The 72089-nt window shown below is 43.9% G+C and overlaps 1 protein-coding gene across 1 annotated transcript; it reads right to left on the reverse strand.

Annotated features, from left to right (window-relative positions):
• Positions 1-7949: 7949 nt before the first annotated feature.
• SLC28A3 (solute carrier family 28 member 3) lies at positions 7950-58495 on the reverse strand. Its single transcript, XM_077936014.1, has 18 exons — positions 58249-58495; positions 46703-46795; positions 44898-44980; positions 44082-44173; positions 39912-40101; positions 36630-36774; positions 34646-34759; positions 29492-29569; positions 26419-26499; positions 23042-23122; positions 21968-22093; positions 21168-21298; positions 20027-20195; positions 17707-17904; positions 15894-15975; positions 14462-14560; positions 12762-12870; positions 7950-10963 (listed from the first exon to the last, which is right to left on the reverse strand). Exons 1-18 carry the CDS (start codon positions 58306-58308, stop codon positions 10843-10845), a joined length of 2052 nt encoding a protein of 683 aa, XP_077792140.1. The 5' UTR covers positions 58309-58495; the 3' UTR covers positions 7950-10842.
• Between the last annotated feature and the right edge of the window lie 13594 nt (positions 58496-72089).

The following is a 72089-nucleotide window of genomic DNA, read 5'->3' on the forward strand; positions in this document are numbered from 1 at the left end:
CTTACCACTGTATATACAAATTATTTGAAAACAGATAATAATAATAATTATTCAACAGTGGTACCTCGGGTTACAGATGCTTCAGGTTACAGACTCTACTAACCCAGAAATAGTACCTCGGGTTAAGAACTTTGCTTCAGGATGAGAACAGAAGTCATGTTCCGGTGCCGCAGCGGCAGTGGGAAGGCCCCATTAGCTAAAGTGGTACCTCAAGTTAAGAACAATTTCAGGTTAAGAACGGACCTCCGGAACGAATTAAGTACTTAACCCGAGGTACCACTGTATTAAAGGTCAGACTAAGTAGATCCTAAGCACAAAATCTCTCTGCAAGTTATTTAAAAATGCTAATTGGTTTTTTATTAACTAGCCAACACCATATGGTATTTTTGAAACAATTTCAATGGGAAGCCCATTTCATACAACAGATGAGTGCTTCAGATCCTTGAAAAATAGAGGCTATTGAGAGGGTTAAGAACAGCTTCAGGTTAAGAACGGACCTCCGGAATGAATTAAGTTCTTAACCCGAGGTACCACTGTATGTAAAGTAAATTATAGCTGTATGTTTTACAAAACGTTGTACTAAAACACAGGCCTTCCCCAAAAAGGAACAAGATGGGGAACACGGGGAAAAGAGGGTTAAAGAGGAGACTGAGAGAAGATATGATAGCCATCTTCAAATATCTAAAGCAGGGGTCAGCAAACTTTTTCAGCAGGGGGCCAGTCCACTGTCCCTCAGACCTTGGGGGGCGGCGGACTATATTTTGGAAAAAAAACGAACAAATTCCTATGCCCCACAAATAACCCAGAGATGCATTTTAAATAAAAGGACACATTCTACTCATGTAAAAACACGCTGATTCCAGGACTGTCTGTGGGCCGGATTTAGAAGGTGATTGGGCTGGATCCGGCCCCCGGGCCTTAGTTTGCCTACTGATGATCTAAAGGATTGTCCCTTGATGGATAGAGCAAACTGAGTTTCTTCTGCTCTGACTAAACATCAGGCAGAACCTTCTGAAAGGTAAGAGCTGTTTGACGGGGGAACAGACTCCAATGAGAGGTGGTGTGATCTCCTTCCTTTGAGGTTTTTAAGCAGAAGTTGGATGGCCATCTGTCCTGTAAGATCTAGTTGAGATTCCTGCAATGCATGGGGCTGGACTAGATGACCCTCGGGTCCCTTCCAGCTCTACAATTTTATGATTCTATAATTCTATATATGCCCTGTTTAATAAGTGGTATAGATGGTGACAGAAGCCACGAAATTCAAAGACGCCTGCCTCTTGGGAGAAAAGCAATGACAAACCTAGACAGCATCTTCAAAAGCAGAGACATCACCTTGCCAACAAAGGTCTGTATAGTTAAAGCTATGGTTTTCCCAGTAGTGATGTATGGAAGTGAGAGCTGGACCATAAAGAAGGCTGATCGCCGAAGAATGGATGCTTTTGAATTATGGTGCTGGAGGAGACTCTTGAGAGTCCCATGGACTGCAAGAAGATCAAACGTATCCATTCTGAAGGAAATCAGCCCTGAGTGCTCACTGGAAGGACAGATCGTGAAGCTGAGGCTCCAATACTTTGGCCACCTCATGAGAAGAGAAGACTCCCTGGAAAAGACCCTGATGTTGGGAAAGATGGAGGGCACAAGGAGAAGGGGACGACAGAGGACGAGATGGTGGGACAGTGTTCACGAAGCTACCAGCATGAGTTTGAACAAACTGCGGGAGGCAGTGGAAGACAGGAGTGCCTGGCATGCTCTGGTCCATGGGGTCACGAAGAGTCAGACACGACTAAACGAGTAAATAACAACAACAACAACAACATAGATGGGAAATTGAGAAATTTCTAAATAACTTTTCAGTAAACAACTACAATGATAAAATGAAACAGAGCTGTGTACTGAACTAGAGAACTGTTCTCCCCTTCTCATCTTTCATAAGACTTTTATTTTTTTTAAAGAAAAAATCTCATTTGGAATCTTTGTTATTATAAATCTACAGCTCTGAACTGCACTCCTCAATAGCCACCTTGGAGTATGTGCTTTGCATTGATTTTAATAAATGGTGCTGCCATTCACTTCTAAGCTAATATGAAATTGTTTCCACGGGAGATTTGCCTGTAAAACAGCCTTCTTGAATGGGTAGGATTTGCGCAAGTGAAATTAAGGAAGCTTGGTTCTCGGTTACCATAGCGATGAACCTGTCTTAAGAACTGAGGCAGAAGCATGAAAAGTTCACAAAGGGAAATTTAGCATAAGTGTGGTAAGTCAAGTGAAGAGGAAGGTGGCCTGGGCACTTCAGAAAAAGTGAACAGAAAGGTAATTTTTAGATCCTTAGTGTGAAATGTTCCCAGGGAAGAACACAACAGACATTTGCTCCCGTCCTCTTTCCCTGTTATATGTTGCAACTGAGGGGAACCAGGAAGAGAAGGGAGCAGAGCAGCGCAGCCTGTTTGGGCCCACAGGTCTGTGAGTGTCCTTGGGTTTGTCGTTTCTTGCACTGAGGTCTGGGTCGGAGCAATGGAAGGAAGTAACTGTTAAGTCGTGGGTGAACATATCAGACGACACAGCGATTATTCAAACAACTCTTGTTTATTCACAGGCCAGGACAGAACTGAACTGAAGGGTTCTGTCAGCCTGCTTATATAGAGCTCCACTACAATGTAACTGTAACAATTCCAATCACTGAACGTCACTTTCGATCCCTTATTTGCATAACTATCTACAGTATCCCCCTGCTGGCCCAGGGTGAGAACTTCAGTACATAACAGTAACCATCTCCCACGACAACACAGTGATTGGGAAAGGGCAGGGGTCTGCAACCCGCGGCTCCGGAGCCGCATGTGGCTCTTTTACACCTTTGCCGTGGCTCCGGGGCAGATACTAGCGAGGGGAGGAGGCGCATTGTGTGCCCCGACACTCCCCACTGTGGCGGGCGCTGTACTGGCTGTGACGTCGCATGGGGGTGGTGCGTGCGTTAGTCACGCACCGTCCCGACGTCACCTTCCCGCCCGCTGTCAAATCGCGGCTCCGGAGATATATTTGTTTTAAATGTCGCAATGGTTTTGCGGCTCCCAGTTTTTTTTTCCCTTCAAAAACGGGTCCAAGTGGCTCTTTTTGTCTTAAAGGTTGCAGACCCCTGGGAAAGGGGTATTGACACAGAGACAAGCAGTGGTGGTGGGGATTGTTGGACAAGGAGGCATATTTCTGTTTAGGGGATTATAACACCACAGTACCCATGAAAGCAAACCCACCATAAAGAAATGGTCTTCTGCCATGGGTGTATATGTCCAGATCTCATGAATAATAAGGTTTTTGGTTAGAATGCAGTCACCCTCCTTCCCCACTCCCCCTTGTACAGTGCTGGCTCTGAATCCTATCACACAAGTTACTAAGCCCGGGAGTGGATTGCAATGCTACATTTAGCCCTAATATGTAGCTAAGTCTGCGTATAGGATTTTCAGCATCTTCAGGGGATAAGGGTTTTCTTTAGCGTTGTGCACACAATACATAAATAAAAAGAAACGTGACCATTAATTTTATTTGAAATATGATTTTACCATGCTTGCCATCAAATATTTTTTTTCTTTTTTAAGGACTGAGCACAAATGACCTCCTAACAATTCTCCATCCCATTTGTGGTTGGCGAAATATGTCTGCAGGGTGTGTGTGTGGGGAATAGCTGTCAACTTTCCCCTTTTCTTGCAAGGAATCCTATTTGGAATAAGGGAATTTCCCTTTAAAAAAGGGAAACATTGACAGCTATGGGGGGGGGGGGGATCAACTGAGATTGCTTCGGACCTAGACAGATTCTTTGTGTTCGACCCTGAATCCTGCTCTTTTGGAGAAGAGTTTTGATAAAAAGCTTTTATCTTCTGGGACTGAGACCTTCATCCCTGAAAGCACCCCCTGGTAACCTACCTCACAAAGCTTTTGTAAGGATAAAATGGGGGGGGGGGGGAGTGAAGCATGCATGCCACCTCAAGTTCTTTGGATATTGATGCAAGTGAGTAAATAAACAAAATGTCACCCTAGAAGCCCCCATATGATGTTCTAGAAGCCACCAGCATTCAGATAGTGGACAGATTATTTCTTTTGCATCTTACCAGCAAGGATCATTTCTTTTTGGAATGTAAATGGAAAAGTGTTATCATGGATTAAGAAGTACACACTTCAAATTATTTGGGACAAAATCAGCAAGCTGCACTTGTTGCAGGAATGCGAGCGTGAAAAAAATATTTCCCTGATGAAATTCTGCCACCTAGTGCTTCTTTCCTAAAACACAGACAAAGTGTGTCTAGAGAAAATGTAAAGACCAACCAGCTATCATAGAGTATATTACAGTGCAATTTTGTGCATGCCCACTCAGAAGGCAAGTCCATTGAGTTTAAGGAGACTTACCCCCGGGTAAGTGTGTTTAAGATTGCAGTCAGTTACCCATGAGCTTTTATCAACTTAAGTCAGGAACGTCATCTGTGTGGCAAAGTTGCTACAAGGTTCTCTTTAGTGAGATTACAGCAAGTTGAGAATTTAAATAATAATAATAATAATAATAATAATAATAATAATAATAATAATAATAATAATAAATCTTATTTATACCCTGTCCACTCTGGGCAGCTTGCAGCATATATAAAAGCATCAAACATAAAAAACTTCCTGATACAGGGTTGCCTTCATATGTCTTTAAATAATAATAATTTCAGTACGCACAATTAATAATTCTTGGAAAGTTAGCTAGTATAACTGTATTTGTATCTGCTCCCATTAGATGACAATTTTCACAAATGTTCCAAATTTATTTTAAACTTCAGTATCTCAAATAATTTTGAATAGTATGTCAGTTTGGACCCTTAGCTATTTTCCCCATTTTCTTTCCCAAGTAATGAAAATAAAACTGCCAACTTCTACAGTATGCAAGTCAATGCTTGTTCTCTTTTAACAAACTAGAAGGCTGTGGACCTTTTATTTCATATAGCTATTTATATAGCTTTAAATGTCTGCATGAGTTTCCTCTGCCTCCCCACACTGACCAGGAAGGTCTAAAAGGGGCTTCTAAGTGGAGTTGTACAGATGCCCTTAGAAGCCTCTGGCATGACTGAGAACCCTGAAAATATAAAGTTATTGACTGCAGTGCAAGCTTCTCACCAATGTGGTAAGAATCCCACTTATCAAAAGCCTTCCTCTACTGATTACCTGATCAATCCAGCAGATCCCTGTGGCTGCTTTAAAAGTAAACATGAAGTTGTTAGGACTTCCACTCCTGGATCTCCTATGGTCTATGTAGTTTGGCCCTTAGTAAAATTAATATGGAGCAGGAATTTCATAGAAACATAAGGTTTGAAGGGACTGCAAAGGTCATCTATTCCAACCCACTCAGTGCTTTTTTCTGGGGCTACGCAGGTGTACGTATACCCCTAAACATTTTGTGAACCTTTGTACTTCTGTCCATTTACTGTATTTATTGTTCCCTATTTGAACTATAAAATGGTGATTTTCTTGAGTCAAATTGAGAGTACCCCTAAACATTTTTTTAGAAAAAAAGCACTGAACCCACTGCAATCCAGGAATCTTTCACCCAACATGGGGCTCAAACTCACAACCTGAAATAAAGAGTTTCATGTTCCAGTAGCTTTCCAGTTGTTGTTAGAACACAATTCCCACCATCCCTACAACTGGCAACACTGATGAGCCTGCTGGGAATTGGGCTGCAAAATCTGGCAAGTCAGCTATGGAAGAATAAATATTCATGAGAGCCAATGTGGTGTAGTGGTTAAGAGTGGTAGATTCGTAATCTGGTGAACTGGGTTCGCTTCCCCGCTCCTCCACATGCAGCTGCTGGGTGATCTTGGGCTAATCACACTTCTCTGAAGTCTCTCAGCCCCACTCACCTCACAGAGTGTTTGTTGTGGGGGAGGAAGGGAAAGGAGAATGTTAGCTGCTTTGAGACTCCTTAGGTTAGTGATAAAGTGGGATATCAAATCCAAACTCTTCTTCATGGTTTTGGCCTCATGTACCTAGTGACCAACGTCTGTTGGTTGCTATAGTGAATTCCTGTCTCCGGCAATATGGAAAAAATAGCACACAAATGTTGTGGCATTTGCATTTTATTTATTAATGTGTTTCCAAAGGCAGTGTGAAATGGCAAGGCACCCTGCATCTCAACTACTTAGCTGGATGAAAGAAGGTCTAACTTTATTTAAACCTATAGCTCATGGGTAGGCAAACTAAGGCCTGGGGCCCGGATCGGGTCCAATCGCCTTCTAAATCCAGCCCGCAGATGGTCCGGGAATCAGCATGTTTTTACATGAGTACAATGTGTCCTTTTATTTAAAATGCATCTGGGTTATTTGTGGGGCATAGGAATTTGTTCATTTCCCCCCCTGCTGAAAAAGTTTGCTGACCCCTGCTAAGCCCATCCTCTTACTTTGTACACACACACACACACACACACACACACACACACACACACACACGTTATTCTGCATCGAACCAACTGTGCTATTCTTGTAGCATCTCTGGTCAGATCTGTTTCAGTACAGTAATACCTGCGGCGAACGTCCATGGCAAACCCGGAAGTACCAGAATGAGTTACTTCCGGGTTTGCCCCTCGCGCATGCACAGAAGCGCTAAACCGTGCAGAAGCATATGCGCAGAAGCGCATACCACTTTGCCCTGCATCCTTTTTGGCTAGCAGCTGGGGCTCCTGAACGGATCCCAACCGCAAAACAAGGTACGACTGTATTTCCAGACATGAGACATAACAGTTTTGGGCTGAGAAACTTACTGTATAGTACTGTATGCCTCTCTACTCAGTGGGGACTTATTTTTAGGTAACAGGGTACAAGCAAGAACCTCTTTAAGCTGTAACTGTAAAAATAAAAACATTCCCTTGATATTTGACTGGTTATTGTAAGAACTTTTATAGGAGCCAGAGAAAGTAGAAGACAAGTAGACCATTGAGAAATTGAGTGATTTCGTTCGAACATGGAAATACAATATGCTTTATGTCCTAATGCAGTTGTAGGTGTAGTTGATAGTTTAATGAATTGCATTGTTTAGTAAATAAACAATGCAATTCATAAAATTATTTACTGTTTTCGGCTCAAGAGCTACCTTCTTGCATGAGCACCCTTCTGGGTGCCACACACCAATGGTGGGTGCAGCAAAACTAACTGTGACCAAACACACACATTCCCACATTGTCATCATTCAAGGACACATTCCACACAAGCAAAATTAGCAGCAGAGCAAGGCCAGCAATTGGTGTTTACTGGAGAGGGTGTGTGGCCTGGTCAGAGTCCTACAAGCCAGACAGAAACCCGGAGAGCTGCATTTGGCTTGAGGTTTCCCACCCCTGATTTCATAGTTTATATCCAGATCAGTAAATTAATCAGAATTTATTATTTTTGCACACTCCCCCTTTATTCTCCTTTGAATAGTCTTAAATCTATGCAAATTAATGATTATTTTGCAAAAGTGTAATGACTGATAATTTTTCTTCTTCTCAATTATCAAAATAAATAAGGAATTGCAGTCATGACTGCTCAGTTGCTGAAATGCTCCGATTCATAGCACTGCTATGTTGTTTTTCAGTTTATTAGAAGTTCAGATTAGCTTTACACCCCCTAATTCCACTTTTAAAACTCACACATTCCCTCCACAGGAATGTCTTTACCAAGGACGTGACCAAAAAGGCTGTACGTGCAGCCAGAGAAAACATTGTGTTCTCAGACAAAGGCTTCTTTTCATTACTACATTTAAAAACATGCCAGTCAAAATTACCTTTGCCATTAACATGTTTTTCTGGAAGTAGGAAAGGTGTCCTGCGAAAATGTTTGCAAGCATAAGAAAACCATTTCAATATTTTTGTAACAGGGATTTTTTAAAATATATTTTTTGTACGAAGACAGAATTCTATAAGAAACAATGTGGTTTCATTGACTCTAGACAATAAATAGATAACCAGTTCTTAAACTTTATTAACACTTGACATTCTTGCAAGAGTAATATTTTTGTAAAGTATTGTTTGAAGGTTGTTTGACTCTGCAGTGAAAAAAATTCCGAGATGTGAAATGAAATTGACAAAAAGTATTAAGGAGGTCCACACTGCAGTCCTCTGCATAGTTACCCTGAGACAATCTCCATAAAGTGCAATGGATACTCCAAAGTGCAGGATAGCCATCACTGTGCCCTCTAGGAGTTGGTGAACTGCAGCTCCCATTGTCCCTGAACTTTGGCTGAGCTGGCTGGGGCTGATGGGACTTGTAGTACAACATCTGGGGGACACCAGGTTCTCTACCAATGGTTGACTCGTGGCATAACAGAATAATCTTATGGAGATGTCAATGTTGGGGAGAATCCATGGCAGAATGACACCACTTCCTGTGTCCAGCTGGCAAGATGCAGCCATCACAAGAGATGGAATGCTGATGATTTCCTCAATGTTTTTCATTTTCTTTCTCCCTTCCCATTGACCACATTGACCTCAGCAGGAGCTGGCATAGTTTAGGGACCTATTTAGGGGCATTTCAGAAGGTAGGATCCTACAGATCCAAGGCCTTTCCCAATACACCACCACCGTCTCATTTTGTCCCCCACCACCAGTGGGACATCTACACCTGCAGAGCTTTCTGTGGGCATTCTGGAGTGGTATGTGCTGGCAAGCCACCATCTCCACCTCTGGAACGGCAGCTTCCTATGGCCCCTCAGCCAGCCAAATGCTGGTGTTAGGACTGCAGCCTTAACATCTTTTAATATTGTAAAATAGGTACCAGAGGAGTGGTTTCCTTATCTGGCTCCACCAGAAGTGATAACAATGTAGAGTTAATTAACCTCTGGTGAAGTAAATAGCACCAGAGTATTGTTATTGGTCATGTAAAAACGATTGCAGTGAGATCTGTTTTTGTACCTATGTAGTTCTATATTATGAAGCTTTTCTTATATAACACTTGGTGGTCACATTGCTAACAGCAGCTCATGCAGTTGGTTCAGAAGAAAAACCCGGCTGTTTTACAGTAACCAGGCATTAATTTCTAACTATTTATTGACATTTTTAATTTAATTTGCTGCAGATTTCATAAAATCTTGCCCCGCTGGCTGAAATTGAAGAACTGTTGTTGTTTTCTTGGTCATGTGGAATATCATCCCTCGTTTGCCACCTGAATCTAAAGACACATAACTTTCCAGGAATGTTCAATATTGAAAGAAAACCACAGCTAGATTTCCAACAGATCCCAAGTCGTGACTTGTCACCAAAATAAGTCAGTATTTTTTAAAACAAATAACAATAATAACTAGTTTAGTCAAAGTGATGTCCTCCAGATGTTTTTAGGCTACAGCTCCTATCATCCTTGACAGAACATGCTGTCGGGGGTTGGAGGCCAGCAACGTTTGGACAGCAGCATATTGGCTTCCTCAAACGAGGTCATGTTTGGTATGGAGAAATACGAGGGGTGCTTTAATGCAAGGCAAATACAAAGCTAGTTCCAGATCAGATCTCTTAATCCCTATAACCACAATTATATCAATGAAAATCTAAGTGTAAGACAGATGGCAAATATTAGCAGATTTAGTTGGAGAAAGTCCTCTTGAGATATATACTTAAGATCACACTTAGGTAATTTTGAGTTCATAGAGCAAGACCACAGAAGGGGCTGTAACCGAGGAGAAAGGTCATGGGGGGAAATCATCTGCTTTGTATACAGAAGGTCCCAGTTTCAGTCCCCAGCATCACCAGGCAGGACTGGGAAAGTACACTGTCTGAATCTGTAGGATGTGAAACACAAGAGCAGTCAAGTACAACATTCCTAGAGTGAACATGTTTACACATGGGGAGGAATGTTTGTCCAGCCATCAGGTAAACTTCCTGTTTCCTTCTGGGCTAGGACAGACTTCCTCTGCATGTGACTAGAGGTGGGTGTGGTCTCACCTGTGCAGGTAATGACAAAAGCACAGGGCAGGGCAGCCATCTCTCTCTCTCTTTCACCACATGCATCGAAGAAACAACATCTACTAAGCCAAAGATGCCCTCTTGGCTTCCAGCCAAGAGTGGACAAAGGGACTGTCTTCTTATGAGATAGATTCCAAGTGTATGTTACTTCATTAAGCTAAGTCTGCCTTCTGGGATCCGATTGTGAACAGAATGAGAGTAAACTCTTTTTATACTTTTGTAAAAGACCGTGTCGTCTCTTATATTTTATGAGGGAATAAGGGGAAAATACCAGAACAGTTATTATAGAGGCTTTAGCGAGCCTGAGCAAACACAGCCGTTGCAAAGTTTAAAATAAGGGGAATGTTACTCTGCTGAAATTGTGGAACTTGTTAACACAAGTTGGATAAGGATATAATCAGACAATATATCCTCTCCTGCATCCCTGAACATTCCCACAGAATCCCTGTAAGCGTAGACAATATTGTCAGTGTAGACAATATTGAGCAGATAGAGCAACGGCCTGACTTGATATATAAGGCAGTTTTCTATGTTCAGTGTGAGAAAGATCTTTGATTGAAATGTCTCTACCTGATCTTAAAGAGAGTCGGGAGGTGTAGGCAAACATGGCATTTGGAACAGTTTTAAATAAATAGCATTTAAAAAGTTTAAACATGCCCTTCAGCATGACCAGGCACTTATATCAGGACTTAGGAGCTCATCAGAGATATGGAGCAGATACTTACCAGTAGCCCCGATGAAACTGCAGCATTTACATAGCTGCCAACCTACTTAAGCTGGGAAACAAGATTTGTCTTGTCTGCAACAACCACCAGACAAGTCCACTGTCCTTTTGTCTTCCTACCAGTCCATCAGTGAAGTAAATCCCCGTGCTTGTCTCTTTACATAAAGTGCCCAGTTTAAAATTCTGGAGTCGCCCAGGAGCAGTTAAATGTAGACGGGTTCAGAAGTTTGCAGCATCCATTCAAGGACCTCAAGGTGTTGTTTGCTTTTAAAAAAGTCTCTGTGGAACGGTTAGCACTGGTGGAGAAGGGAAAATAAGTTTTATTACTATTGTAACAGTAATTTAAATAAAGGTAAAGGTAAAGGTACCCCTGCCCATACGGGCCAGTCTAGGGTTGTGTGCCCATCTCACTCAAGAGGCCGGGGGCCAGCGCTGTCCGGAGACACTTCCGGGTCACGTGGCCAGCGTGACATCGCTGCTCTGGTGAGCCAGAGCCGCACACGGAAACGCCGTTTACCTTCCCGCTAGTAAGCGGTCCCTATTTATCTACTTGCACCCGGAGGTGCTTTCGAACTGCTAGGTTGGCAGGCGCTGGGACCGAGCAACGGGAGCGCACCCCGCCACGGGGATTCGAACCGCCGACCTTTCGATCGGCAAGCCCTAGGCGCTGAGGCTTTTACCCACAGCGCCACCCGCGTCCCCGTAATTTAAATGCTTGCGTATAAATTCTATGGGTTCCCTAACCTGAGCCACACCACCATATTCCCTGTGTTTGAAGACTGTCAGTTTTAAAATAATTCTAAGAGAGTCACTGCATCCATGAGCTATTATTGTTGATTTCTCCCATCAGTACTCTGAGGCTATAGGGTACATCTCAAATATCTGTTGGACTTCAGGGTGCCTATTCATCACTAGATGCACTTAATGCAGGAGGCTGTTGTGATTTACTGTTGTACTTGTCGCTGAGAGTATGTTTTGTGTTTTGTTTTACTTTTCTTTTAGGTGTTGTATTCTAAAATGGTTATGTGCTCTGCTCTGGGATGAGCAATGAGAGTGGCTCACAAAACATCTGAAGCTAAAGACCTAGCAGGTTCATTAAAATAAATAAATCAGTCTCTGGGTTGGCTTAGGCTGTGTACCAATGCACAGAGATTGAGTGGTGAGCCCAATGTGGATCTGCTACTCTCTGCTTTTGGCCAGATGTACATACTTCCTTAGGGACGCGGGTGGCGCTGTGGTCTAAACCACTGAGCCTATTGCTTGCCAATTGGAAGGTTGGCGGTTCGAATCCCCGCGACGGGGTGAGCTCCCGTTGCTCAGTCCCAGCTCTTACCAACCTAGCAGTTCGAAAGCACACCAGCGCAAGTAGATAAATAGGTACCACTGTGGCAGGAAGGTAAACGGTGTTTCCGTGCGCTGCTCTGGTTTCGCCTGAAGCGGCTTAGTCATGCTGGATAAACATCGGCTCCCTCAGCCAGTAAAGCGAGATGAGCGCCGCAACCCCAGAGTCGTTCGTGACTGGACTTAACTGTCAGTGGTCCTTTACCTTTACCTTTTACACACTTCCTTACAGAATCAAGCTTAGGGCCAACAAGTTCTTTCTGTTTCCAGAAGAAGTTTGCTGTGCACAGTGCTGATTGGCTGGTCCCTGTGACAGCCAAAAAAGCTTAAACCGTGGTTTCTTGCTGTGCTCATGGTTTATCATAGAGGGAAAGCCTTAAATAATGCATTTGGATGTCATGCTATGTGAGCCCTGTTGTGAAGGGAGATGTGAAGTGGGCATTCTTGGGTTGCAACATCGCTTACTAAATGATACCTTATGGAAGTGCTATTTATGAATGTGGCCTTTGTTTGTGTGTAGCTGGTGAGAGGTGATGTGCATAGAAACCAACTTCAAATTCTAAGATTAATAGTTATAAAATGATAGCTCGACAATGTTCATGAAGTCTGAAGCATTAACTTTTGAGCTACCTTTTCATTATCTTTGTATTATCTTTTTGCAGTATTGCATATAGTATTCCTGTATTCTGTAAGAGAAATAATTGAACTTCAGATGTGATTCTCTGAAGTGAGATTCTGCCATTCTATAATTACCTGTTAAAGAGGTTTAAGCAGCAGCTAACTATTTCTGTGCTATTGCTGGTCATATTGAAGTTGTTTTCAAATAAAGCAGTGCATGGATCTCCTGCAACAGATAATATTCCTGAAAATAAAGCAAAAAACCTCCTTTATTAAGTAATAACCATATTTCTTGCTTGCAGTTCCAGTACTATTGAAAATGACTTGTACGGCCCCACCTACAGTGTGAACCCAATTTCTTCCACTTTTCCAGTTTACAATGGGAGACAAATTCTGTATCAGTTTTGCCTCTTTCCTCATGTGTTTTAAAAAGTGCCACAAGCACATTTACTCATTTATATGTTTATATGATCCTTAAACTTGGTGATATCACAGTCAGAAACATTACAAACTTCCAAGTCTACTCCCTTCCCCGCTTTTCAGAGCTTGATTCAGAAATTTAAAGTCTATTTGTACTTAATGTGATGCTTCCAAAAGCACCACTGAACTAGATAGAATATATGGGCTGCCAAATGTTAACAGAACCTTTTGTCTTTGGAAAGGGTGGTTTAATGCATACACTGATTTTAAATCAACAAAGCCAATTTGATCCCCAAACAAGCTTTTTATCTGATTTTTAGCCAATGAGACAGACTTCCAACAGGGGGTGCTACCATTGAATTTACAAATGGTCAGGCAGATCTTACATATTTGCCAGGACAGTTGATAGAACATTTGTACTTTGTTCATCCTGATAGAAAAGGGGCTTATCTGGCCTTGTAGACCTTTGCAGGATGCTTACAGTTGGATCGGCAGGTGGGCTGCCTGCAGGCTTGCCAGAGGCTGTGAGGACAATTTGCTGCTCTTTAATTGGGCACAAAAATAAATCAAATCTCTGGTTAAAACATCCAGTCCAGAGTGTATCAATTTGAAGTTTCTAGAGATAAAGTCCGCAGTTTTAGCTGTCAAGGAACAAGCAGCCTAGACTGATAAACACCACATTTTCACAGTGCTCAGGTCTCCAAAATGAAAAGCAGTTGATAAAACAAGTTAAGTCCAATTAAAAGCTGTATAAAAACCAAGTTAAAAATCTCATTAACTACAGAGCACTGGTTTCAGCTGCCTCCCACATCACCACTCAGTAAAAAGAAAGCTGACAAGACAAATAAGCTCCAGGCCTGTTAATTGCTATTGGAATCACAGCTCCACATTCTTCTGTCCTCTGATTTTCAAGATAAGATAATTGATCTAAAACACGTTAAAACCAATTAAAATTGTGTGACCTGTGGAGCTTCAGAGGCAGCTGTCTGCCCTGTCGCCATCTGAACCAGAAGTCAAAGTTTCAGTGATTTTAGTGGAAATTCCAGCCACCCACGTGTGCAATACAGAAGAGCTTGAGCTGGATTGTAGGTTCATTAGTACAAAACTTTCCTCTTCTTTCCAATTTGAGAATGTATGGTGGAAGTGCAGCGCTGGAAATATTATTTTCCTTTTCCTTTACCCCTTTCAAATAGATGCACTGCCATCAATTTGCATGCCCGCTAATATAGATCTTGAAAATTACTGATAAGAGATAAAGGGAGAAAAAGTAACCTTAACATAATAATAATAATGAACACAGAATACATCCTTGCAATGAGGTTTAGCACCACACCAAAATGTCCTGGAGCCAGCCGGGTCTGCTGAAGAACACAAACAAAAACACTGCCATCCTGTGGTAGAAAAAAATAAGGTACCTGCAATGCAAGCTGTCATGAAGCAGGCCACCGTGCCAGCAATCATGGCTCTCAAGGCCCCGCCGGCAATGTCTCTCTTCCGGGAAGGAGCCATGGATGCTGAGGAAGAGATTTGAGGAAAACGACATCCACTATCAGTTCTTGCCTTCTGGAATGTGAAGCAGTTCCGGTCAAGGTTTTCCTGAACCCTCCAACCAGTGCCGGATTCACGTATAAGCTAAACAAGCTATAGCTTAGGGCTCCATTCTTTTGGGGTCCCCAGAAAAATTTAAAGGAAAAAAAAATTGGATGTACATTTCCAAAATATAAGATAAAAAGCAAATAAAATAAAGCCTGCATACAGCAACAGTGTTTTGTGTTGTGTATGGTGTATACTCAACACAAAAAAACAGCCACAATTTGTTGTTGACAAGGGACAGCTGGACATATAAAGGGCCCCATTACCTTCAGTAGCTGAGGGCCGCATCAAACCTAAATCTGGCCCTGCCTCTGACTATCTCTGCACCAGCTAGACTTGACCAAGCAGCCAGGAAAGTGTCCAGTAGCCTCTGGGCCAATTTTCACATTAAAGGTAAAGGGACCCCTGACCATTAGGTACAGCTGTGACCGACTCTGGGGTTGCGCCTCTCATCTCGCTTTATTGGCCGAGGGAGCCAGCGTACAGCTTCCGGGTCATGTGGGCAGCATGACTAAGCTGCTTCTGGCAAACCAGAGCAGCGCACGGAAACGCCATTTACCTCCCTGCTGCAGTGGTACCTATTTATCTACTTGCACTTTGACGTGCTAGGTTGGCAGGAGCAGGGACCGAACAACAGGAGCTCACCCCGTCACGGGGATTCGAACCGCCGACCTTCTGATCGGCAAGCCCTACGCTCTGTGGTTTTAGACCCCAGCGCCACCCGCGTCCAGTGCAGGATACCTTTGCCTTTTTGGTATGACAATGGCTTCCTTAGGTATTAGCATGAGGTTGATGCATTCTCATGTATCATCCGGAGCCCATAAGTTCTGGCTACTCTTTGTAGATAGCCAGAGTTGGTGATTTTCGTGACCTTGAAATTTCCGCACCTCAGGAGAGAGGTGCAGAGTGTCTCTGACATCACACTGAGCTAGAGAGATGCTTGGAGGACCTCCACAGTACAGCACAATATCAGACGTTATTGGGATGGAGAGGGGGAGGACACACTGGTGGTGAGGCCTGTGCGGTTCAAACACATCAGCAGAGCCAATCCAGTGCTCTTGCTGCCACTGCGCAACCTTGCTGCCATCACACCCCTCCCGCTCTCTGCAGTGACTCAGCCAGACAGATGTCAGGTCAGCAGTGGAGTCCTGCCAAGCCATCCGCAGCTGCATTTATTGCAGCAGCAGGAGTGTTTGGGTTTGGATTATTTTTCTCCAATACTGTGCCCCAAACAAGAAGTAAACGTTTTCTTACTGAGTCCTCCAATTACGAGTCCCAAAGAGCCAAAGTTTGCAAATCCACAGAGAGCATAAGTGGCAATGGTTTCTGATCGAATCTAAAATTTGAAGAAAGGAAAACATCTTGCTAGGTTACATCATATTTGCCTTTGAAATGGCAAAATCTACCAAAATATGATTTAACCAGCTTCTCTGCTGTGTGCCTGTGGAAACTGCTGCTTTTCTTTAAATGATTCTCAGGGCCGTCTTAAGCATATCTGGCGCCGTGGTGCAAAGATCCCTCTGGTGCCACCTCCCCATTTCCCAGACCCTTTTTAGGGAGGATGGCGCTGCTGGCAACACGCCCAACTTTGCGAGGCTGGAGGAGGCGGGCAGCGGCTGGACGGCAGCTCTTCCAGCATGGAAGAGGCGGAGGCTGGACATGGCGGCTCCCGGCTCAACTGGCTGCTTCATGCCATGGTGGCCACAGCAGGTGGAGGCTCCAGGCATGGTGCTGCTTCGGCGTGGCATGGCGGAGGCGGGTGAGGGTGGCGAGTTGATGCCGGGAGGCGCCGCATCCAGCCTCCACCTCTTCCCTGGCATCCTCCAGAACTTGGTGCCCTGGTGCCCTGCACCACTAGCCTCTATGGGTAAGAGGCCCCTGATGATTCTATTGGGTATATACTGTATATACACATTGTTTTCCAACTGCAATCTATGAGCATATCTTCACTCTTCCCACCCGCTGTTCCCTGTTCATAATAAAATTATACAAGCATTTCAATTGATTATACGCTTATGAGTGCCCGCTCATGTTTTAAAGCAGCAATTTGTAGATATTTCTGGTCGCTTCTTGCCTATGTAGAAAAACACATTTCAAGGTCTCTTTTGTCCAACCTTTTCCTGGAAATGTTTGAAAGCTGGGAAGCCTCATTGTTGCAGGCTGTGGGGGTGGACATGCAGCAGGATAGACTCTATTGGAGATATATACATGTATCTAGACTTATTAGAAGGCTCTGAGAAAAATTAAAAGTTAAAAGTGAACCTTCCAGCCTCTTTTTCACTATGCCGTCATGTTCTTGCTGAATAGTTCTGGAATTACCAAAGCAGAGAACCCTTTATGATGCCTGGCATCAAACTTAGGAAGCACCAGAAGACACAGGTTCAAGCCTAACCACAACGATTTCTGCTGAAATATGAAGCGGCACAAAAGTTAAATAAATAAATAAATGTCCTTCATTGCAGTGACAGCACAGGCTTTCAACTTGCTCTGGGTGTAGTAGTGAAATGACCACTTCACCATGAACAGAATGGCAGCCTAGACCACTGGAAATCAGTTTCTGATACTCCAAAATTGCAATGAAAATGGACTGTCAGTTCAGGTTCAGTCTGAAATGGTTCACTCTGAAAGAAAATGTGGCATTTTTAGGCAGAAAGTCTTGGATTCAGAACTCTCAAAGTACTTCCTAGGAAGACGCACTAGCTGTAAAGAAAAATATTCTGCCACTCTCTTCAGATCCCTAGGGAATTGTATTTTGTACCTTCCCTTATCGAAACGGTTCCTGCAGATTGGGGCAGCGATAAGAATTAGCCTAGTCATCTTATCCCCCTGCCTCCACATTTGTGCCCTGCTCCCTGTTGCTAAAAGGGAGATTATGCTGCTTAGCTCAGATTGGGTGCTGTGAGGTAACAGAATTAAATGGGCATTAGAAAAATATTCTGTGTTGCTATAATAACACATGCTTAACCAAAGTGGTTTTTAAATCAGAAATCAATTTTATTCGGTGTGACAATTGGAACCTCTGAGAAGGCTGGGTCAAATAAAAGCAAAACTGTGCAAGGATACTCACACTCAGATATTGGTTCTCTCCACCAATGTACTTTTCCCCTCCTGCCTTCCTCAGCTTGATCAGTTCTGAAAGATCTTTATAAGCCACAAATTCATTGAAGAAGGTCTTATAGCCTAGAAGTCTACCAACAAGAAAACTGTCTTCCCAGTCGACTCCCATCATGAATGAAAATGGCATAAAGACATAAGCACAAATGACCTAGAGAGAGGGGGGGGGGAGAGGGGTTGATCTAAAAGCCAATAAATACATTAACCACATATTGGTATTTCTCAGGGCTTTTTGTTTACGTAAAAACAACCACCGCCTCCTATGTTCCATTGCTTTGCTGTGATAACCAAGCTGGTCAGGCTCACAAATGCATCAGTATGGCTTTAGAAAGCAAGTCAATATTAGGCAACCCTACCTTTTGTCATGTCAAGCCATTGGCGCCAGTGCAAAGCACGCATAACAATGGGAAACAAAAAGGAGCAGGTAACTGGGCAGTCCATTAAACTCCCCTTCCCTAATCACCCCTCTCTGCAGTTGTGTTTTAATAATTTTTTTTTAAAAGGATATTTATTAAAGTTTCAAGAATGAAGCAAATTTCACAACACATAGTAAAAAAAGAAAAAAACACCATACAAACAACAACAAAACACAATAAAAAACCCATCATAAAAGACAAAAAAGAAACAAAAACATAAAAAAAGAAAAAAGCCATTTTCTTGAATATTATTCTCATAGTCCTCTTTCTGGACTCCCTCACATCTCCCTTTTCTGTGTTCCCTTCTACAAAATCTTGTTCAGCAATACCTCACCTTTTTTCAGATCTTAATTCATATTATACACTTCAACTATTATGCCTCTATTCTTCCCTCCACTTTTTCATATTGTTTAGGTTTGACATAATATTATTCTGGCTTCACCTTTGTTCTGTATATCATTTTTACATAGCTTTTAACTATATCACTAATACCATATTATCTTTAAATCCCGCATCATTCTAATATTCATACAGTTTACAATGCTTTTGCAAATAGTCTTTAAATTTCTTCCAGTCCTCCTCCACTAGCTCTTCTCCCAGGTCTCGAATTCTGCCAGTCATCTCCGCCAGTTGTGTTTTAATAAATTTAAAGACAGAAAAGGGGGGATGTGATTACGGATCTCCACTGTCTCATAAAGTCCAAGGACACCAGTGACGGAGGAAGGGGGCAACACCCTCCACTGATGAACTGAATGAAGGACTTTGCTGAATGAATGGTGCTTAAAGAAAAAAGAATAAATAAAAATGATTGATATAACTGCAGACTATAGAAGGGTCGGTTTAATGAGCAGCAGCACTAAACCATAGTTGGAAGAGACCTCAAAGGTCATTGAGCCTCACTCAGCGCCGTGTAGGAAGTCCAGCACTACAACATCCCTGAGAAGTGGCCAGTCAGACTCCCTTTGCATCAGCTAAATGGGATTCATGTGAAAATATACCGTATTTTTCGTCCCATAGGACGCTCTGTCCCATAGGACGCACCTAGTTTTTTTGGGGGGAAATAAAGGAAATTTTTTTCCCTTTATTTCCCCCCCAAAACCAGGTTGGGGAAACCAAACTAGGTCAGGGAACAGCGGTATGGCGGCGCTCCGCCTCCCCGCTGTCCCCCGAGCTTGTGGGGCTGGCGCTGGGGAGAAGAGCGCTTCTCCCCAGCGCCAGCCTCCAAACCAGGTCAGGGAACAGCAGGATGGCAGCACTGCGCCTCCCCTCTGTCCCCCGAGCTTGTGGGGCTGGCCGATGTCTGCCCGAAGCGCGGGGCGCTCTGCTTCAGCGCGCCCCGTGCTCCGTACAGCAGGCTGCTATCCGTAGCCTAGGGAGCCCTGCGGGAAAACTGCGGATATCTGCCTGGCGCGTGGGGCGCTCTGCTTCAGGGCGCCCGCGCGCCGGGCGGCAGGCTGCTATCCGCAGCCTAGGGAGCCCTGCGGGAACTCCCGTGGGCTCCCCAGGCTTGCTGATAGCTTCCTGAAGCCTGGAGAGCGAGAGGGGTCGGTGCGCCTTCATTTTTGGAAGATTTCCCCTTCATTTTTGGAGGGGTAAAAGTGCGTCCTATAGGGCGAAAAATATGGTAATTATTTTATTTTATGTCAGGGGTCTGTGTGAAAGAGAGAGATCATGCCTTAGCTAAAATCTTATAGGACATGGGTAAAACTTAAGTATATTGTCCTTGTTTCTTATATTATGTACAAGAAAATAACCTTTTATAATCTACTGTCTTTTTAATCTACCATGGCTGTACTGAATAGTGAGGACAACAACAACAACAACAACAACAACAACAAAGCTTATAGCACTTAATACCTCAAAGCTCAACTGTGAATAGTTGAACATATTTCCCAGCCAGGAGAGGACTGCATTACAGAAAGAAAGCAAGGCAAGGAAGGCAATCAGATTTGCAGCAATGTTTGCCACCAGAGGCATGGAGGCAGAAGCCCCTTGACTGGCTGCTTCCAACAGGTTTTTTGAGTCTCTTCACCGAGAAAACAAGAACAAAAGGTGCAGGTTAATGTGATGTGTAGGAACCCTTGTCACTTCCCCGCCCCCATGACAACAGAAATCACCTTTAAAAAACCACCAACCAGAAAAATGATCAGAACCAGTACAGTGGTACCTCGGGTTAAGAACTTAATTCGTTTTGGAGGTCCGTTCTTAACCTGAAACTGTTCTTAACCTGAGGCACCACTTTATCTAATGGGGCCTCCCGCTGCCACTGCACAATTTCTGTTCTCATCCTGAAGCAAAGTTCTTAACCCAAGGTACTATTTCTGGGTTAGCAGAGTCTGTAACGTGAAGCATCTGTAACCTGAGGTACCACTGTACTTAATCTTGTTAACAATATTTAGCATTTACAGAGCCTTTTAGAGCCTTAGAAGCATTTCATGTGCACACTTTCTCAGGGCCAAGCAGCACAAGATGCAACCCGTGACTGAATGTCCTGAGCTACAGCCGCCCCTATCTTTAGGCAAAGTGAGACGGTTATCTAAGGGCCAGGCATTTGATTTAAGGTGTCATGAAAGGGCAGGAAATGGCTTGTTATGCAATTTACTGCAACTGTATTTTTGAATGTCTGCATAACAACTCTATATATTGTCTTTTCCCTAGAGTGGCAGAGGACAGCCCTCTATCTGAGAGTCCCGTTCAAGTCCAGCTTAAAGATAAAGAACCACAAGAAGCGTAAAAAAGGTTGTTAGTCACCCATCCACAATTAGCACCAGGACAGCAGTACAAGCTGCCACAAAGGCCACTTGATCACAGTCTTCTCCACTAGGGTGAGTTATATTCCTACTTATAATGCATTTGAAATTTGCCTCACCCTATAAATCAGTGCATACACATTTTATGCAAATTGATGTCCTCTTTTTTTTGTGATGAGAGAGAGAGCTACCCTACTCTTCCCAATTCTGCCTAAGCCTTTGCACCATGCAAGTATAAATCTTCTTACCCTTTCTCCACTTTTGCAGCCTGCTGTGCAGTTATCTGGGGGTGTTCGGTCTCTGGCCAAAAGAGCTTGGCAATAGCCAAAGCTGCTGGCGCTGACATCACGGAAGCTGTTAATAAGTGGGAGGCTGGAATCTGAAATGTCAAAGGTGAAGGAGGACAACATTTAATTGGGCACAAGATGCTGAATATCATTCCTGTGGTAACCCTGCTGAACACAGGCACCAGGCTACCCCCCAAGATTGAAGGGGCCCAGAACACACATGTGACATCACACGTGCATTGTGTGATGTCATGCACACCTCCCAAAGCCGTGCAGGCCAGTGTGACCTCGTGCCAGGCATGCTGGTCCCTGTGGCATCTCCTGACACCACACAGGCCGGTGCAGCCTTCCACCATATTGAGGGGGGCCAACCCTCTCTTTGAAAATTGGGCTCAGCTTCTTGCCCTCCCTAGATGGCACCCCTGCTGACGAAATAAATAGGTCAAAAGGTATGAGTGATATCTTTTTAAAAAGATTCATGTCTTGCCTGAATCAAGATATATGCATTTCTAGCTGAAAACACTAACTGGTTTAAATGTAATCAGGATAGTCACATTGGTTTGCAGCAGGAAAACTGTCTACTCTGAAGCAAGACCTACGGAGTTTGATGGAACCTTCTCCCAGGAAAGTGCTGTTAATGAAAGATTTGTCTTCTAGGAATCTGCGTGGTTAGGGAGAACTAATTCCCTTTCATGCTCTTTGTTACTAGTCAGGTGGGGATGGAAAACAGTAATTAAGAGCTAGCGTGTTTCTATACTTACACCAAATGAAATATATGCTCCTAAGACACTTCCAGCAATAGTGGCGAATCCTGCCGTCATGACAGCATGGAGTTCAGACCTGGTGATATAGGGCAAATAAGGCTTCACCAAGAGGGGAGATTCTGTCTGGTGGAAAAGAAGCAAAAAAGCAAGCCAGCACATATTAGGTGTTGCCTCATATTTCTATATTTTATCCATAGTATGAAATTACACTTGAGTACATTTAAAACCATCTCCTTTTTCTTTCTGTAAGCTAGAAATACTGGGATAGGCGCAATTTCCAAAGTGGTAGCCATAGCAGTCTATTTCAGCAAAAACAGCAAGAGTCTTAAAGGCAATGGCAAAAGACCTTCAAGACTGACAAATGTCATTACGGCATAAGCTTTTGTGGGCTAGAGACCCCTTCATCAAATGCACTTAGGGGGATCTGCAGGAGTGTAAGAGGGTGAAAGTGTAAAGTCTGGTGTTAAGGGGCAATGGAATGCAAAAACAGTCAGTCACAATTCAATTAGAGCTTAAAAGTAGGCAAATGACCATTTTGCTTTCATTTGTGCTCTAACAGAATGATCACAATCAATCTATTTGGCCAGTTGAAGATGTGAATATATTACACAATATAACATAATAGCTAGCTAAATCTATGGGATTAACTTGTCACATCATCTATACATCTAGAATCTGGCCATTTGTTTCTTTCCCTTTTGTTTCGCGTGCACAAGGGCCTGTGATGCTCTTCAATCGCTCTTTATGGAAGCAGTCTTTTCTGAACCCAAGTTTTCCAAACTGATGTAAATCAGTGCCATATAAGACTGATTACCTGCTGCATGGAAAGTAAAAAATATGTATTGGGAAGCGCTAGTGAAGTGGTGGCTAAAATCTGCCCTTTAGGGTTCCAAGGTTTTGCCTGTTCTCCAATGTCCTTGCCAATTGCAGACTGTTTAATTCAAGCAGTTCTTAATGGAGATCACTAAGAACAAAGGATACTGCTATGCATGGCTATGGTGGACATACTGTGCTGGACCATAAAGGGGTACAGTTTTTCATCTGCCTTGCCCCACTCCCTGCCCAGCTTACCTGCCCCACAAATATGTTGCCAGCTGCAACCAGAGATTCAACTGGACTCGTCCCGAGGGTTATTTGCATTACCCATCCAACCTAAGAAAAGAAGAGAGAAGAGAGAGAGAGTTTTGGATTTGATACCCCACTTTATCATTGCGTGGACAGGCGGAGTCCCCAGATCCCGAGTGGGCCCCCCCCCGTCATGTGGAATAACGACTCAAGACAACGTGCTATGGGATTAAATTGGCCACAACTTTATTAAATTTCAAATGTGGGTAGACCTTGGCTCAGGCATTGGGCGTTCTCCCTCCCCAGTCCCCAGCCGGGGACCTAGGGAGCTTCAGGGTTATCCAGTGTGTGTGTGGGGGGATGGGCCGGCTCTGGAGAGCATATGTTCAAGCAGAGATAGCTGCCCCGTTACGCCGCCGCCGCAGGGGAGAGCAATGACGACCTTTCGGTGTACGGGCAAAGCCTCCCTTCAGAAACCCCTTTAACGGGGAACCCTGGTATCGCCGCCGCAAAGAGGAAGATGGACTAAAGGATTCCACCCAAGGCCTGATACCGCCAAAGTTGTGATGTTTTGCTACGGGAAAGGCGAAACCTGCCAATGCAGGGAAATTCCTTTCCGGCCCTTTAACAGCGACCTTAACGTAGCAGCGCCCGCATACTTGTGAAGAAAAGTTAACCTGCAAAACCTATGAAGAAAAGTTAACCTGCAAATAAGACATTAACTGAGGGTGGGTAGGGTGGGAGAAGCTCTGGAGCCAAGTGAGGATTCCCAGGTAAGATCCTCCCTCTATTGTGTGGGCAGGTAATCCCTCCCCTACCTGGCCTGGTCTCCTTGGCAACGCTTCCCCCAGGTGGGATTGGACAACTGACTGAGGTAGGCGGAGACCTCCAGGTATCCCACCCGAGGGAAGGCAAAGCCAAGCCTATGCTGATGGAGCCACTCCAGATCCAGGGGCTGCACGCGTCCACGCAAAGGGCGCCCCCCGTTTTAAGTGGGGAGCGGTTACTACCCGAAGGAGTCCCCCACAACAAACACTCTGTGAGGTGAGTGAGGCTGAGAGACTTCAGAGAAGTGTGACTAGCCCAAGGTCACCCAGCAGCTGCATGTGGAGGAGCGGAGTGGCGAACCTGGTTCACCAGATTACGAGTCTACCACTCTTAACCACTACACCACACTGGTGTAAGATGCAACGCGGAAAAATAATTTCCTGGTGTTCTCAAGCTAATCCACAGTTGTGAAATTCTAGAAGTGTCATCGCCATGTCTAGAGGATGGTCACACATCTTTCCCAAAGTAACTATTTTCCAGTGTCAAACAAGGAGAGGTCCTTTTGGCATCCCATGTAAACATAATTTTACTGCAGTGCAAGAAATCACAATGCATTGGACAGAGATGCAGGCAGTTGCCAGGGAAATCCAGCCAAAGTAATCTAAGCAGTACTTTGGAAATTGTCAAGTTGTAGTGTGCTGTTGCAGCAAATCTAGAAATAAGGCTGAAATCCCAAGGTGTGGTAGGGAAATGGAAGTGGTTTAGCTACCTTATCCAGCACCTCCCTGGACTCCTTTCAGCAGGACATTGGGAGGGCAAGGGTTATGGAAGTTTGTGGCAGTGGAGAGGGGGCCATCTGAAAATGGATCTCCTCTTTCCAAGGCTAGAGCTTTCTCTCTGCTCTTGGAGAAGAATATCTGATAGCCCCTAGAATCTTCTCCCAGAGACCATAGGTTTGAATAATAAATCTGCGTAATGTCACAGGGCCACATAAGGCACATTACTGAATTCAGATAATACAGCTTGGATAATGTGTCTTACAATTTATGAATATAGTAAGAGATTCTCTAGGGTACCTACATCTGCTAATCTCCCCAGAAACAACAGGCTAGGAATTCTACCCCAACTTTACAAACTTAAAGCTAACCTATCACAGTTATAGGGACGCGGGTGGCGCTGTGGGTAAAACCTCAGCGCCTAGGACTTGCCAATCGCACGGTTGGCGGTTCAAATCCCCGCGGCGGGGTGCGCTCCCGTCGTTTGGTCCCAGCGCCTGCCAACCTAGCAGTTCGAAAGCACCTCCGGGTGCAAGTAGATAAACAGGGACCGCTTACTGGCGGGAAGGTAAACGGCGTTTCCGTGTGCTGCGCTGGCTCGCCAGGTGCAGCTTGTCACGCTGGCCACGTGACACGGAAGTGTCTGCGGACAGCGCTGGCTCCCGGCCTATAGAGTGAGATGAGCGCACAACCCTAGAGTCTGGCAAGACTGGCCCGTACGGGCAGGGGTACCTTTACCTTTACCTATCACAGTTATGCCTGATGCTTTTTTCTTCAAGCTATGCAAGAAGTTAGTGCTGGAAAAGAAAGTTTGTGCTATTCTGCTCCCATAATTGATGGGTGGGCCCAACCAGGCAGGTGTTTACAGGTTGAAAGCTGTACAATTTGGGTTGGTGTGATTTCAGAGAAGAGAAGACAAAGAAATTTGAATGGGGAGCCCACTGGTGAGTGGGAAAAACATGGAGTAAATTAAAAAATAAATGGAAGTGTTAGGAATATAGGAAGCTTCTTTATACGGAATCACAACATTGGTCAGTCTAGCTCAGTATTGACTACATCAGGGTTTCCAAAACTTGGGTTTTTGGACTACAACTCCCACCATCCTTAGTGAGGAGGACCAGTGGTCAGGGATGATGGGAATTGTAGTCCAAAACAGCTGGAGACCCAAGTTTGGAAAACCTGGTCTGCACTGACTGACAAAGGATTTTGGGTAGGAGTATCTCCAAGCCCTAGGGATGCGGGTGGCGCTGTGGGTTAAACCACAGAGCCTAGGACTTGCCAATCGGAATCCCCGCGACGGGGTGAGCTCTCATTGTTGGGTCCCTACTCCTGCCAACCTAGCAGTTCGAAAGCACGTCAAAGTGCAAGTAGATAAATAGGTACTGCTTCGGTGGGAAGGTAAACGGCGTTTCTGTGCGCTGCTCTGGTTTGCCAGAAGCGGCTTAGTCATGCTGGCCACATGACCTGGAAGCTGTACGCCGGCTCCCTCGGCCAATAAAGCGAGATGAGCACCGCAACCCCAGAGTCGGTCACGACTGGACCTAATGGCCAGGGGTCCCTTTACCTTTACCTTTTTATCTCCAAGCCCCAACTGGATATGCTCTGCTGCTACTGTGGACAAGGAGTGGGAGATCCTTTCTATGGGCAACAATTCATATCACTCAGGTGAGGGCCTGGATTTGTTGGATAGTGGAGGTGAAAAGTATTAAGTTGTTCAAAAGCCACAGAATCAGACTCTGTTGGCCCAGAGTGGGGCCCTCTTTGTGTGAGAGACAGAGTGGAAGAGAGGGGTATTCTACAATTCACCAAAAGTATGAAAGAACCTGCGGGCTTTGTTACCTTTTTAATAAGCCACTGCATGAATCCAAGGTGGTAAAGCATAGACATCACCATGCTGAAGAAAATGACAATAGGCAGCACCTAATTAGGAGAGAAAAATCAAACCATGGTCAAGGACTTTCTTTTTTCTAAACTCCCAGAGAGAAACAATAGGTAGGGCACTTCTGAAATCAGAGGATATAGCTATGCTACAGCCTTCAGACAAGCCGAAAACCACAAAAGTCCATCAAGAACAAACATAAATGCAGAACAGAAAATATTCACTGGCTGCAAAAACCCAGAAGCCTGGGCGGGGAAAAATAGGTAGAAAGATGTGCCTGACGAGGGCATTCCACAGTCTGGGTGCCACAACAGAGGAAGCCCTGTCCCCAGTAGTCACTCTCCTCATTTCTGAAAGGGAAGCACTTGCAACAAGGCTTCTGTATATTATTTTTAAAATACAGGCAAGTTCAGGCAGTTGAAGATGTGGTTTTTGAGATAACTTGGGCCTAGACCAGGGGTCTGCAACCTTTAAGACAAAAAGAGCCACTTGGACCTGTTTCCGAAGGGGGAAAAAACTGGGAGCTGCAAAACTTGTCATTATAAAAATAACTTTTTTGTCACTTTTTTATTATTTCTTTGTTTGACCCCTCAGAATTATTCCTCCTCATAGAAATAAACGTTAAATTAACAAGTTACCTTTTTGTGTGTGTGTGTTCTTCACTCCCCTTTCAATGCAGTGACCAGCGTACATGCCCCTTACAATGTAGCGGGCGGGCGGGAAGGCAACGTCGGGACGGTGCGTGACTAACGCACGCACCGCCCCCATGCGACATCACAGCCAGTACAGTGCCCGCCACAGTGGGGAGTGTTGGGGCGCACAATGCGCCTCCTCCCCTCGCTAGTATCCGCCCTGGAGCCGCGGCAAAGGTGTAAAAGAGCCACATGTGGCTCCGGAGCCGCAGGTTGCAGACCCCTGGCCTAGACTATATGAGACTTCAAAGTCAAAATCAGTACCTTGAATTGTGCAAGCAGCCAATGAAACTCTTTACTACAGGCAAGATACAGTCAGTCCTATAGGAACCAGCCAATCATCTGGTACCATATTTTGTACCATTTGAAATTTCAGCATTCTCTCCAGGGGCAGACCCATGTGCAGTGCAATGCAGCAGCCTAACTGGAAGTTGCCCAAGCATGGGTGATTGTGGCAAAAGGATCATGCTTTTTTTGTTTTGTTGTGTTATTTAAGGAAGGGAGGCCCACAGCTGGTGCCCAAAGTGAAAGCCACGTTAGGCTGCAGATGTATCTGCATACTAGTAAAGGGGTGAGAGAATGAATACCGAATGGAACATTGAAAGGGGATAGAATGGCAGATCCATCCAATATGATGGTTTAATGATTGAAGATGCTCCCTGGCACAAATTTGCTAGATGTATATGCAGGCTGGGATTATCAGGTCTTGGCCCATTTTGTCTCGCTGACAATAATCCCATCAAGGACGCTTGAGCAGAACCTCTCCAACTAATATTTTTGCCTTTTAATAAGCCACATAAACAGTGCTTAGTTCCTTTGTCATTCAGGGCCAGCTGCTCTCCTCAAGAATGCCTTTGATTAGTGCACCAAAGCAACGTATTCCTGGGCTGCGCAAGGGTGCGCAAGGAACACCCAGTGCTTTGAAAATAAAAATCTGCCTGATACATTCCATGCATATTACTGGGACAGAGTCAAAAGCAACTTGGTTGAAAATAAGGTGGAGAAACGTGTTTGTGGCCATCAAAACAGTGAGTAAGCAGGCATGCCCTTCTCTATCCCCCTTAAATCACATATGGAACATGCATTTGAAAAAAACAGACAAACAGGAATCCACCCCTTTGGAAAGAATCCTAAACGAAATCCCAGGTGGTAAACTAGGGGAATGAATTACATTTAAAGGGGCACCTCTCAAAGCAGCAGATTTCAATACATTTGCCAGCCGATGAAAAGAGGGAGAAATGACAAACAGAAATAATGAAGGGGGCTGGGGGATGAGTGGGGGACTGGGAACACTTCATTCTCAAAATGAAGAATTCTTGAGAAAAGTTCCAGAAGGGTTGTAAACAATACAGATGAGGTGGACATAAGTGTCTTCCAGAAGGCCAATTCTCCGGCCTGACCTATCTCCTCAATCCAATGGAGAAAGAGCTGAGAGAGAAATGGAATAAGAGAGAATAAGACCTTGTTGCCTGCTCTCATCTGCTCAAGTACCAAAGAAATGGAAAAAGATTGGTTGCTGGGCAACATCCCCTTCCAAAGAGGTCAAGTATTGCTGGGCTCATTCCTGAGTCTAAGACAGGAGAGGGAAGCTTGGAGAGAGATTTTATTGATTCCTTTTGTGAATTTACAGGGCACACTTGGGGTGAAGATTACCCTTTTTTCTTTTTCTTTTTAAAGCAGCCTCTTGAGAATCACCCAATAGTTTCAGATTCCTCTTTCGAAACTTATCATTAAGAAAATTGTACCATTAATGAAGGAAATCAAAAGAATGTGTGATAGGGTTATATAAGGGTTATATAAGCAAAAAGTCTAGATTTATGCTGGAGGCTGTGCTGTTGCAGATCATTAACAAAGTTTGCTCCTCTCAGCAAGGATAATCATATAATTGTATAGTTGGGACAGACCCTGGGTGTTTTTTAGTCCAACTCCCTGCAATGCAGGAATCTCAACTAAAGCACCAGTGCGAAATCCCGTTCCCATGGCTGTGGTTTCACTAGTTAGTAGGTAGAGACAGTGGGAATCTCATTCATGCATTTATGTGTGTCATTAATTAGATTAAGTACAGAAATATATCTTGTGGGAAGCTGGACCTCTTTCCTCCAAACCCAACACTCTGTTCAGTGTATCACACAGTTTCAGCAGAACAGAATTGCCACCATTCTATTCCCCAGCAGAGGACTTGCTTGAAGGGAATGACTGGCTAAGCCCTGAACATCAATACAGTACTAAAATGAGAAACACACTGCAGCATTTTGTTGCAGATACTACTTGTACATTTTCCAAATTTACATGCCTTTGTGCAGTTGACACTATACCAGAAACATAAGGAATAACTATTTACCTTGAAGGCAAAGAAGTGGTCAGTGTATTTATCACCAAAGACAAACTTAGAGCCAGCATCTGTGTATTCCAAGAAAGTCTTAAAAGAAAAAGAAGAAAAACTGTTAAAAACAAAGCAAAACACTGGCAAGAAATCTTTCCTAGACAACAATGTGCTACAGATGATCGACACACTAAGTGTGAAAATTTGTCAGCATTTTAGTGCAAAATTCTTCCACTATACATGTTATATGTAATTTCCCCTACTATATACATTTTTGCAAACTGGTATTATTATTATTATTATTATTATTATTATTATTATTATTATACCCCACCCATCTGGGCAGCTTCCAGAACATATAAAAACATAATAAAATGTCAAACACTAAAAACTTCCCAATACAGGGCTGCCTTCAGATGTCCTGTAAAACTGTGTAGTTCTTTATCTCCTTGACATGTGATGGGAGGGTGTTTCACAGGACGGGCAAAACTACTGCCTGGTTCCCTGTAACCTCACATCTTGCAGTGAGGGAACCGCCAGAAGGCCCTCGGAGCTGGACCTTAGTGCTGAACGATGCGGGTGGAGATGCTCCTTCAGGTATACTGGACTGAGGCCATTTAGGGATTTAAAGGTCAGCACCAACAATTTGAATTGTGCTCGGAAACGTACTGGGAGCCAGTGAAGATTGTTTAGGATCGGTGTTATATGGTCCTAGGGACGTGGGTGGCGCTGTGAGTTAAACCACAGAGCCTAGGACTTGCTGATCGAAAGGTCGGCGGTTCAAATCCCCACGACGGGGTGAGCTCCCGTTGTTCGGTCCCAGCTCCTGCCCACCTAGCAGTTCAAAAGCACCCCTAAGTGCAAGTAGATAAATAGGGACCGCTTTCTAGCGGGAAGGTAAACGGCGTTTCCGTGTGCGGCGCTGGTGCTGGCTCGCCACTTGCAGCTTCATCACGCTGGCCACGTGACCCGGAAGTGTCTTCGGACAGTGCCGGCTCCCGGCCTCTTGAGCGAGATGAGCGCGCAACCCTAGAGCCGGTCACGACTGGCCCTGACGGGCAGGGGTACCTTTACCTTTTATATGGTCCTAGTGGCCATGCCCGGTCACCAGTCTAGCTGCCGCATCCCCCTGATATTGTGCAGTTTTGCATGTTACTTTCACATTTTGCCGTAGTATATGCATTAGTGTACACATCACTTGACTGGAGAAATACATTGCAAAAAATGGATGTGCGTATTTTGAAGAATTTTGAAGGTGTGTTTCAATTCACATATTGTTTTGGAAAATGTGAGTTTGGTAAGTTTGACCTGAGATGTGAACTGAATTGAATTGTCCCTGCACATCCCATGTCCCATCTGGTCTGCCTCAGTAGGTGGATCTGTTGAGAATAATACAGTGGGACTACCTAGTGGAGCCAGAGATTATACATGTGGGTGTATGTGGATTAACAGAACTGATGACTGGCTAAGGATGCAATCATAGACTTATTGTGCACCTATCCATACTTGCGTTTGTCTCGTGATTTCCACTCACAAGTCTGAGAGGTGGGTTGTTTTTTTCTCCCACCCATTTCCCTGGAATTTACTGCTTAATCAGAACAAATATTGATCCACAGAAAGCCAGATTGGCATTTGTTTCGATTTAGCAGTAAAGAGTGAGTTTTCCTGGGGAAAGTGGCAGGACAAAAACAAACAAAAAAACCACCTCTTGGGCTCATGACTTTAAATCACAGGACAAACAGCATATGGATGGGACCTTACCTGGGAGTAAATCCTATTGAGCTCAATGGGGCTTTCTAAACCTGCAGGCAGAATCCTGCTCCTGCTCCTGCCCTGCATCCCTGCACATGCACAGCCAGTTGGAAATGATGCTCAAGTCTCTTATACGGCATTTCCATCACATCAGAATACAAAGAGAAGTGGCCATCGTCATTCCTATTTTGTGTTAAGTTGGCCTGAGCTTTTCCTGATCCAAACAACAGTGCTTTAAATGTATGGTCATTGTGCAGCCTCAGTGTTTGGACCTGGGTCTTCCAGAGAGTTGCTGTAAGTTCAGGTGTGTTTGCAATGCTTTCCACTCCCTTCCCACAAAAGCAGCTGCTAATATAAAAGGTAGAGGACTGATGGTTTTAAACTAATGGAAGCATTGTGAAGCCGCCAGTTAAATGTCAGTGTGGTTAGCTTACTGCTTTTAGAAATGTAACAGAATGTACTTGTTCTGAAGAGCAAAAGGAAAATGTTCAAGAGTTGTAGAGCTGCATTGTTATAGGTCTAGTAGTTTGAAATAAATGAACATCATTCACCATAAACAACTCCTTCAGGTACTGTATCTATTTACACAGGTTCATGTCCAGTACATTTCCTTGTTTCCTAAAAATAATCTGTGCTGCACTTCCTGCGCTTACTTCTTCACCTGACTTTTTTCCTGGCACAAGAGAAAATATTTCTGTATGTTTAATTTATCCAAATAGTTACAGGCGTGAATCCAGACCAGTGAATCTGTGGGCCTCAAGACACTGTTGGACTCAAGCTCCCATCATCCCCAGTCATTGGTCATGCAGGCTGGGCAGCAAGGTCAATGGTTGCGGATGATGGGAGTTGTAGTCCAACATATAGTGGTACTTCGGGTTACAGACGCTTCAGGTTACAGATGCTTCAGGTTACAGACTCCGCTAACCCAGAAATAGTACCTCGGGTTAATAATAATAATAATATTTTTTTATTTATACCCGGGCTCAACAAATTTAAAACACTTAATTGATACTACAAAAAAACAGCATAAAATAGGGTATAAAACTTGAATAACAATAAAATCAAAAATCAATTTAGGGGGAAAATCCATCCAATAAACATTAGATGATCACCAGGGCTAGCTGGCTAAATTAGTCCTATTTGGGCCAGCGAGGAGACCAGGGGAGAATTAGCTGTGGGATCCCACAGCGGGTAATCTTTATAAAAAGAACTTTGCTTCAGGATGAGAACAGAAATCACGCGGCGGCAGCGGGAGGCCCCATTAGCTAAAGTGGTACCTCAGGTTAAGAACAGTTTCAGGTTCTTAACGGGCCAGAACAGGCCTCCAGAACGAATTAAGTTCTTAACACGAGGTACAACTGTAATTGGAGGGCCAAAGGTTCCTCACTCCTAGTGTATGTTAGTTTCTGTTTTGCCACTGTGCAGCTGCTTGGAGTCACAGGACTCTGTTTACATTCCAGAGACCTTCCAGGCTGTTGGAAGTCTCACGGGACACGGATGTGACGTGAGTGGTTTCCTGTTCCTTTGCTCCTTTGTTGTTCAGTTGCTCTCTGCTTTCATAGAGAGAGGATGTGTTTTTTGTCTGCGTAGCTTAGAAATAAAGTCTTTAGCCATGTAGCCATAAAGCTCATCACTTCCGCGTGCTGCTTTGATTCTCTGCTGGATGGGAATGTGTCTGAGTCCTCATCAAAGGCTCAGGTCATTAATCACGTCGGGAGGCGATTCCAAAGGCTCGGCCGGAGGATAATGAGCTTTATCAGTTCGGTCGTAACGCAGATCCCAACAGTGTAGACCTTTGCACTAATGCTTCAATTTTAACTGCTTAATCCTGACAAGTACTATCTTAGCAGAGGCATCCCTCCATTTCCCACACAGAAGGCCTTTTCTAAAATGGAACCTGCTTTGGCAATGACTCATTGAGCCCAACATCCTGTTCTCACAGTGGCCACCCAGATGCCACTGAAGGAGGACTCAAGCGCAAGTGCGCTCTGTCCTCCTGTCGTTTCCAGCAACTGATATTCAGAAGCATTGCTGTCTCTGACTGTGGAGGCAGGGCAATAGCCATCATGGCAAGAAACTGACAATATTATCCTCCATGAAAGGAAGACGCAGGAGTCCTGGTGGAAAAGGGGACAGTCTCATCTTGGCCGGGAGTCACACACATGGATCAGGCCGTATCCCAAGTAATCACTCTATGAGTGATCCACTTTGCTGCTTCCCTTCAGAAAACCCCTCCATTGTTCCACTTTAAGCGGGACATCTTGGAATTACAGAAGACATTCTGGCTTCGGATTGGATCCCAGGGTATCCTGTTTTGGCTCCCGCAAGAGTATGCCCCTGAAAGACACACCTTTTCTGGGCTCACACTTGTCACCTGGCTCCTTGAGCAGCAGTGTGATATCAGGTGGTGAGCTCCCACCGCAGTGCCGCTGCTTGTTCTAAGCTTACTTCTGGGTTCCCTCAGTCAACCTCCGCTGATGTCGGGGTTGCCCCACTGAGCTAGTGAGAATATCTCTTCCACCACCACCATCAACACCCACCTTCTTGTCCACCATAGGATGGATTTCTTAGATCTAGGTCTCTCTCTTTCTGGTCCTGGGCCCTAAGGAAGTCAGACTATCCTCCACCAGGGCCAGGGCCTTTTCAGTGATGGCTCTGACCTGGTGGAATGCTCTGTCCCATGAGACCAGGGCCTTTCAGGATTTAACCTCCTTCCGTCAGGCCTGTAAGACAGAGCTATTCCGCCTGGCCTTTAATTTGAATTCAGCCTGATCTTTTATTTCCATTCTCTTCCTTCCCCCTCCCCTTTTATGAAGATTACCCGCTCTGAGACCCCCCAGCTAATTCTCCCCTGGTCTCCTCACTGGCCCAAGTAGGACCAATTCAGCCAGCTAGCCCTGGTAACTATCTAATGCTTATTGGATGGATTTCCCCCAAATTGATTTCTGAGCTTTGAATTTTATTGTTATTCATGTTTTTATACTGTATTTTATGCTGCTTCTACAATTAAGTGTTTTAAATTTGTTGTTAGCCACCCTGAGCCCAGTTTTCTGAACCGGGAAGGATGGGGTATAAATAAAAAAATATTATTATTATTTATTAATTATTATTTCTCTGTCCCCCTTTAACGTGACCAGCAGCAGTCACTCTATCACCCGAAAGTCACAGCCCCAAAAGACGTGTGTTTGGGGGTGGGGGTGTTCTTATGTGAGTCATGTGACTTGCATAGCCCCAAAAGTTGCACATCCTGATTTTCCTCTGCAGCATGTTGAAGAATATGCTTCAGCCTCCAGGACATGGCAGATAAACCTACTTTGGGATAGCTCCTCATGGAGCCACTCACATGGGCTCTCTTTCCCCTCCCGCAGCCACCCACGCAGCTCTTCTTGCTGATGCATATAGGTAGAAAAAATGGCTTACCTGCACTTGACCACCAAGCCAGTTGAATGCATCGAATCCTACTTTTGTCCTCAAAGTTATTAGTCCAAGAATAAACTGTAATCCTATCCCCCAAATTACTGGTCTCCATACAACCTAGCCATGCATTGAAACAAAGAAAGCAAAAAGAATGACAGGCACTGGATTTAGAATGCAAATTTGACCAATCTAATAGCAATCTCAGGTGCTGAGCATGAACAAGGTTACAGTCCAAACAGGGCCACTAACAAATATGAAAGCAAAATCTACAGATACAGGGAAACCCCATGATTTGCAGAAGTACCCAAAATGTTTTAAAACTAAGGGGACCAGAAGAAAACACCTTCCTAAAACAGTTATTTGAGGATTGAGCATGCTCAATAGCAATGCTGACAATTGGAATAGGAAAATTAAGGGAGGGGACTAGAATGCACGTCTTGAACTCCTAACACCTTGCCATATATATCTTATATATTACGCCTTAAAATTTCTTGTATAAGGGAAAAAACCTGTTAAAGGCACATGTGTGTATTCGTGTTTTGTGGTTCTGATACTTGACCTTTTGGAAGAATTTTACAATCTAAGCTTCCAGAACATACTTATTTTAGAATACGAAGTATCCCACTATGAACAGTTCTATCCTCTGCTTTGTGGTTTTCTCCCAGATTATGAATCTTGACTATTTTAAAGCTAATGGGGTCAGGTTTGGATTTCATTGTAACAGAACCGGCCCATTAGGGGCAATAAGGCTCATGGGAAAACACAAGATGACTGGCTTATTATCACTTGATGTTTTTAGGAATACTATGTGGAGGATTATGGGTTACAATCAAGACATTAATTGTTCCAGAAAAGTGCTTTAACTATCAGAATTTGTATCTGTATGCAGTTCCTCTTCTATGTTGCTTATTTCCTCATATACAAAGAGACTTAAAAATCTTAGGAAACAGCTCAGTGACTTGTGGTGAACTAAGGCAGTGGATTAAGGTTATAATTCCAATGAAAGCCTTGGTTCTTGGCAAGAAAATCAGAGTTAGCTGATCTTCTTTGGTGATCAAAGAACCATCTTCTATTGTCATCATAGCAGAGATGATTGTAGCAGACCAAACCAGAACTCTCAAAAGCTGGGATATTCATAAAACAAGGTGAAGAGGACACTGGATTCTATTAAAGATGCAGTTTGGCATTTCTGGGTATGTTAGTGAACCTTCCTCTGTCTTCTTCATTGTGGCTTGTTTCTATTTATTTATTTATTTTATGCTTTATTGCTCGTAATTATATTTGTACAACATAAATTCATAATCATCATTCCCAATCCGTCAAAAAACATCAATCATCACAAAAAGAATATATTTTTTCAGCAATAAATTTTCTTCACGAACATCTGACTTCCCGTCCCTTCCATATTTCTTTCTTTTAATATTGCATGATTTTGTTTAGTTGTTTCATAACACACTATTTAGTGTTTCATATCCTTTTCCTTAATATATATTATTTACAGAGTTTACTCGAAAGCTATTACCGTATTCAGATCGCAGCAACTATTTTTTAAGTATCTCTTGAAACGATCCCATTCTAAAATGAACTTTTGCCTAGGTTTATCTCTAATTCTTTCAGAAAGATAGGCTAACTCCGCATATTCTGTGGCTTGTTTCTATACGTTCCTGGAGCCCTGACTAGGTTTAGGGTATTTTCAGCCCTCTTAAACTTAGGCTGCATCTTCAAGATTCTGGTGCAACCCAATCTTTTCCTTCTGAGTGACCTGGCCCAGTTGTGACCATAGGAGATAAAAGCATCTGCCTAGAGTGTTTTTTAATAAATTGTATCAAAAGTACTCACATCAAGCCTTTGACTCCCAAACTGGCTATTTGTTGGCAACAGATACATAATTATTTAGGAATCTTGCTGCAAGTAAGCTCATTCGCCAGGGGTCCAAGTCTGTAGTGTTAGTACATGAAGCCACAGACAAAGCAAATGTAGGACTCACCTTAGTTGGGTACTTGGAAAAGATCAGCATCAAGAAGACATACATTATAAGGCCGCCAAAGGAAATGAGTTGGTTGGTCCCTTGTCTGGCAGTGTCAAAGACAAGCCAGCACACGATGGCAGCTGCTAGAGATATCCACACTGCCCTAGGGAAAAAGATTTACAACCATCATCTTGGTCGAAATTTCTTTTCCCTTCAGCTTTAGGCAACTTATTTATATAAAAAATGGTTACATGCCTTTCACCATGGGGCACAGTAAAACTAAATCTGGAACAAGCACAAATCACTTTCAGTAACAAAACAGAAGCACTATTCTGGTACTACCCTTCCTCACAAAGCACACTTTTGTTGTTGTTGTTGTTGTTGTTGTTGTTGTTGTTGTTTAGTCGTTTAGTCGTGTCCGACTCTTCGTGACCCCATGGACCAGAGCACGCCAGGCACTCCTGTCTTCCACTGCCTCCCGCAGTTTGGTCAAACTCATGCTGGTAGCTTCGAGAACACTGTCCAACCATCTCATCCTCTGTCGCCCCCTTCTCCTTGTGCCCTCAGTCTTTCCCAACACCAGGGTCTTTTCCAGGGAGTCTTCTCTTCTCATGAAGTGGAGCCTCAGCTTCACGATCTGTCCTTCCAGTGAGCACTCAGGGCTGATTTCCTTAAGAATGGATGCACACACGCTACGCCAAATGCAGCCCGCCATCTTTCTGAACAGCTGCCCACCACAGGCTCCAGAACTCTCCTGTTTCTGCTACTTGCCTTAGGGTGTGACAGCAGGAGGGTTATCCTGCAGGTCAAAACAGATGGCTGGTTGAACCTTGCTCAGTTTTTTTGGGTCATCATAGGTTGCGCCATCTTCACGAGAGACAGAAATGTATGCTTCCCACTTCTTACTTGAATGGGATGGGGTTGGTTTGGCTCTTTCCCAACCAATGAAGGTTTGAGTTGAGGTTATTTCCAGGAAGGTTAAGAAAGCAATAAATTGTAACGAAAAATACAACTACGCATTTTTATGCATAGCTTAGGATGCTTACATCCCATTGAAATCAATGCAGATTAAGACTATAATGCCATGCATAGTGCAATAAGTTTGGGGTTAGACTAAATGGATTTTTTTTGGGGGGGGGCTTCTTCAAGCTTGTGGTTTTAAGACAGAATTTCTCCAAAGACTGATCAAATAGTCAAACCATGCCCTTGAGGTGAAAAACCGGGATGCATGTCTTCTAGGGCTGCATTCCCACACAAGTCATGTGACCTGCGTGACCTCAAGAGACCATGTACAAGAACACAGTGCCCCAAACCACCCATTTTGGGGCACTGCATGAGATGGCTGTGCCCAAAGTGGGCACTGGGCTCTTGCAAAAAAAGGGACATCCCAGTTTTGCCAGGACAGTTGAGGGGTATGGTCAAACTGCTTTCTTTGTTAAATTAATGCCACTATCTAGGTCTGTTAAAGATTGGCTTTGTTACGTAAACTTGGTCCAAAGTTTCATTATCATAGCAGGTGATGCTTAGATGAGGGTCTAGCCCTCCCTCCCTCCCCTGGCAAGAGCAGGTGTCATACAAAAGCCTCATTTGCTGTCTGTGAGAATCACAGTGGGTCTGTGGTGGGACAAGGTCTCCTGGAGTGTCAGTGCTGTGAATTTTCCATCTTATGCTCACTCTCTATATATTTGAAAATAAACCATATGTCACAAAGACTCCATAAGGCTTCAGTGACCTCCTTTCCAACAAAACCCAACCCAAGGCTGGGACTCCTGTGATTTCCTACTGCTCATCAGTTGGAGTGTTTGTAACAATATCTTCTTAGGGTTAAGGTCTGCTGAACTCAGTGGGACTTGCTCCCAAGTAAACATGCATAAGATCAGAATGTTAAGGCCACCTGAAGGTTTGCGTGAATATAGGCATTCATTTTTCAGTGGTACATGACCTTTGAGAGGCATGCCGACCTCTCGGGTTATGTTTCATCCCACATAAATGTTTTTTTAAATACTTTATAATTACCTTCAAACAAAAAAAAAGATATAAATCATCAACACACACAACCCCCCCTATATTTCCTCCCTGTTTACCTACAAACAAGACAAGGCATATATTTACGGCTGCCAAGAAGCAAGGAAAAACTAGTCTGGCTTCCTCTTGCTAAGAAAATAGGAACATGAGAACAGGCTATTGGATCAGGCCAAAAGCCCATCTAGCCAAGCATCCTGTTCTCACAGTGGCCAACCAGGTGTCTATGGGATGCCCCAAAGCAGCACCTCAGCACAAGAGCCACCTTGTGATTCCCAGCAGCTGTCATTCAGAGGCATACTGCCTTTGACAGTGGAGGGTGTTGTCGTCATCCTGGCTAGTAGCCATTGATAGTCTTCTTGTTGTTGTTTATTCGTTTAGTCGTGTCCAACTCTTCGTGACCCCATGGACCAGAGCACGCCAGGCACTCCTGTCTTCCCCTGCCTCCTGCAGTTTAGTCAAACTCATGTTCGTAGCTTCGAGAACACTGTCCAACCATCTCGTCCTCTGTCGTCCCCTTCTCCTTGTGCCTCCATCTCTCCCAACATCAGGGTCTTTTCCAGGGAGTCTTCTCTTCTCATGAGGTGGCCAAAGTATTGGAGCCTCAGCTTCAGGATCTGTCCTTCCAGTGAGCACTCAGGGCCGATTTCCTTAAGAATGGAGAGGTTTGATCTTCTTGCAGTCCATGGGACTCTCAAGAGTCTCCTCCAGCACCAGAATTCAAAAGCATCAATTATTTGGCGATCAGCCTTCTTTATGGTCCAGCTTTCACTTCCATACATCACTACTGGGAAAACCATAGCTTTTACTATACGGTCCATGAATGTGTCTTTCAAAGCTATTCAAGTTGGTGGCCATCACTACTCCTTGTGGGAGTGAATAGGAGAGGTTCCCTCCTAGGGGGACTTTGATAACCTTTTGATACCAATGAGCTAAACACTGAAATCTGCTAAGTGCCGCACATCAAACTGCTGTGAAAAAAGACAGCTGCAGAGGTGAGAGGTGGCTTCAAATGTTGCCAGCTCTTGCCTACCCGTTTTATGGCTATACTGTATATACTGAAATTGACTTCTGCAGGGTTAAGAAGGCACTAACATTTACCAAGAACTAACACCTAAAGGTCCATCCTCTGTGTTCATAAAGCTGCATTTATATTCCCTGCCTCTTTAAAAATTAATAAATCATGGTTTCAAAGTGTGATTTCAATGAATACATTATGTGATGATTATGAGCTAGAGCAACTAACTCATCTGCAAAGAAAGAAACCACAATATTTACCATTTCAGCCAAAACCACTGGGTATCCAGAAACTTTCCACAAGGGGAAAGCAATTCTGCGATTCTGTCCTCATATCTGGCCATCAAAAAGTCCCAGCAGATGAAGAAAATGCCCAGGATGGTGAGTACAAAGAGGGCCAAAGCTCTGCGAAAATTCAAGATACAGGCCGCAATCACCATGGCCAGATAAGCTGTCATGGAAACAAGCATAGGCATAAATCAGATATGCCATATATGAGGCATGCCCATTGCATACAATACCTGTCCTCCCTTGTTTCCTTTCCCAACAAAATCCTCAAACATCTTTGTTACAATTATCCAAGCCTTTGTTTGGAAAACAGCACTTCAAACAGTGCTACTTGCATAAGCCAGTGCACTTATTGACGCAATTTTCCTTTCCATTCGAGATAAGCAAATGCTTGGGGAAGCATTCAGTGGGAGAGCAACTGCTTTGCACACAAAAGGTTCCAGGTTCAATCCCTGACATCTCTAGGTGAGGCTGGGGAAAGAATCCTGAAGGAAACCTGCCAATCACTGTAGGCAGCATTGAGCGAGAATCTAGCTGCTAGATGGACCCAATCGTGTGGCTTGGCTTAAGGCAGCTTCCTATGCTGGAATTCTGGGGAAGAGTGAGGTCCAGCTCCGAGGGCCTTCTGGCAGTTCTCTCATTGCGAGAAGCAAAGCTACAGGGAACCAGGCAGAGGGCCTTCTCGGTAGTGGCACCCTCCCTGTGGAACGCCCTCCCATCAGATGTCAAGGAAATAAACAACTACAGTGGTACCTCCGGTTGCAGACGGGATCCTTTCTGGAGCTCCAGTTGGATCACGAGGTTACCTGAGGGACCGCTTCTGTGCATGTGCGTAGCATGGTAGAGCGCTTTTGCGCATGCGCACGAGGCAAAACACTTCCGGGTTTGCCACTTTCGCAACCTGAAGTTTACGTGTAAGCTGAGATGCTACTGTATCTGACTTTTAGAAGACATCTGAAGGCAGCTCTGTATCGGGACGTTTTTAATGTTTGACGTTTTGTTGTGTTTTTAATAGTCTGTTGAAAGCTGCCCCGGGTGATGGGCAGGGTATAAATAAATTATTATTATTATTATTATTATTATTATTATTATTATTATTATTGAGGGAGGATGGTGGAAGCATCCTTACCCAGCAAAGCAGAAAGGACAACTCACACTTTCACATCTAATGTTTAACTAAGCCAAATTTCCATGCTTCACTGACAAAGAAAATTAGAAGAAGACTTGCTCACATTACACTTGTTGATATGTGTGTATCTATTTGAAATTCTCTGCCGCTGATCAGAGAAGAGCTGAGAGCTCCACCCCAAGTGCAACATTTCCCCATCACCACATACCTTCGTATCACACAAAAGGTGTACATTTTTAAAAGGACAAAAGATTCTCACATGCTAATTTATATATATATAGATAGATGCACATTTGGAAATAATTACTATAATTTAAGTAAAAACAACACCACATCTACTCTGAATAAAACTTAGTTGAATTCCACTCATAGTGCTTCAGCCTCTGTTCTTGTGAAAGGGAGAGGATAATGTAAGAACTGTAGACTATCAGGAAGTATTTCAAGGAGACCTGGCCAGTCTAGGCCCAGCTACCTGTAGACCACAATCTGTATTATGGTCCAGGGTAAAGGTAAAGGGACCCCTGACCATTAGGTCCAGTCGTGGCCGACTCTGGGTTTGCCTCGCTCATCTTGCTTTATTGGCCAAAGGAGCTGGCGTACAGTTTCCGGGTCATGTGGCCAGCATGACTAAGCCGCTTCTGGCGAACCAGAGCAGTGCACCAAAACGCCGTTTACCTTCCCGCCGGAGCGATACCTATTTATTTACTTGTACTCTGACGTGCTTTCGAACTACTAGGTTGGCAGAAGCAGGGAGCAAGCAATGGGAGCTCACCCCATTGTGGGAATTCGAACCGCCGACCTTCTGATCAGCAAGTCCTAGGCTCTGTGGTTTAACCCACAGTGCCACCACCTGCATCCCAGGTAGGTCCAGGGTAGGTTCAGTCATTTGAATGGAAGCAATTTTTGAGGTTCATGGAAGAGCTTTGGAAGAACCAGAGGCTCTAATGAAAGAAAAGCCATGACTTAGCAAAGCCAGTCTTTATTCTGTAATATAATGTGATCATTTAAGACAGAATTGTCTCCTGTTGAGGGACTTTCATGATTTGGTAAAATGGATACATTATTGGCTCATTTCCTCCCATGGTATATTTAAATGAGGAAGTCTCTGTGATCACCAGTAAAATAAGGTCTGTGTTTCTCCTTTGCACACAAGTGCCCAAGTCCTTCAGACAACAGCAGAAGTGATTATGAAAAGGAAGCAATTATTTAGAGAGGCCTTTTCACATATTTTTCTCACTATTTGCCCCAGAGCCAGTGTTATGCAAATAGCTAGAGACATGGAAACTGAATCCTTAAATATTAGCTCCCATGGTAAAAAATAAAAATAAATAAAGTTTGCTTTGTTTTGCACTGTGAGGCAAGTGCCTACATGTGGGATAATGTGAGATGAATGCATGGCGTTTCTGCAATCCTCTCTTCGTTGTGTTTTCATTAAAGATTAAGGTGGGAGGAACCACCTTTCTGATCCAAGAGCAAAAGGTAGGAATGAACAGCCAGCTTTGATAACTTCATATTACAACTTGCAGTGTGAACATGTATTATTACAAAAAGGGGTTTACAAAACAATATTGCTGAAATATAAGTTCATTTACCTATCATGATCTCAATGCCAGTATGGCTTCATGTTGAATTAAAATCATTACAAACCAACTGTGCTTCTGAACGCACGAACATTTGGAGGTTGACTTCTGCTGAGTCAGACCCATTGTAGCTGAATATTGTCTACTCTGACTGGCAATGGGTCTCCAGCATCTTAGACAGCAGACATTCCCAGCCCTACTGGAGATGACATGAATTGAACCTGGAATCTTCTGCAAGCAAAGCAGGTGCCCTACCAATGATTCTCAAAATGTGGGAGGTTCAGGAATGCAGGGAGCCAAGAAGTTTTTCCAGTGAGCTTTTGGGGTAATTTAGATCATTTAGGTTGAAATCCTGTACATGCTTGGGAGCAAATCCCATCATAGGACTTCTGAATATGTGTAGGGTCACACTGTAGTAAGTTTAGAAGTAGGTGGCAATCTCTTGAAATCTTACAAAGAGATTTCGAAGAATCAAAGTATTTGTACAGTTGGAAGGGACCGCAAGGATCATCAAGAAGTCCAACCCCCTGCAATGCCGGAATATTTTGCCCAATGCTCAAATCCATGACCCTGAGGTTAAGATTCTCATGCTCTACCAACTGAGCTACAGGTTACATACGCTTCAGGTTACATATACTTCAGGTTACAGACTCCGCTAACCCAGAAATAGTACCTTGGGTTAAGAACTTTGCTTCAGGATGAGAACAGAAATTGTGCTCCAGCGGCGCAGCAGCAGCAGCAGGAGGCCCCATTAGCTAAAGTGGTGCTTCAGGTTAAGAACACTTTCAGGTTAAGAACAGACCTCCAGAACGAATTAAGTACTTAACCCAAGATACCACTGTATACTGAAAAGATGTATATCACATCAAGCCAATTTGGTGCAGTGGTTAGAGTGCTGGACTAGGACAGAGATGGGGAACCTGTGGCTCTCCAGATGTTGTTGAAGTCCAACTCTCTTCATTCCTGATCTTTGACCACGCTGGCTGGAACTCGTGGGACTCTGGACTAGTTCTATCTCTGGACTAGGATCTGGGAAACCAGGGTTCAAAACCTCATTCAGTGATGAAACTCACTGGGTGACCTTGGGCCAGCTGCAATCCCTTAGCCCAGCCTACCTCACAGGGTGTTGTGAGAATAAAATGAGGGTGGGGGAGAACCATGTATGCCACCTTGATCTCCATGGAAGAAAGGTAGGGTATAAATGTAATAGTAATAAAAAATGTAAGTGTACATCATATCTTTCCCTCTGTAGATCCTAATAATAAGTAGCATTACTATTCCGCATGGTATGCAATCGTCACATAAGTTTCATTTGCTGTCAAATAAGGTTATTCCATTTTGTGTAATTAATTTCAGGCTTCAAACAGAAACACACCCACCCAAACTCTCTATAAAACTAAGAGATTATCATTCTCTGTGATGTCCAATAAATACCTGCTATTAGTATTCCATAAATAACATATCGAATTCTGGTTTTATGTTTCCTGAAAAAGTGTAAGGCTGCATCATATTTCTTTTCAAAACACCTAGAATGACAAAAGCAAAGAGGGTGGGTGAAAGCAAACAAAAGTGAAGACAAACAGAGGAATAGCAATATCGAACTAAAGCAGGCTACTTCTCCAAGCTGAAGCGGGACTTCCCTGAAGCAGCCCAAAAGGAAGCAGACTGGACCCAAAGCTCTGGACCCATTTCACAGATTTGTAAGGTGCTGTCTGCAGAGTAGAGTCACTCAAAAACGTATTGGCACACTGATTCTCAGCCTTTTATCCAGGCAGGCAGGAAACCTTATTACAGTTTAAGGACACATTCCAGCCCGCAGTGAGGGTTTGTGGTCTGGAGATTGGAAAGAGTCCCAAGGACTAGAAAATAAGTCCTGGAGGGCTGCATTTGGTCCTGAGGTTCCCCACCCCCTGATCTCTGACATTCTGTATAAAATGTGGGGCCTTAAATGTTGGAAGTTCTGGCTTTGGGAAAGTCATTATCTCTCCAAGTCTCTTCCTCCCAAGATTTTGTTAGAATAAAATGGGGCAGCCCTGTATGCATCCCTCTGTGTTACTTAGAGGAAAGAATCAACAACAGTTTTGGATAAAGTTCAAGGACAAGTGATGACCTCTGGAAGAGGTTTCTGCACATCAGTGACACCTTTGGAATTACGGTGTTGAATGTTGATTTGGCAACAGAACTCATCTATGTGGTGACATTTCACTTGAAGCGGAAAGTGGCAGTGGGAAATTCGGAATGATTTTTTACCCTTTGCACCCAGAGTCCTTGTTTTCTCCTGAGTCATGTTTGTCCACATCCTGGTCACCTTCAATACTGATGTCTGTATCAAGCTGGATGGGTCGGGGGAGGTGGGAAGAAGCAGAGAAGAATCCTGAACATGTCACCCTCAGCTACTGTTTCTTGCAAAATTGAGTGCACAATCTGAAGGATAATTACCATCCAATCCCATATCCAAGGGGTGAAAATGCTTAAAGATGGAAAATCGGGTCCTCCCTTAAAGAGGGCACGTACTGCGGTGAGACCTGGACAACCGACACCTTGTGTTGTGGGTGGGAACATTTGGTCAGCCACAACACCTAACTGGTAGGTCCCTCAAAGCTGGGTACAATCTGGCCAACGGGACGCAGTCCAAATGGTTTGAGGGACCTATATATACCTATGCATGTGACCCAGAGCTTCCTCTTTCGGCGCGTGCATTCGAAACACCCGCCCATCTCTCCCTACTTTTAGAGCTTGTTGTGCTTGACCTTGCTATGCCGTCGTGTGTTGTCTGTTGTTGTGACAGGGGCACGGCAGGAATTTCCCCCACTTGGCTGATTGGCTGTTGCCATTTGCGTTTTGCCTGCCACGCAGCAAATCATCACAACTTGTAAGGTTGCGGATAGGCTCTGGTTCAGGTGATAGGGATGGGAGAACGCTCTCACCATCCCTATGTGAAGGGTATTTCGTTAAAGGAATCCAGGGACTCGATGGTTTGGTCAACCCCTCCGAGGGGGTTGTGTCCATGCCTGAGTCCAGGGGGACATTTGGGTGGCGGAAATAGCCTGTTCCCGGCTTTCCGCTTATCCAGGTGTTCACCCTAGGCTGACCTATGCTGGTGCCCTTGGTCAGCACTACCTGCAAGGGTGCAGGGAGCTAGTCGAACCAGAGCCTATGCAACCACTCACTTGCTGTAATCAATAAAGTTGTGGCCCAAATTCTGCCAAAAACCAAACCAAAATGTTGAGTCATGTGTGAATTTATTTAGGGGGGAGGTTTCTGGGTCTGAGCACGCAAACAAATGAAATTCTCATCCATTCTTTTCTGCAGCCCAGTCCCAGGCATCTACCTCTGCTGACATATATGACCTTAAGCAAGCATAACACTGCATTGGATTGTGGGTTTTGGGCTTTTATATTAAAAACACCTTCACCCTTAAGTGTTATTTTAAAAAGGAAAAGAAAGCAGCATGGGATCAGAATCATGATCACAGGAAGAGGTTCTCCTTGCACCATGGTCCAAATGAAAATTCTCCCCCCAACAGCAATTGCAAGATGGAAGTTGTGTGTGAGTGTTGTCAGGACTGTGGGGCAGGTGGAAATGGGTAAACTCCTCCTGGCCCCACCCATTTTTTAAAAATCCAGATGTTTTAACACTGCTTCCCCCAGCCTGGTGTCATCCAGATGTTGCTGAACTCGGAGGCAGATTTGAGTGGGGGTGTGTGGAACTGGTTCACCTGCACTGGGGGCCAAGCCATGAGGCTGTTGCAGGGGACACTGCAACAATAACTGAGAATGACATGTGAGAGGAGGGGGAACATTGAATTTTGGTGTTGCACAGGGCACCACTGAAATCTGAAAGCCCAAATTCTGCCACTGCTGGATTAAGACTCCTATCAACCCTGTCTGTTGGCCATGCTGACTGGGGCTGATGAACGTTGGAGTCCAACAACATCTGGAAGAAACCGCATTGAGGAAGTCTGCTATAACAAGAAGTGTAGCTTGGCCCTTGGCTTGGTTGGTATTCAGATTCAGAAGTGCTTGTAGCAAGTGGGTGAAATAAGTAGTTCTTACCTGGTTAGGATGGAGGGAGTTGCCTTTTTCCATGTTCCTGTGTCTCATTGCTATATCATTCTTTTTGTTTGTATCATCACTTTCGATTTCCTCCTAAAAGGCACAACAATTGAAAACAGAGAATTTGTTCTGATTGGAAGTTAATAATAAACCTTTATCAGCACAATGGACAACAACAGGGAGGACATCCCCACTGCAATGCCTTAGTAAGAAGATAGCAGAGTTAAAGAGAGACAATAGACACTTTCAGACATTCATCCTCAGTGAAACACCATACTTGTCTACGTGAGAGCCTGCAGTTGTATTGCCTGTTATTACAACGTTCAAGTGAGCTCTTGTAGGGCATAGAATAGACATTGCTGTTGACCCTCTGCTACTCATCTACACAGCTTGACCTTCTAAAAAGGGTGATTGTGAATTTTGGTGAGCATGTTGTTGTTGTTTCAATTTATATACTGCCCTGTACCTGGAGGTTTCAAATAGCATTATAGGAACCATGGGAGGCACCTAATGGATGAAGCAGGAGCTGCAGAATTAAGGATTCCTAGTATTTAATACTGACTTCATAGTATTCTGGTCCAGTCTAATTCAGTTTCCTCATGACCCATCTCAAAGATTTATTCGTTGTCCCACAGCAGGCGTCTAGACTGTCCACAAAAAATACTGAACTAAACTGTGGGAGAGATAAGGAACCTGTGTTGTTGGACTCTTAAGAGTCCCAATCAGCATGGCTAATAGTCAGGGATGATAAGAATTGTAGTCCAACAACATCTGGAAGGCCACAAGTCCCCATCCCTGTGTTAATGTCTACATAGCTGCTGTTAAAGGCACAACTCCTATGGTTGCTTGGAAAGTTGGCAGCTGTACCAGATTCCAAATAGGCCAGAGCTCATATGCAAATAATATTTTACTGACATAAATTTTGACTGATGCAATTTCCCCCAGTTTCATAGTTCTTCACAAGTGGGTAAAGTTATACTTGTAAACTTAGATACTAAAACCCTGAACTACATAGTATCTGGCAGCTGTTTAAAGTTTAGTCTTAGATTGTGGGCTTGTGTAGTCTAAACAATCATGTGGTTTTGTTACATGTTGCCCTTTGGTTATGATTTCTCCTTGCTTACAATGTTTTTTTCAAAACCTGTGGTTTCCAATTCACCGTAAAGATCGCGCTAGCAATTTTGCCTAGAGCTTTTGTGGAACCAGAAAATTTGGAAGGACGCCTTCTTATCTGGCTAATGGGAGTTGTAGTCTGGAGGGCACCAAGTTTGTGAAAGCTGCAGTTCTTCTTCCATTTCATCATATAGAGCAATTTCAACAGATGCTGCTGTTTATCACATCTGCATGATGAGTTGTGCCTGCCGAAATGTCCAACACGACACAACTGGTCAAGGTATAGGAGCCCTGCTCTCCTTTGTGTTTGATCACACTTCTCAGCAAAGATGGGTCCTAGACATAACCATGCTTGGATTCCTTGGTGCTTCTTTAGAATCTCTCTTTGTGACTGAAATGAGTCAGTTCTCTGTTCTGGATCAAGGCCATGAAAAGAAGCACTGCTTCCTTGGACCCAATCTGCCATTGTCATAATGGCAGCATGATTACAGGTCTGACTTCACTGTTATGCCATATGCAAATACTTTTTCTTTCTATCCCGAGGGCAGGAGTGGCTTCTGAATCATCTGCTCTGACATGGCCTTCAGGAAATGAAAATGTAAGGTTCTTAATGAAAACAGATCCTGCCCAGGTTAAAGAAACTGCTTGTGTCAGATGCATGTTTTAAGATAATTGCATGCCACTAGTCATGTAGGCAGGTATGCAAAAATGATATAGAAACAAAAAGGGATCACCTAAGGTTCACGGATATGAATATCTGAGAGGTTTTTTTGGGAACTTAGGCTATGTACACACCAGTGGCTTAAAATGCAGCAAGGTGTAGGACTTTCCCTGTGCTGCAATTCAAGTAACATTTTTATGTTGCTGTACACATCAGAGGGGACAAGGATGTCTTCACCTGATGTGCATTACCACAGATGTCACAAATGTACACACCTCAGCTTAACTGTGTCAGTTTGCATTTCTTAGTGCAGAAAGTATTGATCTGATCAGTAGAGTTTCTTCCCCCTATTCTACTTAATTCAAGAGGGTTCTGGAAGCTTCTCTGTGTGAAAGAAGCAAGCAGAAGGTTCCTGGTGCTTGGGTTATTCCTTCAGAGAAGCTGAGTACAGCTGGTTTAAACTGGTTCTGTTTTCTCTTTCTGTCAAGGTCATACTGACTATAATAGCAAGGCCAGAAGGAGCCTGGTTTTATGCTTTCTCTTTCTGTCTCTCTTTTGTTCTGGTGTGGTGTTCTGTACATAGTATGCTATATGCTTATTATAAGTAACTTGTAAGTTTAAGGTAAGTCTGCTGCAACTGGATTTCTTATGGACAGTGCCAATCCTGATTGTATTGGATTTGTGACCATTATGCTCATTTGCCTTCAGTAGCAGTAAAGCTTTGCTGGATGAAATACAATTGCCTCTGGTCTATTTGGGGAGGGCGTGTGTCCTGCAAAGTGTTTAAGTTTTCACTCTGCTAGCTATACATTGGAATCTACTCTGGATCACTACTGAGTAGACTTCCAATTGACAAACTGCAGCTTACATTTTCAAAGCAGATGGAAGCTTGCTTGAGAGGGGAAATGCCAAACAGCAGCATTTGTCAAGAAACTACTGGATAGGAATGGATTGTGACTAATGCGCTGCTTGCTCAGCTTCGAACAATAGCAGTGGGGGCACACTGGAGCCAAGGTAAACTGTAAAGTGTACACAGCTTGGCTTTTACTGAAGAGGTTCCTGGTTCAGAGTTCACGTCAAAGCATATTGCCATCATCCTGCCTCAGCAGTAGGATACAGGAGAGCAATTCTGAGCCCTTTAGAGATGATCATTCAGGTTCAATGAATGCTGTTCTTTGGGCAACCTTCTCCACCTCTGACCTACTTGTCAGAAAGTCTCTAGAGAGCCTTCTCTGTGCACACTTGCATTTGTGTGAGGAGCCTCTTAGGCTGTATTGTTTAAATGAGGGATGAAACCTGCCACTACAGAGGTTGCTGTCATCCCTAACCATTGGCCATGCTGGCTGGGGCTGAGGATAGGCTTGGGGAGTACAGCAACATCCTGAGCGTCACGGCTTCACCATCTCTGCCTTAAATGTACAACAGATGTGTAAAAGCAAAACAAAACAAAAGCATTGAAGATACTACCCAAATGGGCAGAGTGATTCACGGGCTGTGTAGACGCTATTCATTTAAAGCACATTTGATCTGGAATTAATTGATATTGTTATAATTTGGGTATTATTGAGAGAATGTTGGAAAACTAATAAAACTTATTTGAAAAGAAAGCACATTTGAAGCATGTTCTTCCCCTCAAAGAATTCTAAGCACTGTGGTTTATCACTCAGAGTCACAATTCCCAGCAACCCTTATCAGTGCATGTTTGTGTGCAGGGATGGAGGAAGCGGGGTGCTGTGGATGCGGGCCGTGTTGGGATACTGCCAGGGAGACAAAGTCCATCATGGCCCCACATCGCCTCCGGACGTCCATCGATCTCCCGTAGACACGCAGTATCAGCAATTAGCGACACGAGCTCCAGAAATAGCTTGCCACATTCCAGAACTGGTGCATGCTCTTATCAGCAGATAATGCACAGCGAAAGATGCACGCAGGAGAGCATTTTTCATAAGTTTATTCTGCGTTAGTCAGAACAGAGAAAAACATGACTGCCTGCTTCAGCGTTCAGGCAGCGAGAGAGAAACGAAAGCAATAGAAAACATAAACATCCTGTGAACAGGAAATGCGCAGACTCTGTGACTCACAAAGCCTGCTCCCTTTTAAGGTGGAACAGAAATATCCTAACAGGCACCCTGGGTGTCACCCCTGAGGGGGGTGGGTGACAAAATGCAGGATGGCACTCGGGGCGGGGAATGTGGCGCACCAGAGCCATGTGTCTCTCCTGGGAGAGACGTGGTGGCTTGGGTGTGCCAAGGCTCCGCACTGCCCAAATGGTCTGCCCCCTGCCTCCCCCCCCAGCTGTAGGGCGGCTGAGTGGGAGGAGGCAGGCAGACTCCCATGGTGCGCCCCACCCCTATGGGTGGTTTGCCCCAAGCCTCTGAGCAGCTTCCTCCGCCGCTGTTTGTGTGTGCTTTTAAATATGTTTTATAGGTGCAGTGTAAACCCAGCCTAAGTTTCTGACTCTGGATCAGGGATGGGGAATTGGACCTGGCCAGCAGGCGGGTGTGTTTGCACTGCTCCTGTTTTGCTCCCTTATTGACTGTCCCCCCACCTGATAAATTTTAACTGTCCACTCTGATAGTGCTGATCATATTGCTTGTTTGTCTGGGTAGAGGATATAGAGGGTTGTATGAGTGTGTGTGGGAAGCAGGTGGCGCTGTGGGTTAAACCACAGAGCCTAGGGCTTGCTGATCAGAAGGTTGGCGGTTCGAATCCCTGTGACAGGGTGAGCTCCCATTGTTCGGTCCCAGCTCCTGCCAACCTAGCAGTTCAAAAGTGCATCAAAGTGCAAGTAGATAAATAGGTACTGCTCTGGCGGGATGGTAAACAGGATTCCGTGCGCTGCTCTGGTTCACCAGAAGCAGCTTAGTCATGCTGGCCGCACGACCCGGAAGCTGTACGCTGGCTCCCTCGGCCAATAAAGCGAGATGAGCACCACAATCCCAGAGTCGGCCACGACTGGACCTAATGGTCAGGGGTCCCTTTACCTTTACCTATGTGTGTAGGAACTAGTCTGCTGTTCAAATGTAAAATACACGTTCATTGTTCTGCCCATGTTTGCCTCTGCTCCTACTGGCATTTGGCCCCCAGGAAAATTGCCCAGAAGGAAATGCAGTTCTATATCCATGAAAAAAACCAAACAACCCTTATCTTTGATGTAGTCAGAAACCACTCTTTGCTTAATTGTACGCTGCGCTCTGGATTATGAGGCTTTACTATTCAGGAGGTTGACATTAGTCCAGGATTTGTTATATGGGCGGTCCTGTTTTGGCATCAGAGTTTAAACCAGAGGAACGTGTATTTCCTCAAGAGATTTGCATTGCCCAGTTGCTGACGGGAAAGGCACGTTTGTGAAAGAAGCCACAGTTCCGCATAGCAGAGCGCAGTGACTAAGGATGAAGTGTAAAAAAAACCACTACAATCCCCACTTGAAATTTCACTTCTGGCGTGAGTTTCCTGCATGGTCTTAGGCAAGTCCCTATTTGAAAAAATAATTACTTATTTACTCAAATATTCCACTCCAGCCTTTCTGTGTGACTTTTGTGAGTCAAGGCAGCTCAGGGCAAAGATTTGTTTAGAAAGAAAAAGAACAATGAATACTATTATATCACAAGAGCAAAATCCACTGAGAAATTATCCCTCACAAGCCCCATTTGAAATGAATGGAGAACCTCTTCCTGGAATGTTCAAATATCTGCTATGCCCTAAGGGAAAGTCATGCCGAAAAGTCTCCATATTTCATGTCTGTATGCCTTCAGAGTGTTGGAAATGACATAGAAATAATAGAATGAATAGTGTCTGTAATGCTTCAAAAGCATGCAAAACCTGCTCTGTGAGAGATGAGCTAGGGGACATGAAGAACAGGTGTGTACACCCTGGGAAAAATTACTTATATATATTACCAGCAGTGGCGTAGCGTGGGGGGTGCGGGGGGGGGGGGGTGCGGCCACACCGAGCACAACATCTGGGGTTAGGGCAAATCCACAGGTTAGGGGGTGCAAATCCACGGGTTAGGGGCCGCAAATCCACGGGTTAGGGGGCACAAATTACTTGCCTTGCCCCGGGTGCTGACAACCCACGCTACGCCACTGATTACCAGTGAGAACATTCTCTGAGAGCTGATCCTTAAGTAACCAGAACAGTATGATACATATACAAGAGGAAAGGTATAACCAGGTTTAGGGGAATGCCAGCTTTGCATTAAATCTCCAAAGCAGCTTACTTAAAGGACTGCTTTCGTCTTCTTGGGCACACAGGGTGGGATTCAACTAAGTTGTTACATGCATGGAACAAGGTCTGCTCATGCAATGAGACTCCCACCCCCAATGCACCTCACCCCCTAAACCTGCCCTGGGTGCTTGGAAGGATTCCCAAAACAGGTTTAGGGTGTGTGCATGTGATACAAGGGAGGAGGAGAAGGGAGGAAAGTGGACCTTGTTGCATGAGTGTTCTATGAGTGCATCCCTTACATAGAGCTGCATTGAATTTCATACCTAGAATTGCTGTGGATAACCACCCCCTGGCCCAAATTCTCCATTCTCAATGAGGCATTATAGCTGTTCCCATCTTCTGTGGCTGTAGCTTCCTCATTCCCTATTCTGCCCCGGGACTGTAGGTCTTCTCACTGTTTCAGAGCAGAGAGGGAGAATTCAGATGCAAGAGCCTTTCCTACTACAGTGGTACCTCGGGTTAAGTACTTAATTCGTTCTGGAGGTCCGTTCTTAACCTGAAACTGTTCTTAACCTGAAGCACCACTTTAGCTAATGGGGCCTCCTGCTGCCGCCGCGCCGCCGGAGCCCGATTTCTGTTCTTATCCTGAAGCAAAGTTCTTAACCTGAAGCACTATTTCTGGGTTAGCGGAGTCTGTAACCTGAAGCGTATGTAACCCAAGGTACCACTGTACTGTCAACTTTCAGCAACTCTCTCTCTCTCTCTCTCTCTCTCTCTCTCTCTCTCTCTCTCTCTCTCTCTCTGTGTGTGTGTGTGTGTGTGTGTGGTAGGGAAGCCAACCTATGCTGCCTCAAATTACTCATGATAGCCAACTGGCTAGAATTAACATAAATAGCCTGCCATGTGTATCTGTGTTTGAGAACCGTTTGCTGTGCAGAAATGAGTGTGTGAAGCTTTTCTTGGCTTGGAGCTAAAGCAATTAACCACTTGTTAATTGCTGATGGTCTTAGAAAAGCCCTTTCCAAACATAGAGGGAGGGAGGGAACAAAGACTGCCACTGCAAGGCCACTCCCATTAGTAGCCTAGAAAGCATTCCTATTATGACCTTTTGACCATTAGGAAGTAGATAGCTGTATGTAAGCAGTTGATATAAGCTGATAATTCACTTATTTACTCTCTAGAATGAATGAATGATGCTCTTTGTTTAAGTTAATGATTAAACTCTTAGTGCATCCCTAAGGTGTGAAACTTGGGTCTAAACACTGCAGGATACGGGAAGTCTGTGATCAGCTAATTTTTTAAAAGTTAAAGTAGCCACAAGGCACCCCAGATTTGATCACTGGCACTGGGAGATGGGGTAAAGGTAAAGGGACCCCTGACCATTAGGTCCAGTTGTGACCGACTCTGGGGTTGCGGCGCTCATCTTGCTTTATTGGCCGAGGGAGCCGGCGTACAGCTTCCGGGTCATGTGGCCAGCATGACTAAGCCGCTTCTGGCGAACCAGAGCAGCGCACGGAAATGCCGTTTACCTTCCCGCCGGAGCGGTACCTATTTATCTACTTGCACTTTGACGTGCTTTCGAACTGCTAGGTTGGTAGGAGCAGGGACCGAGCAACGGGAGCTCACCCCGCCACAGGGATTCAAACCGCCGACCTTCTGATCGGCAAGCCCTAGGCTCTGTGGTTTAACCCACAGCGCCACCCACGTCCCATTATTTAACATAAGGAGCCACTATCCATCTCACAACCTGCAATAGAAAATATGCAGGTGCAATAGGTTCCTGGTTAATCTTCTTTCCAGGGATGGGTTCAGTGGACGCTGGTTCATTAGGGCAAAAGTGGCAGTGCCCCATCACCAACAGCTTGCCTCCAGCCAGTCCCTTACCTTCATGCCTTCTTACTCACAACTGGCTGCCAGGGTGACCCTGTGTGTTAAGCCTCTTCCCATTGTTGCCTGTGTTGAACTCAGCAGGGAGGGGAAGAAAACCAGTGCTTTCCCCCAAAAAAGAATGTTTAGGCTCAGGGGTACTCTCATTTTCCCACTCATATTGAAACACTGCCCCTCAAGGAGGCCAAACTTAAGATTCACAAAATGTTTAGGGGTATGCGTACCCCCAGAAAAAAAGCACTGGACAAAACCATGGTTAGTTTTGGAAAATCCTTTGGTAATCCTCATAGAACTCTAGCCCAATGGTTGCCATTAATTTGATTCTGAATTGATTTTAGAATGAATTGGTTTTAGAAAGTATTTCAATTAATTGATTGTGATTTTATGTAAACTGTGTTACTTTTACTGTTGTTAGCTGCTCTGAGCCCGGCTTCAGCTGGGGAGGGCGGGATATAAATATTTATTATTATTTTTATTATAGTTGCCTCTGCCTTGTTGGCTCTGGATTCCCAGGCTGTTGGTCTTCATGTCTTCTACCCTACGAGCTAAAATGGACACCTGCCAGTGCTGAGTGGAGCTAATAGCTCTGGGGCAGAGGTATGAGAAAGACTGGAATAACATTTTTCGGGAAGACTTGAGCAGTGCTACCACTTCAATCAAAGTCAGAGCCTCTCATGTCCGCTTCAGTTTTTAAAAAAGTAATTCTAAAGCACCAGTTCCAGTTAGTCCTTCAGATCAGTACAGTGGTACCTCAGGTTAAGTACTTAATTCGTTCCGGAGGTCCGTACTTAACCTGAAACTGCTCTTAACCTGAAGCACCACTTTAGCTAATGGGGTTTCCTGCTGCTGCCGCACTACCGGAGCACGATTTCTGTTCTCATCCTGAAGCAAAGTTCTTAACCTGAAGCACTATTTCTGGATCAGCAGAGTCTGTAACCTGAAGCGTATGTAACCCGAGGTACCACTGTATTATTATCACTGCATCTAGTGATATTTTGTTTAGTGATTTTATATACTTGACAAAATTTGCCCTGCAATATTTTCCTACTTTACTTTTTCACTGTCTTCTGACAGCTCCCCACACAGAACTTGGAAAATAATTTTTTTTATCTCTGTGCCAAGCAGAAGTTTGGAAAGGTCTGTTCTTTGTGTGAAAAAGAAGATCTTTGCAATTCTTACACTGGTGGACTACAACTCCTATTACATCCTGTGTCTTAAACACAGAGCTTGTAAAATAAAGTGTGTATGTGTATGTGTGTTTCTGTTTAAAGTAGAGGCTGGGGAAGTTGTTTTGTCCTGACTTCACACTTCTGCCAGATTGCTTCATATGCCAGTCAGGTGATCTAGAAGGTTGATGTTAATGTTATGTATAAATTCTTACATGTATTTTCTTGGGGTGGTGGTGGTTCTGAACAACCAATAATGTCTTGTCTAATGGCATAAGCTGTGGGTGGTGATGTTTGTAGGTAGTGATGTCAAAAGGAAACTGAATGCATAGAGTACTGAATCATTAACTGTTTGCATCATTAACTGTTCACAAGAGCAGTTCACAACAGTGATTGTCGCCATCTAAAATCCCCATACTAGGCTCCTCTCTTCCTGCAATAGCGTTCACGTGAGCCGCCTGGCCTGAGGGCACTTAAACCCTGTTGGCCAGAAACAAGTACAGTGGTACCTCGGGTTAAGTACTTAATTCATTCCGGAGGTCCGTTCTTAACCTGAAACTGTTCTTAACATGAACCACCACTTTAGCTAATGAGGCCTCCTACTGCTGCTGTGCCACCGGAGCCCAATTTCTGTTCTCATCCTGAAGCAAAGTTCTTAACCTGAAGCACTATTTCTGGGTTAGCGGAGTCTGTAACCTGAAGGGTATGAAACCTGAGGTACCACTGTAGTCTAAATTCAATGTTCACTACCCAGGTTCCCTAAGCACATGAGAAGGAATGCTCCCCTTACTTCAGCTGGACTTGGGAACAGCCCTTTGAGCTAAAGTTTCTATCAACCAGCGACAAACTTTCTCATTTCTTAGACTTCCAGTTCTTCCGTTGAATGATATGCTCCCAGAGACTGCGATTAATGTGTCATGCTTAATTACCTCACTGGCCTTGCCCCATGTGCAGCACTCCCCTAGTTCTCAGCATAGCTGTCAATGTTTCCCATTTTTAAAGGGAGATTCCCTTATTCCGAATAGGATTCCTCGCAAGAAAAGGGAAAAGGTGACAGCTATGGGTCTCAGGTTGGGGCCCTGAAATATCAAGGTTCTGCTCCTGACCTGGTAAACCTAGAGAGGACTATGTCACGATATGTACTACAAACTATTAGAAAATAATCCATTTTACATTGGGTTTTTTTAAAATGGCATATTGCTGCTACATCAAAGATAGCATACTTTTGAGGAAATGGGGGGCGGGCGGGTAAGGAATGATGGGTTTATTTAAAAAGCAGGTTCCGATCCTTGCATCTTGGAATGTGAAATCCCAAAATACTTTACAAATGTTTGTATTTCTTCTCGCTGTTATGAAGGGTTGCACCCATTTGGTTTATTTATTTAACAAAATTTGCATACTGCTTAATCATAAAGCCTGTTTTTTAAATCAGCACAGCAGATAGGCAATTGTTACTGGCTTCTCTTTCCTCCTGGCTCATTCTCTGACCATGCAGATTATAGTATAGCTGGATAAAAGGGGAAGGAAAACCACATCCTTCCTGCTTATGCCTTCCTATCTGCCAGTCACCCCTGGTTTACACTGATGGGCTGCAGCTGTTTGCAGTTTCAGACAAGGCCTTTGCTGTTCCTACTCAGAGATGCCAGGAATTGAACCTGGACCTATATGGGGTGCAAAACAGTTGCATTATTACTGAACTCTACGGTCCAGGCTATGGCTATTTTCCTTGACTGGGGAGCATCTCTACCTGGGGGAGAAATGGCTGTAACCTATCTCTACCTTCATAGGATCCTGTAAGCCAGTGTGGTGTACTGGTTAAGAGTGGTAGTCACGTAATCTGGGGAACTGGGTTCGCTTCCCCGCTCCTCCACATGCAGCTGCTGGGTGACCTTGGGCCAGTCACACTTCTCTGAAGTCTCTCAGCCCCACTCACCTCACAGAGTGTTTGTTGTGGGGGAGGAAGGGAAAGGAGAATGGTAGCCGCTTTGAGACTCCTTAAAGGGAGTGAAAGGCGGGATATCAAATCCAAACTCTAAGCACTTTCCTCCCTCTCCACACTTCATCTTCATCACAACCCCATGAGGGGTAGGTTAGGCTGAGAGGTGATGACTGCCTTGTTTGTGGTCACCCACAGAACTCCATGGTCCCTAGTCTGGCACTCTAACCACTTTACCACACTACCAAAGCAGGCATAGAGCCCAAATGACCATGGTAATTTGCTGAGCACAATTTCAGTCAGTGAAAGGTAGCAGGAGGCAGGAATCTGTAAGCAAAACTCACAAGGCTCCAAAGTTAAAACAAAAAAACAAACATGCCAAGAATTGTTCTGTCTGCTATAGTGATACAGTAAGTGACAAAGAAAGCAGTGACGGGAGCCTCTGTTCACAATGCCCCAATTGTATTCAGCCTTTTGGTCAAGAGCACAGGTAGGATACATTTTGGCAGGTGTACCAGGGATTGCAAAATCCTTTGTCCCTGTTGATCAGATAAGCTCCCTAAAACCATGCTGTGCCATTTTAGCCTTCCACAGAATGAAAACCTTTTCATCTTACCTCAAATGCAGGGTTCCTGTAGCTATTGGCAAAACTCCCATTTCCTTCCCGTATAGCCATTTGTTTCTTCAGGTAGAGCAAGGCTGTTGTTGCTTTTTTAAAAAAACAAAACAAAAAAACTTCTCAAAGCTGTGGCTGTGGTCCTATGCAGCAACCCACAATATCAAGTTAAGCTGTGTGTGCAGTAGCTCTTCTTACTACTAGAAGTTTACCTGACTGTAGCCACTCCCAGGGTTCTTGTGCTCAATTCATTGCTCCACCTTCCTGTCTCTCTGAGGAGTCACTCACTCACACAAACCAGTGTGAAAACCCAAGCTTGTGAAACTTTTGAGATGATGATTAACACACGGCTTTGAACCCAAAAGAGTTTCATATGATTGTTAAATCATTACCCCTCTATAGCCAGGGTTGTAGATCCCCAGGAAACATTCCATTATGAGCTCCAAAATAAACTGAATACTTGGAATTTTGCTTAAGAGTTCCCAGTGAGAGGGGTTTTGGTGGATATATGCTAAGCTAGAGTCACTGAATTGGGGTGGATGATGATGATGATGATAATAATAATAATAATAATAATAATAATAATAATAATAATAATAATATATTTCCTACCCACCCTTCACCACCAGGTTCAATAGCAGGTTCCAGCCCTAATCTGTGGGTTGCCATCTGATTGGATTTTATTCTGATCCTGATCTGATTTTAGGATGTATTTTAATTGATTGCCTGATTTTATGTTAATGAGTTATACATTTGATGTTAGCCGCTCTGAGCCTGGTTTTGGCCAGAAAGGGCGGGGTATAAATGATGATGATGATGATTGTTATTATTAACATTTAGAAAACATTTTAGAAAAACAATATTAAAATAAGTTAAAACAAATTACAGTCAAGGAAATAGGGTGGGTTCTCCAGTGTCAAAGGCAAGCTAATGAGGTACATTTTCAGCATATGACAAAAACCCAAATAATGAAGGTGCCAGACACACCTCTGTGGGATGGGCTGCCACAGAGAATGCCCACTCCCAGGCTGCCATCTCCAGAACCTCTTGAAGGTGGTGGAACTACGAAGAGGAACCCCTATACCTACCTGAACACTCAACAAAGTCTGTAGGCACATGTGAGGCTCTGATATGCACTTTCTTGGAGTTTCATCCACGCAGAGGTTTCTCTATATGCTTCAGTGTTGAAATGCAGAGGTACCCTGGGCATGTAGAAGACCCACAAACTGTGGCTCCACAGCTGATTACAAAGCAGATGTTGGGGGAAGCATACTTAAGCTTCTATTTGTGCGTTTTTTGCACCATATACAGTGGTACCTCTGGTTAAGTACTTAATTTGTTCCGCAGGTCCGTTCTTAACCTGAAACTGTTCTTAACCTGAAGCACCACTTTAGCTAATGGGGCCTCCTGCTGCCGCCTCGCTATTTCTGTTCTCATCCTGAAGCAAAGTTCTTAACCTGAAGCACTATTTCTGGGTTAGCGGAGTCTGTAACCTGAAGTGTATGTAACCTGAAGCGTATGTAACCTGAAGCATATGTAACCCCAGGTACCACTGTATTATGTACTTCTATCAATCAGCATAAACTGTGGGAAACATACATAGGATTGTCACCAATGGAGTATAAAAATGTTTAATATTTGCAATATTCTTTGTTACCTCTAAAAATTCAGTGCTAAGAACAAGAAATGTGTACAACATACTAAAACTTGTCAAACTTGAGATGGATCCTTTACTATTTGAATTAACAACAAAGTGTTTTGTGGCATCTTAAAGGCTAACACATGTTTATGGCGTAAGGTTTTGCAGATGGAGGTTCAGTTCATCAGATGCATGAATTACTATTATGAGTTGCAGGTTTATATACACAGGGCTGGGAGGAAGATCGTAACCCAGGAAAGGGAAAAAATGGAGAAAAGTACACACAGTGACGTTTTAAAGCAATTATTAACACTGGCCATTTGTACACTCACAGAGAACCAGCTGTAATAATTAACACAAACAACCAATTAACACATGTGGTGTGAAAAAAAATCCATTGTGGTGATTCAATCCACAAGAGGGGACCTTACAATTTCTAACAAAATTTTAATTCAGCAGTTTCATGCTGCAGTTTCCCTTTGAAGTTTTTTTTATACAATGAGTTACAGGGTGCCCTATGAGGCTGAAATAGTCAGATCCCAGATTTGCACCCATTTATTCCTTTGCATAGAGGCTAGCCTATTTTCCCTGTGAACCATGCCAAATTACATATTGCATATATTGCATTGGAAAATGAGCAGCTGAATGATCCCCTTATGTTGTGGATGATATCATTAGTAGTGTTTCCAGAGCAGAAATGGGGGTAGCATTGACGTCTATATCTGCCACAGGTGCTGGTACCTGTGCCCTTATCTCTGTCATGTGCCTTTTTGTTACCGGTGAGTAACTGTTTTGTGTTGGGAGTTGCCTATAAGCAAGTACAGGCCTGCCGCCGAAGGTGTGTGAGAGGGCAAATGTCATTGTCTTGGCTTGTGGCAATATTGAAAAAAGGATTAAGGGAACATTTCAACCTCCCGAGACACACTGTCACCAACCTTAAGGTGGAGCAAAGAAACTTCAAGGGGAAACTGCAGTTGCAAAGGCACACACCATAACACACTTGAGCAACATTTCGCTATCAAAACAACAGCCAAGTTCCAGTAACAGAAACTCTGCTTCTCTCTGGAAGACCATTGGAAACAAACAGAAAGCCTTATATTCTGTTATGAAGGTGAAATAAAAAAATTAAGGTATATATATATATATATATGCAGGTTTTGGTGTCCTCGGGTATCTTCCCGTGTAAAAGTTGGGGTGTCTAGGCGACGTTTCGACGAGGTCTCACTCGTCATCTTCAGGCTGGTGCTTTCGGCTTCTTGTTAACAAGAAGCCGAAAGCACCAGCCTGAAGATGACGAGTGAGACCTCGTCGAAACGTCGCCTAGACACCCCAACTTTTACACGGGAAGATACCCGAGGACACCAAAACCTGCATTCCTGTACCCGTGAAAATCTACGAAAGCATATATATATATATATATATATATATATATATATATATATATATATATATAAAATGTTCATAACTGCATATATAAACCACATGTCTGAAACCCCACAGAAAAAGTCCTGAAACCATTTTGTCCCTCCCAAATTGACCTCAAATATTTCTCTGCAAGGTCAAGGAAAATGGAAAAGCCTCCCCATTGTCTTTTCGTTCACAAATCCTGTCTTAAGGTTATGTCTGTGTATGAATAGGGTGAGCCTGTGACCTGGCTCAGGAACTAAGTATTTGTCATTACAAAAGACTGGCCAGGCTCCCCAGGGTATCCAGTCAAGTGACCATTAACAGGTAACCTGCCAGACAGGAGATAAACAACACACTCAGATTTCTGTTGCAGACTGTCTTTTCTGTGATGTAGGTATGATATATGGAGGGGTGGTCTTAAGCTCCAGGGAAGGCAATTTAAAATGTTTATATAAGGGCAGGCACATGTTTGTTCTGGGTCCTCCTCCTTTCCTGCGTGCGAGGGGAGCACCCTGTTGTTACAGTTCAATAAAGATCAGGCTTACAAGCTGCTTTGCTTCTCAATATTCTCTGGTTGGCCTCTGTTATTTTCTCCAACCGATGGAGAACCTACAAAAGACTCTGTAAGGGCTCTTGTGTTCCCCATAAGGGAATAAGGGCAGATTTTTGTTTATTACAAGGAATTTAGAGAGACCTTGCTAGAGAGCATTTCACAGGGCTTCAGGTCAGGATGATGGCCACAAAGACCTGCTCTGCCTTGCAAAGCCTTATTCTTACATCTAATGTGTGCGTGTTTGTGGGGGAGGCTTTTTGGCTTTGAGCTGGCTATCCTTCCATAGAGTTCAATGCTTCCACTTGTGACTACAGTACTATTCACATACTAAAAGAAGCAACACCAGCGAAACACTGTGGTAAGGAAATTCTGTTGATATCATGAAACACTTACAAGTCCTCGTGAAGAGTTACAATAGTTGTGTGCTCCTTTACGGCTGCTGGCTTGTGGCCACGCAGTCATTTCCTGGTGTATAGTAATAGGTGTGATTCTTGCTAATGAATGCTTTGGTGCTTGATTATGTAACTATTCCAGAATGAGTCACGCTAAGGTCACAACTTTCATCTGAATGCTCAGACTCATACAGAATATGCCACAAAGTGATGAGATGAAGGACATGGAACATTAGCCGCTGTGCAGGTGTCCTTTTCAGTAAAGTAAAGGTGGCAGCTTGACTTAACAGTGTTTGTAATGAGTGGGCAGCGTGCTAAAAACGAGGAAAGATAACTTTGTCTTAAATTTAGGCTCAGGGGGAATCAAAGCACATACTACATGGAGTTCTGCTATTCTTTCCTCCGTATGTTTTTTTTTTAAATAGATCAATTTATTTTAACCATTAACAAAACCAAAAGGCTATAAGCGTGTGCAAGACATATATGTGATGGTTGAGATTAAAAAAATACAACCACTTTCTTCCGACCTTTGATTACTTTGGAGTTTTTCAAAAAGGCTTGTTCAGCTTTTACCCTGATTTGCTTGCATGGAGATTATACGATGCCTGCTCTTTATTGAGCGTTTGCTGTCATTGGCCTCACACTTTTTAGTGCAATTCCCCATAACTTTCCTTACCTCTGAAATCTCTTTTTTTTAAAAAGCAGATCTGTTTCACCAGTGATTTAATACACTCTAATTGAAATAGTGACATTGGGGAGTTAACCTGAGAAAACACAAGGTATTTGATTACATCAAAGGGCTTTTTTAAAAGGAATCATGTCAGCTGGGTGGTCTACTATCCTCTGTTTACAAATGAGATAAAGGAAAGCCTTACGCCTCAAAGGCTCCACTTTTGACTAAATCTTTGGTGCAAATGTGGTCACTGCCTCTTATTCAGTGTAGGACATAACCAAACAAACAGTTTTTGTAGCTTACATTATTTTTAATCATTGGATTTATATCCCACCCTTTCTCGTGATTGAGCCCAGAGTGGCATTAATGGGACAATTCTCAGTCTGTATAAACTAAGTTTTATTAAGTCCTGTCCTCACCTTATTCTGTAAGCATCATTGACTACTTGAGAGCTACAGAGGCAATTCGGTCCTTTGCATACCACTTGGGTATGTGTGATTCCTGACTTTGAGCATCACCACCATGAGGCCTGCCACCACCACTAAGCCCGCTGAAGGCTGCCCCCACTTCTGCAAGGCCTGGGCCCTCAAGATGGGGGGGGGGAGGGACTCAGCCCCATCCCAACAGATGGGTGTGTCTGTGAAAAGACACACCAGTCCTATAGAATTGGCACCTATGCCTGGAAATGCTGATTACTAGCTAAATTACACATGAGAAACACAAAAACTTTGATCAAATATCCCACTATTTTTAATTTTTTAAAGATAAATGTAGTTGCAGGAGGAATTGGGCTGGGGCTACATCATGGGAACAGGGGAGCTAAACCTCCACCCAAAATACCATTTTCCCAATTTAAATTGCCCCTCAGCTGTCATCTGCCTCACTGAAGACAACATACAGGTAACTGTGTTTTTCACCATGAGGCAAATGCGCACCATGGCCCAAATCTGATTTGCACACCCTGCAACTCAATTCACTTTTGGAAGAAAAAGCATGGGGGACCCAGTCATGGACCTGCTTTCATTATTTCTAACTTGAGCCAATGAGAGACTTGATGAAAAGGAGCCATCTTAAGAAACTGCCACATCCTCCAACACAAGTTAACTTCAAGAGACCATGTCAAAGCCTCTAGAGATCATTGTCACTGTGTGATACTGGGATATTTGTCAGCAATAAGGAATGGAAGCCAGAGGTGCTGACTTGCACCCCAGATTCGGGGGGCGCAGTGTTGCATGTGCGATGTGACATCGTGGCATCATGCTCACACAATGTTGTGTTCTGTTCTCTGGAAGTATGTCTGTGGCTGCAGCAGGCCTCAATGGAGGCCTTGTGGCAGAGGCAGAAGCTTTGTCCTAGTCACTGTCACAGTGGTAGAGAGATGGTGAAGGCAAGGCGGTGGACAGTGAATGGACGGTTCTGGTGGTCTGAGGCATTTCTTGGCCACTTTTATAGGCAAGGAGTGGCATTGGTGGCATATGGCATGCAAGGCGCACATCGTCAGGAGGATCGAGTAGGAGGCATGCAGGAGGAGGCCTCAACATTGGGGCTTGGCCCCCTGCCTACAAATATTGAGGGAGCTGAGGTGGCCTCAGCTCTACAGAGATGGCACCTAGGATAGAGATACCACATTTTTATGGCAGTGTGATCACGAAAGAAGCACCCTCCATGCTTCTAATTCAGCGCTGTCTTTTCTCACCAGAGGCAGGCCTGAACAGATAATTTCTCTTAGTTTTCCACCAAAACTGGTTGTGCATGGCACGGATTGGTTAGTGTTGATGTCATGAAGAATCTGTCCTCAAATGCTGTAGGATGTTTGCACTGAATTTTTTTTTTTTAATTATTAAGAGGGTAGACAGAAGTGCACATTTTGCTTTTTTAAATGTAGGAGGCACAAGACTAAACAAACCTCAGTTTGCTAGCAGGTACACAGGTCACTTGGGTTATAAAGCCAGAAGCAATCTTAGCTCGCTCCATAGCTCACTATCGCCTCTGTTTTTATAGAAATTGTCAAATGACCTTCAGAAGCCACAGTCCACACCAAAGGGTGTGGAGGAAATGTTGAAAGTTCATGATTAATTGTAGAACGTTGCTGCAATGGTCCCCTTCCATCAGGAATTTTGAGTCCTGAGCCTTCTAGGAAGAGCTGGGTGTGAAATTTTGTAAAAAATGTGATTCCTGCATTGCAGGGGGGTTGGCCTTAATGACCTTCAGGGTACCTTCTAACTCTACAATTCCATGATTCTAGGAAAGCTTTGCCTGTCTAGAATTTGTTTTAGCAAAATAGCATGCTCCCTTATCCAAAAACCAGTAAGAAGAAACAATCTGTTTAATTTAACCAGATTTTCCAGATTTGCTTATTGTGAATTTTGTACTTTTAATTAGTGACATTTTTGCGTTTCCTGGCTTGGAAATATTATGATTAGTGGCCTGTAATATTCTCAATTATGAGGCAACCAGGATGCCAACTTGAATCAAAGATCCGGTGGGCAAGGTAAACCCTGCCCCACATAATCAATCACAAGATGCGGCACATGCACACCATTTGAATGGCAATGCCCATAAACTGGGCAGGGGGTTCCTTAAAGATTTTTTTGGGGGGGGCAAGGGGTTGGCTCCTATGTGAGGCAAGCATTTCATCCTGGAAAGTTAGAAGTTGATGTGAGCTGGAGAAGAAGTCAAGTCCTCCCTGCCCGTTGGTCTCCCATCCACCCACATGCCTTCTTTGCCCTCTGGTGGTGGGATGAAGGGAGAAAGGTCTCTCTGTCCTCCATGACACCTGGTGTGTTGCTATGTGGGATGGACAGCTGAGCCAGACAGATGGACAGGTGATGCAGTGCCTCAGAATTCCACCCAAGGGCTGGAGCCTGTCTCTGATTGGTTATCAAGACAGAGCGGGGTGGAGCCCGCACTTTGGGAGGGAAAATAAAAGGAGCCGTTTCTGAGAGAAGGTTCAGATAGTTTAAGAGAAGGTGTTGGCTCTGGTCCATGGGTAACATTTGCTCTGAGGAAAATATCTGCAGCTAGAGAAAAGAGACTCTGAGCTTAGCTAGAAAGACAGTGTTAGGGTCTTGTGGGAGTATTTAAACAGCAGTTAACTGGAAGGCAGAATTTGAACAGGAGAAGTAGAAGCTGTGAGGAGACAGCCTCCTTGGGTCTCATTTCTGTCAGGAGGGGAGAAATCTTCTAGACAGAGAAGACTCCCAAAGCAGTTAAGAAGAATTTGGGGATCCCCTGGGTCTGTTATACTGCTAGAAGTACCTCAAGAGTGTGATTGAAAGAAGGTTGGGAAACTGACTGAGAAAAGACCACCTTGTTTAAGAACCAATGTATTAACCTGTGACACCTCCACAAGTAAGTTTTATGAGACTGAAGTAACCAAACTCGAAATAAGCTAAACATGTACAATCTAGTCTGGAAACCTGTAGCATCTAACTGAAGAGTACTCACTGAATATAAGCAACTGAAGTTTAAAAGAAGCTGTGCATTTACTACCTTTAAAAGGCTGTAGCATCCACTAAATTTATTATAACTGTAAATAAGTTAACTGTTTCCTAAACTTTATCTCCTGTCAAATCATCTGGTTTACCAGCTTTGTCCTTTAAAACAAATTTTTATTTGTTCAGCTTCTTCCCGAGTTTCCAAGTGTCAAAGCTGTACCTTGTGTAAAACCACAAGATAGCCTATATACATAGCAATGGGATCTGCTTCAATTGTTGGTAGTGGTGGGATATCTGCTTCACTAGGATTGTGAGTTGGGTGCAAAAAGATCTGGAACTCTGCCTGTGAAAATCCATTGAGGGAGTCACATGGAGGAGAACAAATGTGGTTAAGGGAAAGATTAAACTGGGAAACAAAATTTTTGTTGCATTGACACCTGCAGTTGTTCTAACCCAATTTCGACGTGCTGATTTCATATCTGAAGTTGGTTTTGTTCTGTAAGCTCTAGTTTTTTTGCAATTCACGTTTTTCACTTTTTACCATAATCTTTGTTTTTCACAATGCAAGAATTCAATATTTTATTAAACACATAGCCAAAGGAGTACAATATGAGTATAAATGTAAGTGACTTATATAGCATTGAACATGACATGTATATCTATGTACAGTTGGAGGTACGCAAAAAAATGTATTCCCTTGGAATACACAGTATCTACAAACTGTTGTTATTCAGGTAAGAATTTGAGCTTGTAGCTCTTGCATTTGTCGACTTGCACAGGGGATTCTTGTTTGATGGTCCAAACCACTTCTCTCACCCCTTTTGGTGACCCTTTGTCTCTGGTTCCTGACAAGCAACTGCGGTCTCTTCATTTATTTACAAGTGGGAGTGCAACTTAATGTTGCAGTGTGGAATGTCATTTCTGCTCCCCACCTCCCCCCAGTTTTCCATTTCCCTCCATCAACACACACTCAGCCTTCTGTGGCTATTGAGCATGTTCAATCTTCATTGGGTTGTTTGAGAGGTTTTCCTTCAGTTCCCCTAGAGTTTTTGGGCTTCTGCAAAAACTCTGGTGTTCCTCCATTCCCTAATAAATACTTGTTTGAGTTTTGCTTAAATGTGTTTTTAGACAAGGGTTAGGGAAAGTGGTTCTGTCATCTCTGGCTATGGTGCCTGTGGCTGATGGTAGTTGAAGTCCAACATCTTTTGTAGAGCCACAGGTTCTTGGCAATGTGTTCTCCACATGAACCACCCCTTCTTTTTGCTGTCAAGATAATTTACAAGGTCTTGTTCTATCTGGTGTTTTTGACAAAGGTTAATTGATGGGCACTTGAAGCAGGGTCTTTTCAGTGTTGGCACTACTGTTGTGGAATTCCCTCATAGGAGGCTTGTCAGGTTTAAAACTTTGCAGTTTTTAGGAAGTTTGTTGAAATATTTTTGACCATCCTTTGTGTGACATGGAGTATTTTACACTTGCTGATTCAATATGTCTTTGTAGTTCCTGTAACCATTTTTATCTGTAAACTACTATGAAGGTTTATAGCTAGAAAAGCAGTCTAGACATTTTAAAATAAATAACATAAAAAATGAATACACACACTGAATGCTATGCCACCTGAAATCACATGATAGGTTTATACTAGAAAAAAATATTGAAAAATCTTGAGGGCCAGCTAGAGATGTCTTGTTCCTGGACCTGAGGTTCTTCACCTGTTATAAGGCAAGTGTAAGAAGTCAGAGAAATGAACAAGGCTTATTTGTTTCTGACTTACTGACTCCTTTAGGGGCAGCTCTCATTATTTATGATTGATTATCAATTTTATTCAGCTTTACACTTAGGTACCTTAAAATATATTTCACAATTCCAAATGGAAGCTGAAAGAAAATCACCTTCCAAAGCTGCTTAAAGCAGCTACAGAAAAGATTAATTGTCAGCATCAAACTATAATGGATGAGAATCGTATTACGGCCATAATAGTGACTGATAGGGAATTATGGGTTGAATTTGGCTCCCCGCCCTTACACTCTAACTGCAAGTATTATATGGCTTAGAGGAGATGAGATTATGGTTCCAAAGTCACTTGAGGAAAGTCTCATCTACCCTAAACGGGTGCAAATATGAGGCAATTTCACTGATTATGCTGAACACTCTATATTTATACTAGCAGAGATCTGAATGTAATTTCAGCTTATTTCAGAGTAACAGACTGCAGCTTTGCAATCTCTGTGGCAGTCTAGAAAAAGACACTAGTTTATGCAGGAGCAGCCAGTTATCTTTCTAATATTTTTTACTATTTTACACTTTAAGGGTGGGAGACATTTTTCAGACTGAGGGTCACAATCCCTCATGGGCAACCTTTCAGGGGCCACATGTCTATGGTGGGTGGGGCCATAGGGAAAAGTAGGCGGAGTAATGGATGTGACTCTTACCTTTATAGAGTAAACTGCATGCCATACTGTGCATACTGCTGGACTTTCTTTGCCAACCAAGTTTGTGCAGTGGCTGGGACGATGGAATGAAAACTTGCCCACAATATCTTTGCTTGACTTTATTTTAAGTAATAATCAAACAGCTGCAAAACACCCCTTCTCAGTGTTAAGTCGTGGGTTGACATAGCAGCCGGCACAGCGATTTCTTCAAGTAGCTCTTTATTCTGGTAAGCTGGAATAGAACTGGCAGTGAACAGCTCAGCCGGCCTGTATTTATAGGCAGCCGGCTGTCACATTGTAACCACAACAGTCCAGAGTTCCCGCCTAAAATAACTGCCGCGGACCTGAGTGAAAACTATCTACAGACCTGAGTGAAAACTATATACAGTATCCCCCTGTTGGCCCAGGGTGAAACTACACTACATAACACTCACCACTACACACTCCTCCAAATTCTTTAACACTACACTAGTCAAACAGAGAGTATAAAATAAGAGAGTAAGATAGCAAGATATGATACAAAGCATTTGGTCAACTTAAATACAGTATTCAAAATAATCAATTATCCTATCACATCGCTGCATTCAGTGCAGCAGGTAAGCTCCCCCTGCTATTGCTAACATACCATGATGAATTGTCAATAGGTCACAGGTATGCTGCCATGCAGGCTAAGATTACAAACACACACACCTCTCTGAGTAGAACCACTGACCACATTAATATTAAGAAAACCTAACACATACTTCTTACAGGTAATGACCATTTTGCACACGTTCAGAGTATACAAGACCATGCATGCATGCTCCGTTTTTGGACCTGGAAGAGGGTGGAACGGGGGAGGGGCAGAACAAAGCAGGGTGGGCCTATGTGGACTCTGCTGACGCATACAATGACGCATAATGCAACCCCCGCACAAATTGGCGTTTGCCTGTACAACATAATGCATTTTTCTATATAATTTCCACTGGTGTGCATTTTATGCACACTTTAACCTAGCATATACATTTTAATACACATTATTTGCACAGAGAACAGCACTGAAAAATTCAAGTAACAGATTAATCCCCACAATTTTCAGAATGAATAGAATTAGCACGGGCTTGAAAGTTTTTTTCTTCAGTGTGGGACACCAACAAACTGTAAACAGGCTGGTTTTCATCAAAGAAATGGGTCCTCGAGATGATGTAATAAACAAATCCAAGTTGGGCATGTAGATGGACCACCAGTAGATCCCTTCTGTGGATTGGCTGGAATGACTGGAATGATGCTTTCCGGGAAGAGCCACACTATATAGTGCATTTAAGCACTATTGGGAATGCAGTTTCCCCCCTCACAGATTTACAAACTACATTTCCTAAGATTCTTTGAGGGAACTAATTTGTTTAAAATGTGTGTTGAATGTGCTTTTACTGTATGGAGTGGGTGTTCCCAAAGTTGTTTGGTTTGTCTAGGTCAGATCTTTCCTAACTTTTCAAGTTGGTGACACACTTTTTAGACATGCACCATTTTGCGACATAGTAATTCAGTTTTTGGGGGACGCGGGTGGCGCTGTGGGTAAAAGCCTCAGCGCCTAGGGCTTGCCGATTGAAAGGTCGGTGGTTCGAATCCCCGCGGCGGGGTGCACTCCCGCTGCTCGGTCCCAGCGCCTGCCAACCTAGCAGTTCGAAAGCACCCCCGGGTGCAAGTAGATAAATAGGGACCGCTTACTAGCGGGAAGGTAAACGGCGTTTCCGTGTGCGGCTCTGGCTCGCCAGAGCAGCGATGTCACGCTGGCCACGTGACCCGGAAGTGTCTCCGGACAGCGCTGGCCCCTGGCCTCTTAAGTGAGACGGGCGCACAACCCTAGAGTCTGTCAAGACTGGCCCGTACGGGCAGGGGTACCTTTACCTTTAAATTCAGTTTTACTAGCAAATCAGAGGATAAACTAACCCCTTTCCAGCCCCGGGAGGAGCACAGGGAGTGCAACACACCTACACACTGCAGCCGACACACTAATGTGTTGCGACGCACAGTTTGGAAAGCTCTGGTCTAGATGCTTTAAGTCCTACATCCACTTCTCCGCATCCTCTATTATTGTGCTAAAGGTCTCCTCACTAGCTTACCTGTGTTGTTTCATTATTCCTAGCAACTCTTGCGCATGTGCTTTCATTTCCATTACATCCAACTTCACAGACTTCAGAGTTTGGGTGTCTGGCTCTAGCATCAAATAATATTTGCTTGTGATCACAAGACAAACAATAAAAATGGATGTCTGTGAGGCACACAGACAGAACATTTGATGCAGCGCAATGCTGAATTCAAACCCAAGTGTTTATTTCACGTCTTTCATCTACTTTGGCCTCATTGCAATCCATGACATAGAACTCAAAACATATTTTCACATTTTACAGATGAGTAACACTGACACCAAGGCTAGTCGCATGTCACAGAATTCAAAATGTGCCCATCGTTTCACAGGACACAACATATGGTACATCAGAAATGGAGAACCTTCTCCCTGTGGAGACAAGTGTGGCTCTTCAGGCCTCTCCGCCTGGTTCTTGGCACTGTCCCCAAGCCATACTCCCTCCCCAGTCACATCCCTCGCTGGTTCTGCTTTGCCCCCTGCTGGAGTGCTTTGCCTGGCTGGAACGTGCTCTTGAACGCTGCTCATGTCTCTTGCTCACCTGGATGGAGGATAAAGAGGGATGAAAGAGTATGTTTAGAAACCACTAGCCTTCTGCATGTTTGGGACGTGGGTGGTGCTGTGGGTTAAACCACAGAGCCTAGGGCTTGCCAATCAGAAGGTCGGCAGTTCGAATCCCCGCGATGGGGTGAGCTCACATTGTTCGGTCCCTGCTCCTGCCAACATAGCAGTTCGAAAGCAAGACAAAGCGCAAGTAGATAAATAGGTACTGCTCCAGCGGGAAGGTAAACGGTGTTTCTGTGCACTGCTCTGACTTCCCAGAAGTGGCTTAGTCATGCTGGCCACATGACCTGGAAGCTGGACATCGGCTCCCTGGGCCAATAAAGTGAGATGAGCACCACAATCCCAGAGTTGGTCACGACTGGACCTAATGGTCAGGGGTCCCTTTACCTTTACCTTTAGCCTTCGGCACAAAAGTAAAAGTCATATTTATTGCTCTTCACACTTTCACCTCTGGCCCCAACCACCAGTGGTCTATGGCTCCCAGAAGGTTGTCCAGAAGGAATGTGGCTCTCAGAATGAAAAGATTCCCTACCCCTGAGGTAAAGCTATTATTAATAATGCATCTACAAAGCATCCAACCATTTCATATTTATCTCTTCTTCAGACAGACATAGATAGGAGA

The sequence above is a fragment of the Podarcis muralis genome, chromosome 11 (assembly GCF_964188315.1).
Source record: "Podarcis muralis chromosome 11, rPodMur119.hap1.1, whole genome shotgun sequence".
Classification (NCBI taxonomy): domain Eukaryota; kingdom Metazoa; phylum Chordata; class Lepidosauria; order Squamata; family Lacertidae; genus Podarcis; species Podarcis muralis.

Coding starts and splice junctions, on each gene's coding strand:
- SLC28A3 (XM_077936014.1), bottom strand. CDS start 58,308: ATGGCTATACGGGAAGGAAATGGGAGTTTTGCCAATAGCTACAGGAAC. Junction 12,871..14,461: donor CATGACAGCTTGCATTGCAG/GTACCTTATTTT, acceptor CTTTATTTTCAG/GAATATTATCTGTTGCAGGA. Junction 10,964..12,761: donor TGCTTAAACCTCTTTAACAG/GTAATTATAGAA, acceptor CTTCTCCACCAG/TGCTAACCGTTCCACAGAGA.